Here is a 72089-nt window from a genome sequence, read left to right on the forward strand (position 1 = left end):
GTCATAAACTGTGAAAGTTTTGACCCGTGGCTGGAGCATGTTTAGTATCCTGTATAGCCATGGCCAGTGGGTGTGTTTAATAGAGGATTCAAACACCTTGGTTTCAGTGGGACAAGAGGATGTCAAAATGAGAGCAGCAATGGGGTATTTTCCCCATTTGGAAGAATTATTCTTTGCTTCGCTGTACTTTGGGTGTGGAGCCAAATATTGTAGGTCTGAAAATGGTCCACCTTTCTGGCCCAAGGACCTACCCTGGGGCACTACCCTGGGAGTCTACAAAGCTTCCTCCCCTTGGATGTGAACCTCTGAAAAAAGTCTAGAAAATTAAAATAAAATTCCATTTCAACTTTGTAACCTCTCTGTGTCCTTTAAAGTGTTTTTTGGAGCTGAAAACCCCCTGGAACTTCAAGCAAGAAACAGGCTTATTGTTATTTGACTCATGGTGAGTGCAGGGCATAGAACAGAAGAGAAAGGACAGTTATGTTATTTTCAGAGTTCTGCATGACAAGCTACAACCCAGGTCTGAGACCTCCACCCTGGAGAGCAGCTCTTTTCAATGCAGGTCCCAGACAAACCCAGGAGACAGGGGCTGAGATGGGCATACCCACAGAACGTCCCAGGCTGAGCTGGGACACATTCCCTGCGTCCTTGGCAAGAGATGGGAAGTGGGGGTCCCAAGGGAGGGAGACCACCACCCCCAGAACCCTGACAGAAGTAGACTTGCACTACTCTTATTTTCAATTTAAGAGACTAGTTATTGTCCACTTTGGGGGCAAGAGTATTGAGCCAGATGGACCTTCCCTCTGAGAGAGTGCTGGCTCTTGTAGTTTAGTATGTTTTTCCATGGGAAACATTTCACACATTTCTAAAAATGAGTATGAGAAGAGAAAAAAATCCATGGGTAATGAACAGATATTGCTCACCTCCAAAAAATATTTAAACATTTAGTTCAGGATCATGTCCTGCTTGAGGTGTGGGGGTTTTCCATCCTGAGGAAACCTAGAGAAACTGGATGAGCACAGAAGACTTTCAAAAACTGCACTCCACACCTGGTGTTTGCAAATTTGCACAGATGGTCAAATGACCTCAAGATGACCCACAGCTCTCACCCCCATTAAAAGATGCATCCATCCTTTATCACATGAGGTCACAGAGCCAATGCCTAGGCTGGGGCATGGTTATGGTTACTCAATCCCTTCTGGTAGTGCAGGGCTAGGAGGAAATGTCATCAGAGATTACCGCATCATATACTGGTAGGGAAATGAGAGAGGGGAAGAAGAAAAGAGGGGATAGTGCAGGAAGGAATAGTTTGCCTGGAAAAGGGCCTACAAAAAGAATCTAGTCTTACTGCCTGACCAAATATAAAGGGTGTTGTCCAAATGCCTCTTAAACACTGACAAGCAAAGGGCATTGACCACTTGTGAACTTTCTGCAGAGCCTGACCTCACTTACAAAGATCATACAATTCATATTCGCTCCTGACTTCCAAGAGGACATTTCTGTTCAGCTAAGCTGGTCTTCTGACACACTTTCTTGACTTGGGACACAACAGGACTATCTGACGCTTTGCTGTTAAAAGGTAGTTCTTCAAAACTGCCCACCACATATGGACACCTTAGCCTTCAAAAGCAGATTCCCAGGGGACAGTGCTAACTGTCTCTCTGATCAACTTTGAGTTTTCTCTCTTGAAATCCAAGACAGCAATTCTACTGACCTTTTTGCTATCACATCAAAATCTGTAAATGCAACCATCTCGGGATGATTGTGGCTAAGACAGTTACCTCCGATTACATCCCCCATGAGTCCTTCTCTACTCATAAAAGAATGAGTCTAAGAGGACATCTTTTCTTGCTTTCTCACTGAGTATTTGGAACAAGAAACTACCTTCCACAAACTTGAGGAATTATAGATCATTTATTCATTGCAGTAGGTTTACTTTTATCTTCCATTCTGTGTTTAAATTATTTATAATGGCATACATTATTAACTCCAAAACTTATCAGGTGACACCTTATGAGGTGGATCATCTACTCTCCTGAATTGTTTTTTCAATCTACATAAATAAAATAGTCCTCCCTGAATATACCCTATCTGCAGGTTCAGCAGAAAATACTTAATGTAGATTTGAATGCAACTACTTCTTTCTGTTGATCTGCTTTCCACTGAAATTTGCATTCCTCAGCTCTTTGCATAGCTCCTTTCAATGGGAATGAGGAAGAATTACATAGAAAGCATTTGAACTTTCAAACACCTCATTCTTCTTCAGTGACCAAAATATAGTTGTCTCTTCAGCATCCTTGATATACTTCGGTGCTTATTCAAAATTCCCACGCTGGGATCACGTGGTAGAGAGTGGGTATGTAGAAATACTCATTTAAAGTTTCCCTCTAAAAAATTACTTTTACTGTCATTATCTTCTCAGCCTTACAGCCCTGTCCAGCTGAGCAGCAAATCCTGTATAGTGAATTTAAGTATACCAGCAATAGGTTTGTTTTCAGATTTATCCTCCTAGGGGGTCTCACCAGTAAACTACAGGAGTATAGTGTTCCTCAAGTGAAATACTGAAAGCAAATGAAATGCTGAGGCCCTAAAGCCTCAGTATCTTGGGGTCTAAGATTGAGTTCTATTTTAGAGCAGGATTTTGTATTTCTTGCTTCCAAGCAGATTCCTCATGAACAGCTAGCTTCATGTTCTATATAAATGAATATTTATCAGTTTCCTGCAGAATGGAAGAGCAGAAATGGGAGAGAAAATAATACTTACATATACAGTATAGTCCATGAGAAGACTAAAGTATTATTCTGGAAGATGAAAGACTTACATTAAAATTCTCTTTCTGAATCAGTGAGAGAGTGAACATGAACTTGGGAAAGAGTTTGGGTTCAGCTATTAAACTTCAAAATAAATTATTGACATGGCTTCGGTTCTAATCTTGAATACATTCCCTAGTTAAAAATAGTTACCTTCTGTCTGGCCTTCAAGTAATGTCTGTGGCAAAATATGTTTCCCTTTCAATAATCAGTCTCATGCTGCTCTTATGCAGTTCTCTGGTCCTTTTGTGAGTGGAAGAGCTGCTCCAAAACAAGGTAAATGCCCTAAATCCAGGCAGAACCACAGTGGGACATGGAATAGAAGGAGAAATTCCATAAGTGAAGATCTAAACTATCAGTCTATGGGGGCAGTTTACCATTCTTACTGTGCCTGAAAAGAAAGTTACAAAGTGGGGATTATCTAAAAGATATCTGATTAGAGCTGAACAAAGCACACAGTTCCTTACCAGCATGCATCTCTTGGAGGAGAAAGCTTCACAGAAGGGCCAAATCAACTCAGCAGCAGCTAGTTTCAATCTGATTCTGTATTAGCCAGCTGTCTCTGCAGCATGGCCATGGCTAAAGCAAGCAAGCAAGAAAATCATCTGAGCAAGCAATTATCGCCTAGAAGCTAAACCTCCATAATGAGGCCAAGCTCACTGACTCGTTATCTCAGGGAGACGAAGAATGGCTGCCAGTATAATCCATTTGTTATTGCTTTGACAGACCTGTTGGGATTGACCTGCATGTGTATGAGCAGCCCAAAGACACCTGCTACTGTCAAGTTTAGAGAGGACAGATAATGCCAACTACTCAGTGATAGGCAGAGGATTTGGAGGTCAGAGTAAAATGCTAGTACTTTGTCCAGTTCTGAGACATCAGCTTTGTTACTTTGAATCTGTCCAGCTTGCCTTACAATAGGCATTGTGCTAGTAGATATCTGTGAAATGAGTTCTGCATTCCTTTGTAGCCAGGTATACCAACACTGGCAGGTCTGTTCTGTGTTGCCATGGCTAGTTCATTTGAACCATGTCAGTTTCCTGCCACAAGGTACTATATAGATTACCCTTATATAAGTCTTTAAAGGAAGAGATTCATGATTGCCTAAATGTGTATGTTCCAGGAAAAAATATTATTTATATATATATATATATTTAAATTATTTTCAGTAACCATATCATATATAATAAAAATAAGAAATAATACATATTTATATGTTTTATATATTAAATAATCTATATACTTCTGTGATTAGATCACCTACCTAGTGAATGAAGATAAGACAGGGTATGCAGTTTTTCTAGATTTTCATACTGTCCCTCCTAGCATCCTCTGGACAAGTTGTCCAAGTGTGACATGAACAAGTAGATGGTGCACTGGGTGAAGAACTGGCTGAAGGGCAGGGCTCAGTGAGTTGCAAAGAATGAGGCTACATCTGGCTGGTGACCAGTGGTGCTCCCTAGGGCTCAACGTGGTTCTTGTCCTCACCATTTAAAAAGGATTTTAAGGTACATGACCCTATCCCGAGGAGGGCACCAAAGCTGGAGAAGGAACCAGATGACATGTCCTCTGAGGAATGGCTGAAGACTCTGGACTTGTCTGGTTTGGAGAGGGGGGAGACTGAGAAAATGGAGAGGGAGGCACTGAGCTCTTCTTTCTGGTATCAAGGGCCAGGACATGTGGGAATGGGTCAAAGCTGCATCTGTCAGATGAAGTTTGAATTTGATGTGAGGAGATATTTCTTTACTTGGAGGGTGGGGAAACCTTGCAAGATCTTCTGTAGAGGTGGGCAATGCTTCATGCCTGTTAGTGTTTAAGACACATTTGGAGATTGTCCTTAATGTCATGCTGTAACTTTTGGTCAACTTTGAAGTCAGGCAGTTGAATCAGATGACTGTTTTAGATCCCTCCCAATTCTCCTCTCCTCTCCTCTCCTCTCCTCTCCTCTCCTCTCCTCTCCTCTCCTCTCCTCTCCTCTCCTCTCCTCTCCTCTCCTCTCCTCTCCTCTCCTCTCCTCTCCTCTCCTCTCCTCTCCTCTCCTCTCCTCTCCTCTCCTCTCCTCTCCTCTCCTCTCCTCTCCTCTCCTCTCCTCTCCTCTCCTCTCCTCTCCTCTCCTCTCCTCTCCTCTCCTCTCCTCTCCTCTCCTCTCCTCTCCTCTCCTCTCCTCTCCTCTCCTCTCCTCTCCTCTCCTCTCCTCTCCTCTCCTCTCCTCTCCTCTCCTCTCCTCTCCTCTCCTCTCCTCTCCTCTCCTCTCCTCTCCTCTCCTCTCCTCTCCTCTCCTCTCCTCTCCTCTCCTCTCCTCTCCTCATTTTAGCTTTTTCCAAACATCTAATGGCAGAATAGAATTTAGACATACTGAAATGTCTCAACATAGACATACTGAAATGATTTCAACTAGTTGAAATCTCCTTTGAATGTTGGGCTCAAGTGTGTGGGACGCTTGTCCCCCTTCCAAGGATCACCACTGATCATAGGTTTATATTGAATTCAGCTGCCACTGGTCTAGTCAGGCATCTGGGTGCAGTTGGAACTTAGGTAAAAATCAGATGTTTGTGAATAACTCATCTCTCAGATTGAAATCTGTTGTCATACAACTGAATCATCACCATCTTCCATAAATTTGCGTAAAATTTTGTGAATCTGTAACTCTATGCATTCAGTCAAGTTTGTTTGAGAGAAGTTGAGACTTCAAAGAGAGAGGCTGGATGGTGGATAGTGAGCATCACTGCAAAAATATTTCTTCAGAAGGAACTGAAATGAAAAAAAGGGGTTTTTTTGTTTGTTTGTTTTTTGTTGTTTTTTTTTTTTTTTCAATTTGAGTAAGAGGCCACTTATTAATGTGTAGTTATCTTGGATATTAGTCTGACAGATTCCTCTTTCATTTTTACTCCAGTTTCTGGCCTCCTTTGTTACTAAACTCTACCCTCACTCATAATAAATGTTGTCACTTAGACAATAGGAAAGCTATCTATTACTTTTCATCCATAATGCCTTGGAGGTTTAAGATCCCACATGAAGAATTCATTTCAGTGTAATCACTGGGAATGATTGCTTGTTTCCAACTGCTAGACCAGTAAGAACCCAGGCCAGTCAGTCCCACCTACAGAGGGGGATGGAGGGATGTGACTGTAGAAAGGAAGGAAAAATTACCATTCCCTATCATTCAGGAAGTATAATGATAATACTCCAGGCATGGCTTCATGGCAATCATAATACTGCTGACATCATACAGCACTGGGCATGGCACTCCTGAACAATGTGTTATGGTTTCATCTAAACTGGACACGTGGAGAAACCGGATACAGAATTTGCAAAGTGCACTCCTTGCTGTTAAAGTTAGTGTAAAAAGTAAGACAAGTTGTTTTGCACTGCCCTCATAATAGTTTCATTTTTACTATAAAAATAAAAGGGGAAGTGGGTTTCTTTACTATTTCTGTCACTTTAATGTCCCTACCACATAGAGAAATGTTTCGCTCTCCCTGCTCATGCTATGTTGTATATTTATGCATAATGTGTCACAAGGTCTTTATTTGACTTTTTATACCTCCAACCACATAGTTAATTTTAAAAGGAGTTTTTCTTTGGCAGTGCTAGAAAATAGCAAAAAACATACTACTTAGAGATCATAAGTCAAATTATTTTAGAATTAGAGACAAAGAAAAAGCATCAAAGAGAATGGAAGTGATTTTTCAACTAAGCAGAAATAAGGTGTTTGAATACTGTGACCTAAATCCAAGAGTTATTAGTTTAGTTCTATGGCTTTTTTGGTTCATTGGCTTTAATAGAGCTAGATCACTTTACACTATCCAATTGGGCAACATAAATAATATTAATAGTCCTTTTTCATTTTTCTAAAGTTCTTGGGGAGCCATGCCTTGAACCAAGATATTGACAGCCACCATTCAGAATTTTCATCAGAACTTTTTAGGGGAAGAGGGAAGAAAAATATGCAATGCAAAAAAAGGTTATAATTTTTATTTATAGTTGGAAATATATCTCATTGCTGACTATGACATGGTTAACACTGAGCCGTGATATTGTACTTTGCTGGTACACTTTATTGAAACTATCAGTAGTACATAAGACATTGACAGAATTATTCATAGAAGTAAAAAAAAGAAATCACAATTTTTTAGCAATGAAAGAACTACAACAGACATAAGAATTTTTATAATACACACTTCACTGCTTTATACAAGAAGAAACTGCCTTAGGCAGATCCATGTAATTTAACTCAACACATTCATTATCTTTAAAAGAGTTTGATCTCCAGATTGGTGAACGTAAATTGCAACATATACACTAGTCAGAAACTAAAAGAGTAAACCTGTTATTATGCATTTTGCTAACTGCCAGACACTCTTTTGCTCAATAAAAATTATCAAAGTACCCACAAATCAAAACACAAAGAAATTCTAAATAGTTTTAGAATTATTAGGATTTGCCCAAGGATAATTCTAAAACTAGCGCAATGAATTGTCAGATCTTCTAAATTCAGCTTACTTCAGGCAAAAACTATCAAATACTGCTATGTAAAGAAAACACAAACTGCAATGTCTAAAACAAGGGTACCAATAATAGGAAGCAATTTTTAAATGGCAATACTGAACCAAATACACTAGAAATACTCAGCCTATATATATGTATATAAAATTTAATTCTGCAAAAAAAACCATGCAGTTCAATAACTATTTTGAAAGACTCAGTCTTGGCCTTTCAGCATATTTTCAAAATCATCAAAATTTTCAAATATAGATTCCCAAATATAGAGATCGATAGGCATAGGGTCACAGATAGATTATAATTTCAATGATGGAATTAAGATACCATGGGATCATAATTATCTTCATAAGTGTTTTTCCACTGAACAGGAATTCTGTGACAGTTTTACAGCAGCTACTTGAAACAGTATTTGTCCTTTAGTTCAGCTCAGAGACTCTACATAGCTCAAGGACTCTGATTTGCAGAACCTAAATCTAAAGACAATAAAAGTCAAAAGAAACCTTCTCCTTTACTTTAACTGACATGAATTAATGTGTTTTGTTTCTTTCTTTTTATTATTTTATCTACTATAATTTTTGGGGTGTTTATGATAATTACATTATAAATATAAATATTTTCATAAATTAGAATTATCAGTTTTTATTAAATTAAACACCACACTTCTATTACTGTTAATTATGAATGTTCAGCAAGTAGGTGTAGAAGTAGATTATACTGTGTATATGTTTCATCTCTAAGGGTAATAAAATTAAACTTATGCAATTCTCTGTCTGATAAAACTACCAATAGTCAAAAGAACATGAGAAAAGCTGAATTGTCAAAACACATCTATGTGCTCCAATAACCTCTAAACACCAGGGTTGCAGTGGTATAGGGTTCCTTTGCACTTGTCAGATAATCTGCATACATCACCAAAGAGAATTGTGAACTATTGACTCTAACCAGAAGTAATCTGTTACAGATACCAAATATATTCTATTAAAACACTTTGAAAATAGAACAAAAGATGGACTCTTGAAAATTACTTCCAATTTGAGGGGGTAATTGAATTGTAGTGCCAGAGAGAAAGTGATAATTTAGGTTTTGTTGAACTCTGATGTGAAAAGATGGCTGGGGGTAAAATTAGAGGAAACTGAGTAGTAATATTCACATCCTAACAGAAGTTATAATGGTATGGGAATTACAGGGTGAAATGCAGTTGCTACTTCCTGGGTAGAATGTGCTTGGCATGCTCAAAACCTATTCCATGATGATTCCCCACACCCGCAATCTGCAACTTTTAGCACCTGCTGAAGGGGATGGAATGGAGTTTGGAAGAGATTGTTTACATCCTTGCAGAGAGGGGACTTTGCAGCTGATAAACTGCATAGCTGATAAACTGCATAGCACAGTCAAGGGGGATAGGAGAAGATGTCTTGCTGCCAAGCCAGCAAAATCACTCTCCTCAGATGAAATTGGTTCATTATAACCTAATTGCAATATTAATGCACACCTCCATCCCAAAGTTACCTGGCCATGATATAACCACCTCTTACTGAGAATATGCTCTGTATTTTATTGACTAGACCTCTAAGAGCAAAGCAAGAGAATTTTACACCAATCGGTGACAATGATTCTTTATTTTACAGAAATTAATTTCTTTTAATTAAAAAAAAAAAATTACACCATCGTTATGACTAGAGTAACTCAAGCTCCACCTAAACACAAAGAAATAGTATAAAAGTAAGTTGAGAATGGAAGAAAGTCAGGGAAGACTTCGCTGTAGCTACTGGGATCAGCTGACAGCCTGAATCTGTGGTCTCCCCTGTAAGGACCACTACTGAGAACCACATAGAAGGACTACCATATAAAGTAGAATAAAACTATTCAGCATGTACAGAACCATACTCTGTACATGCTGAATAGTTTTACTGGGGATTAGAGCTTGTCTGTGCATTGTTTAAATAAGTTTTTGCAGTGAGATAAGTTTTGCAGTGAGATAAATTTTGCAGTGTATCACTGACAATCCTTGGACCTTAGCCTGTCACAATTTTCTATTAATAAAAAGTTACTCTGTGAAGTGTTAGTGTGAGTCCTTCGTGGGTGCTGGCAGTAGCTGGCAGTGGGGAACATATTAGAATAAAGAGGAAGACCCACTGAGGGGTCTCCTTTATGCTGTTGTTGTCTGTCCCCGCATAAGTCAGTCAAAGTGACCTCCAATCCAGTGGAACTGTTCAGTGAAGGCTCCCACTAATGGAACACTGACAGACTGGTTGGGCACAAGGGTCTTGGCTTTCCTGGAGCGCTGACAGACCACTCAAATGCTAAGAGTCAAGGAAATTTCCCCTTTTCATGGGTGATGGGTGCACCCATTTAGGTGGCTATATTTTGATGGAAGCTCACAGTCCTATACTCATATACTATTAGATTCAATTTCTGCAGGCCCTCCTTCCTTCCAATGCAATAACAAGGCAGGCCTACATATACCCAAAACCCCTACACAGCCTTTCCTTAGATGACTGATTAAATTTTCCAAAATTAGCTTCTACAAAACAATGGTATTGCTCACTCATGAAAGAGTATGTTGTTAGAAGAAAAAGATTAAAACCAACAAAGTTCATGCCCTGGTTCACTTACACATTATCCTTTCCTTGTAAGTTCTAGCAATCTGACTTTATTAATGCTTATGCATGTTCACAGTGGCCAAAATCGCCAACTTTCTTTGTATCTGAAAATTGGTTTCAAGCTGGACAAAATCATCTCATGGTATTTCAAAGCTAAAAACTTCTGCTGAGGTATTTATATAAACTATGTGTAAAAATTCCACTTCCTATGGGAAGCCCAGTTCTGCCCTGAGCTGAGGGCAATGGAATAATATGTGATAACAAAATCTAGACTGGATAGTGTTTTCCTTCCTCTCCTTCCCCTCTTCAAGACTCACAAATTGCATTTCAAGTACTGTGGGTAAGACTGCCAGCAAGCTCACATTTAGAAGAAAAGATGTCTGCTCACAAACAAGTTGTTCTGACACATGTTCACTATAAAAATCAGTTGCAAAAAGGATTCTGCAGATAAGAATTATGGAGAATGGCTCCACAGTGTGATTAAAACTTCTCTTGTGTAATTTTTCTTCAAAAAGATCAGAGAAATCAGTATTTACCATAACAAGAGAAATTTCTTTCCTCCTTTTCATTATTTTGTCTCTGAAATCTGTAATATATTCATAGCCCTGTGGTAATATTGCAGCTTATGGGCCTCATTATTACCTCAGCTGTGTTTTATATGGACTGCAGCCATGGAAAGGAAGGTGAAAAAGCCCTTATCTTATTAGCCTGGACATTAGTACTGGGCATGGACATCTAAGCTGCAATGGATTAAGGCAGGTAAGCTTAGGGGGCTGGACACAGGTACCTATGATAATGCTTGCAATTCTGTACAGATGATAGAGCAAACTTATCAAAGTGCATTGTATTGCTTCTTTCCATCTTCACATTTGTAACCTGGCCTTGAAGCAGAATGTTGCTTTTTTTTCAGAGAGACAGGGTGTACCAAATAACAACTTCTCATAGAAAAAAAGCAGAAAAATAGATACAACCAGGTAAATGATAGATGAATACTCTCAGAGAGAATCGACCAAAACTTTTTTGACAAAATGCATTTCTTGTTAGTGGATGGGGAACTCTCACTTGTCAAAATGAAAAACATTTCACAGAAATACATTTATTTTGAAGAGAATTTTATTAGCCCAGAATGAAATGTCTAGTCCAAATGAGAGAAGGGACTCTTACCAAGAATTCCGTATTTGTGACATTTGTCATGGTACAGTAGATCAGTATTTCTCTTGAAACACTTCATGTGAAAAGGTTATGTAAGGCAATAGTGTTAAGGGAAAGGGGCCCACTAACTGCTATTTTTACGATAAAACGACCGCCTATGGCAAAAGACAATGTTCAAGGTGGTCTGTGCTGAGCAAACACAGAACTGAGACACAACATTTTGCATTTCCTGCACCTACCTCAGAAATTCCCTTCTTATGAATGGAAATGTGCATGCTCTGTAAGGAGGAATAAGTTCTTGGACTGTCAGGGCTGTTAAGCACAGGTTCATGGATTATGAGCCACACTAAAGGTGGTCAGTTAAAAAGTCACTCCTGCTCTTAGCAAGTGCAAAGCACATCTTGCACTGCCAGTGAAAAACATTACACTTGAAACTGCTGGGCTAGGCAAGGGCTGCACACTGCATGGATGAGGAGACAAAACATAAGCTACAAAACTGAGGAAAAGAGCAAAATATTCCTATTATTCTAGTGAAGACAAGCAGCTGCAATACATTCTTCTGACACAATTAAACCAAATGTATTATTGTCTACACATTACCAGCCAGAAATGAAGTAATATCAGGCTTCCTAAGGATATACATAAGTAAAAATTCCCCCCCTTTTTTTTTTATTCCATTAAAGCAGAAATATCACAGCAATGAAAGTATCCATGTAGGGTTATCTTAATTAGTATTTTCAGCTCTCAGAAAAGAGAGAACTACTAACTCAAATAAATATATTTTCAGTTAATTGCTACTGCTGTACAACAAAGAATAAATTTTTGTGCATTTACAAGCTGAGGTGAATTTCTGAGGCTTATCTTTCAAATTAAGTACATTTTTTTAATCAAAAGCATCTCATAACTGCTGTTTGCAGCTTTTATCTCACTGCTGCTGTACATCACTTTATCTCCTGGAAAAGCTCACACATTTTGCACAGCAATATGAGAGAACTGAAATTCGAAATATATAAAAATCTCACAGTGTTATGGTTCAATTAATGTTTTGTATATTAAGTAGCAACAATACCAGTAATGAAACTTCTATGCTACTGTGATGGAAATAGTAGGGAACCTTTTAGTAAGTAAAATCCAAAGAGATTTTACCACAGCTTACATTCCCAGAACACAAAGTTCTGAGGTGAAAAAGTATTTCCAGAGGTAGTACTAATGTTGTCATTAGTGGAAAGCCAACTTATTTCAACATCAAGAAAATACCTTTTATAAAAACAATGTTGTTTTTTTTTTTAATTCCCTTAGAAAACAAAAGAAAACTTTTTGTCCTCGTGATCCATCACCATCAAATGACTGTTGCGTTCCCTTAATCCATTTTGATCAAAAAGATGAAACAAGACTGTCCTTTTAGGGAGGTCATGTATCTTTAACTGCCTCTATCTTAAAATAACACCTGCAGAATGAAGTCGGTGTTTTTTTGAAAGGATTTTTAATCATTCTTATAAAAAAGGTGAGAATTTTAAGACCAATATTTTCTTTTGTTCATTTCTTCTGCTATCGTGTCTCTGCAAGTATATCAATAATTCATTTTATTTTTATAAAATAGTTTATTTTCTATTCCTTAAATCACTTCAAGCTGTGAAGTCTATCCTTGTCTAACATAATTCAGGGAGCAGAGTGCAAAGACTGCTACTAAGAGCACCCTTAACAGGAGAAGCAAGATATAATGTGAGACTCAGATTCTCATTTTGAGGCTTATTTTGAAAAACCATGCATTTCCACAGTGCTCCAGAGAGTAGCCTCCATCCTCATTTACTCAATAATGCTGTCATGGGTTCTTGAGCTTGCAGGGACATACAAGCCTTGGAAGGGAATAGTTCCTATGTTGCTGTCAACAAGGAAAGTCTGCAATTTGTGTTCTTTATGCTATAGTCTTAATTCATATTTTGAGCTACAGTACCTTAACCTTTGTACTGTGGATAATTTCTCTACAAGTGATTTAGCCTACTGACCATTTCATATGACTAGCTATATATCCTTGTTTGGAAAGCACAGTTTTCATTAAATTTAATTACTTTGCCCTACAGCTTGCATGGGAAAGGTTCATGGTAAAGGTGCAGCTATTAAATAAATGCACCTAATAAACAAGGCCAGCTGTTATTAAAATCTACATAGTAAAGGTGAAGCTACTAAATTAAGGTGATTACAGTTTGAAGGTGTTTCTAGATTAAGACATATGGGTAAGCTTTTGCACCTATAATGCATTTTGCCATACACAGTGTTGTAAAACTTGTGTGAGCAGCTCAGCAAGATGTTGCCACATCTTAGCTGTTACAACAATGTCATATTAAACTAATTTCTACAAATATGAAATATATTATTTTAAAATTTTTAATCCATCAGGAATTCATTTGAACACTTGACTCTGCAAGAAATTCTGAAATTCATAATGAATCTCAAAATCACTGCTATACTTCAAAGTAAAAATCCCTTTAAAAATTATTACATATTTTTCTAAACTGTATTGTGAATAGCACTCTTAAGTAGAACACAAGTCCCTAGTGAATTGCTGGTAGCTGGCTCATCTCCAATTTTCACAGGCTGTCACACTTTCTAGCAAACTGGATTAATCTACTTCCCATAGCACTTGGTCTATATTTTCTCAAAACCACACTTTACTTCTTGTAGTCATGAGATAAAAGTCTGTGTTCATGGTTTTTCATTTCATTGTACCAAAATAACTGCTCTTGAATCCCACCAGAGCAGTGTTTGTACAAGACGCCAGAGTTTCTGTGCAAGGCAGGAGGCCTTTGAAGGGAAAAGTCTCCATATACATTGTTTGTAGCAGTTGGGGGAGCCAAACTTGGAATGAACCATACCCCTGATGGATATGTTTGGCAGAGACTCTGAAGCATACTCTCACATCATCTGTGATCAGCTATTCTCTTTGAGGGAAGTAGTTGAGTTGCTTTAGAAGAGAGTTCAGAAATTAGTTAGCATATATGAAAAGTGTGCAAAGGTCTGGATATGGAATAAAGAGCAAGTCAAACTGCCCATGTAAAAACATCCTAAAGCGATGCAATATGACTGTCCTTTGCAGAGTGGAACATTCTAATTAAATTGCTCATAGACAGTAACATTATAAAGAACAGTTTGGGTGTCTATCACTATTCTATTGTTCGCAGCTCCCAGAATTTCCATTATTTTCCTGATAATGTGGTACAGACAGTTAAGTTCCTTTCAGCATTTCCTTCAGACTGTAATGATTTTCTACATCTGGATAATCTAATAGGAGTAATAATGTAATATTAAACCGATCTGAAATTCACTTAATTATTCTTGCTGATTTCAGTGGACTTTTAATGACAAGTCACAATTGACCAAGAGGTCACACCAGAGTTTTGGAGACCAGAGGATTTGTCAGACAACTACCTACATTCTTTTCTGAATCTCACACTTCAAGCCTTAATGCCTGAAGGTTAGTTTTGCTGCACTAAAACAAGATGAGATGCTTTGAAGAGGTACATGGTCTTTGCAACCCATATTATTTCACATATGTTTCATAATACTAAATATATAATTCAAATAATAATGAAGCATATTTATTTTATTAATATTAGTCTTTCTTCCTTGATCATATTCCAAGGGTTTTTCACTTGTAGATCTTTGTGACAAGACCCAGAGTCAGGCAGGGCTTTGAGGAAGTTTATCTAAAATTTTTCTTTATGGTGAATATCCTAAAATATAAAATTCATTTTATCAATCTGGTTTTATTAACCTATAAATAGGAATACTTCACTTTTTAAGTCAAGACAGACATTTAAGACAGATTAGATACAAAAATCTTTGTCTTCTCAGAGTTTCCTTGCTTCAGATTTTCTTACACAGAGTGTAGGAATCTGAATGACTTTTTTGGGTTTTGAGAAACCTGAACCTTACAGTAAGACTCCCAAAGAATTTATCCTGCAAATACCTTAAAAACAGATGATGATACCTTCCCCAAGGACATGTGTATGTCATTGTAAGATAAACTGATTTTTGGAAATCACTTAAAGCTGTTAGTTCCTCTGGACCTTCTGAATTAGTCTGTCAATCTATAAGTATCTAAAGATGGTGTTTTGCTACCTCAAGTCACATTTTTACACTCAGACATTGCCTTAAAAATTGTCACGTGTCTTTAGGTTGTTTAGCAGTTTGAAAAGGAAAGTGGAGAAGGCTGAAGATAGCACTATTGAGCTGACAATTGAAGGCTTTCAGTTTCTCTTAGTCTTCATAAACCTCTGAAGATTTCAGGATCTTTAGAAAGCCTGGCTGATGCTGCTAGGAGCCATGGCACTTCTGACAGATACCAGGAAAAACACGCCCCTAAGAACATAAAGAACCCCTGCTGCTTAAATAGTCTGCAAAAGACTATTTTGGAATAGTTTTATCTGTAGATAAAACTCCTGAAGAAATACAAAGACTTTATTCAACTCCCACATGTAACTTTCTAAACACTTATGCATATTGTTTTCATATTAGATATCGACCAGATTCTCCTAACTTTTGTGTACCATACACATCTTTTAGTCTATTGCCTTTCTACAAGTACTAGGAAGCACAATAACAGTTCCTATATGTATGAATATCCTGAGTCAAATACCTTGCAACTTTCTTAAGTAATTTTTTTATGTAACGAGGTTAGCTCACAATACTCTCTAAAATACTCAAAAAACTATAATATTGTAAAAGTGCTTTATTTCCAATGGTCTTATAAAGCAGTCAGACTATTATGAGTAAGTAAATCAATATCAAATGGGGATTTTAAAATCTTACCTTTTCCAGCCGAGTAACTCATGTTTTAACTGTACTGAATTAGTTTAGCAGCTCAGAAATACATTTAAATAATTTGTTTGAAATGTATGCCTTTTTTAAGACCTTCTACATTCCTTCAGATTTTAATAAAAAAAGAAAACTCAAAGGTACACTACAGGTATGTCCAAGCATTATTTTATTAAAGCAATCCACAAAAACAAAGAAAAAACTCTCCAAAATATTAAAGTTTGACTTTTGACATGTCAAATGTAAGAGATGAGTACATTTAAGAACAAAAGATCCAGGTCCTGTGGAAAGGAATAAACATTATTATAATTGAGTGAACAATATGGTTAGCAAATTAAATTTATGATGGTGCTGATGAGCCTTTGGGATCAAAATTGAGATTGCCCCCTTAGTATAATGGAAGTTAAGATCTGATTTCCACTATATTTATTTCAAATGTTTTTCTTTACTCAGCTGGTTTTTAGAACTTACTAAAACATATTGAGTTGTGCCAACTATGCATGTTTTGTAACAAGATGACCTTCTAGCAACTCATAATGAATTTAAGTGCAGTTGTAATAAGAATATCAAAGGGAGTTTAAAAGTAATGTTTATAATCTTTTGGTAAGGCCATAGACTTCATTATCATAATGTTATAGCACAGACTCAAATCAATTTTAGTTGTACTTCTAATGCAATCTCAGGCTTGCAACCAACTGCTTCAATTATTTTTTCAGTAATGTCTCATCTAAAATTTCTATTTTTATTCCTGATATCCCCTTTCCTTTCTCTCAAAACAGACATATATGCAAGGGGAAAGCAGCCATGAAGTTTCCTGAAGAGCTACCACATTTCTTCTGGAATTACAGCACATCTGCTAGAGTCGGAGCCAGAAATTACATTAAGTTGCTGTACAAGCTCTGTTATTAAGTGTGAAAAGTGCTCTCCTTTTGGTCAGAAAGGATTTTTAATTTTTTTTTAAATGGTTAACTACTAAGCCTGTGGAAAATAACCTACTTCTTTAATATGGATACTTCCCTTAAAATTTACATATTTGTAGCCAAATTATAAATCTGTGGACTAAAAGACATGGACTTTTAGTCTTTTAGTCTCTTTAACATAGACTTAACTTCTGCTACAGAAGAGCTTTGAATTTCAAATATGGCAGAAGGAACAAATTCTTTTTTGGGGTACTTTTCTCTAGCTAAAAAGAGAAAAAGGAAGGAGGGGGAAAAAAAGATTGCTCTTTCATTATGTGGAACTATACTGGCAGTGAAAAGAAGCTAATTTCAAAAGCATTGTGAATGAATTATTCTTTCATAGTTTGATGTTTTCAAAAACACATCTTGTGCTTGTTCTTAACAGGGCTAAGAATTCAAATCATTCCAGGAGGTCCTGAGCAACACTCAGGCTGGAGTCCTGTATGTGAGATAATTCAACACTGAAATTTCATTATTTCTTTCCAAGAAATATGCTTACACAGTAATTTGCTGTCGCTTTTGGAACCTAATGGAAAATGTCAATTTGACAGAAAGAGGCATAAAAGCAGGTGCCCTAGGTAAATGATGCAGCAATACCAAAATGCGCAGAACCAATCAGGGTTGAGATAAGGACCATCACACACACACCTTACAGTAGGGTATTGGGGTAGTGGCACCACATACATGGAGTTTACAGGCAAACAAACACAAACTTCTCCCTTGCCTAGGGCTTTGTTTCAGTTCACTGAACAAAGCACTAAAAAGTAATTACAGTCTTTTTCTTGGAAATTGTTTCAGACCCTCCTTGGAGGTTTCTGCTTCAAAGGCATTCCAAATTATAACAAAAGAAAGTCGGCTATTTGCCCAAAGTTTGAGAAAATTATATTTAATAGCACAAATGTGTTTTTTGTTTTTTTTTTGGGGGGGGGATTGGGTTTTTGTTTTGTTTTGTTTGGTTTGGTTTTTTTTTTGGTTTTTTTTGTTTGTTTTGTTTTCTTTTGTTTTTTTGTTTTTTTTTTTCTCCTCATATCAAGAAATGGAAGCCAGGTTTTTTGAAATGTTATGTTCAGGAATTACCTTCTTCCACCTGATTCTGAGTAAAAGATAGCTGGAATCTGTCTTGAATGAGCCTTACACATTACGATTAAGCCATCTTTATCTCACACTATTCATAATTTCTTAAGCTGAAAAAGTAGCAAAACAGCCCAAAACTTCTCAGGCCACAGACCTATTCTTTCTTCTGCTAACCCACGATGTCGGCCTCTCAGCTACACTGCAAGCAACAGAGCCTAAAACAAAGACAAACCCAGTCCAGCACTATTTTTTTCCCCCACAGAATCTTAGAAGCCCATCAATACTTCTTCCATCAATAGAATTCCTTGTGGAAAGTATTGTCTATGAAGTTCTACTTTAGGAAGGAGGGAGACGTGTCTTTTTCTGATTCACAGAATTAAAAGAAATTCAAACAAAAAAAATCTAGAAAACTAATTAGCTGAAATATTACTGGTATCATATCTATTATTCCTTCTACTCAAGACAATTCAATCAAACTGCTAAAAAATAAAGTGTTGAAAATACTGATGCCATGGGAAAACAGAGTTAAAGCTCTCAACTCAAAAAGAAAATGTAATTTCTAGGTTCCTTAATTCTGTGTCTCATGGTCATTAATGTATGTTTTATGCAAAATTTAATTTTGGATGACAATTAAAATGGCAATAAAAATTAGATGGCAATAAAAATTTTAAAATCATGCTAGTAATGAAAAATAAAAGACTACATGCAACTTCCAGAAAAAGGAAAATAAGCATTATCAGTAAAATAATGACAGAAAAAGGGTCATCAAATTGAGAAGCTACTAGACTGAGTTAATATCTTTTTTATTGTGATTAAGTGCATATGGTCTGTAGGAAAATCTCTAGCACTGTCACAGGTTGTGCTGTCATGATAACAAGAACAAGACTCGCCTGTATAGAAGTTTCTGCCTCTTCTTGACTCCTGTACACATTTCAATTACACTACAAGCATTTACAGAGATGCTATAAGGCTTTTGCAAAAATCTAAGTTACTATTTGGTAGTTTGAATGCTCACACAAACATTCATGACCTGAAAAAATAATGTCTACTGAATGCATTAAGAGACCTAAGAGAGTCTCTGTCTTACATAAATCAGTTCTTGTACAAATAAATTCAAGCCCAGATCTTTTTGAATAGTAGTCAGCCAGCCATCTTGTCTAGTGACAATTTCACTCCTTTTCTCTAAAGCATTTGTGTTCGGTTTAGATTTTGATTGGTTTAGATCTTGTGTCTCTCTACTACATATAATATCTTTCCAAAATAAAGACTTATTTCTTCTTTAAAGGAGGCTGGCTAGCACTGACAATCAGGGTTAAGTTGCATCATGTTGTGTTGAAAATATTTCAACAACATAATTACTCCAAATTGAAGTCACTTCTCCCATTTATCTTAGCTTGAAGTATTTTTGTTCAAAGAATGCCATAAAGTGGTTCTTTTATTCTCTGACTGTGTCATACTGCCATTGTGCTAGGCTAAATTACCATTGATGGATTTCCTTCTGTGTTGCTATGCAGCCTTAGCTGTGATGTTCTGCATAGACAGAGTTCAAAAAGGGTCAAAAATTCTGTCAATGACTGCTCTCTGTACTGCAGAGGAGATGGCATGAACCCATTTTGGGGAAATGAGAGGTGGAGAAGTGGCAGAGGCAGAGCTTCTGGCACAAGTATTTCTAAATGCAAAAGTAGAGACTGCTACTTCTGGTCCCATACTGGCATCTCAGGAAGCAGAACAGGAGCAGTCCACAGTCACAGCAAAAAGTCACAGTCCCACCTAGTGCAAGTGCAAGTTTGGTAAAAATAAAAAATCTGGGCTAATATAAATTGATGAAGGATTAACAAAGGTCATCTTTGAGTTATATTGAGCCTTAATAGGAATGGAAGATAGCTAACAGAGCAAAGAATTGGATTAACATTATTCCACTCCATTTTGCCACTGGATTTAACCAGAGTTGACTCACAACTAATTTTTATAGTTCTGTAACAAACAAAATTGATTAGACATATGCAATTAAGATTTGGTAAGACAAACAGGTTTTTTGTTTTTTCTGAAACCACTTAACAGAGTAAACAATAGGGTCAATATGTTCCCTCTCAGGTTTAAACATAATTTCTATTTGACAATGATAAAAAGCTTTATTCAAATCCATGCATTGAAAGGATTAGATTAGAGATTAAAGAGCACAGCACAGTGATGTAAAGGTTGACTGGGATTCCAAATTGTATTCCACGTTTTATTATATATTTGAAAAACTAATTATAACTAAAGCCTAACTGATGCCAGAGGAGGACTAAGAATGTTTATAAAACACTATAATTGAATTATCACTAAGAAACTAGTGTTGTGAGATGAGAAAAATCATTATGTAATATCAGTGTGCTATCAAATGTGTGAAATCTAAACCTTTTTGGAGTTCAGAGCATTTCATTTCAGCTACCTAATAATTCACCTTTCAACATTAGACACCATTATTGAATGATGAAGACTGTAATAGATGTTGAAATGTACTGCAGTATTCTATCCAGGTTGCTGCACAAAGGCCTCTTCCAGACATTTGGATTATGTATGCTAACACTCTGTCATATCTTCCCAGAGCTTTTTTAATAGTCTGTTGTTTAAACTATCACAGTGATTTATTCCAGTGTTAAAACTTATATTTCTTTGACAAAACACTACTGGTTTTAACACTTTCTTTGACTCCCTCTAACTGAGAATATTAGTGACACAAGTATAATGTCATACCTATCATCTTTTAACAAAAATGCCTCAATTTTTTTTTATTTATCACCATGGAACTTGACATATTTTCCATCAATATCTTCTCTTCCTCAAATTTCTTCAGTAATGACTACCTTCTCTTCTATCTTAAATTTTTTATGTTTCACTGCACTTGCAAATTTCAGTTACCATTCCTTCCTACAGTATATTTTTATTGGCTAGATACATTATTCCTTTACATGATTCCAACTCTTCAAGCCTGGACTGTAGAATTTCCCACTACTCCTTCACTTCATAGAATATTCCAGACTTTCTTCACTTTGCTTACATACTTTTCATACAATTTGCGTTTTTAATTTGGTTTATTTTTTAATTTTCCCAAGTCTCCCCTGTAAGTTCAAAGTGTGCCACATTACTTAGCGATACAAAATTTGGTATAAAATTGAAAAGACTACTATGCATTTTACATTGTAGAGACAATTGTGGAGTGAAGAACAAGATTAACCTTGTTGTTCAAGGTTGGCAAGGACTGGACAATTTTCAGCCTCTTGTCTCATTAGTCTCAATAAAACCAACTGTGGAAGGATGAGTAATCCTGTATTCAAACTGAATAGGATTTCAGTTTGCAATTTTTTAGAAAGATTAATCCTGAAGACAAAATACATTGTATCAGAGAAGAAAGAAACTAGCTCAAGGAAAGTGAAGCTGATTGTTTTACACTTCAGTCTCCCTTGAATCTGGAGACACAATCTCTTAATAAAGTATTCTCATTTTTTAAAAGCATGCACATGGTGAAACAGGAAAATTCTACTTAAATTCCTTTAAAACCTCATCAATTTTCCCCATATTGTTGACAAAGAAACACACCCACACACAGTAAAACTAAAACTGATTGCAAAAGGACAATGTGGCTTTCTGATATTCACCAAAATACATAATTATGGACAATCAATATACTTTGAGAGAGCAACCCAGAAACAAAAATAGCCACTCATTTAAGAACCCAGATAACTCTATAAAAGGAAACCTTGGTGAGCTGATAGCTGTTACAGTCGCCGTCATTGGTCATTGCACAGAGCTCAGAAGCTGAAATCTGGTTTCTCAGACATCTCTATGATGCCTGATGTTTCCTTCTCAGATTTATCAACCCTGGTCTGATCAGGCTTTGCAGAAAGCTGTTTCAGCTCTCAATTCATATTCCTACTTCAGTGTTTGCTATTTTGATAGTGAAAAATCTAATCATCATTTGGGTGTGTTTTCTCAACTTCTACTGAAGAGCCAACATAGAAATAAAACTACTAAAAGCAGTGTTTTCCTAAATAGCAATTTGGACAAAAAAGGGAGTAGATAATGTTTTTAATTTGAAATTTCAACTGAAACTTCACAAGCATTGCTTTGAACTTTGCCTATGTAAATCTCTTGTATGGAAAATGGAACCAATCTTTTTCAATTTGTCCTATTCCATTTGGTCTATTTATTGGCATTTTATGTATTTGTATTTTGTTAATTTTAAAAAAAATATTTAATAGCTTAAGCTATTTCAGTTCTCTTGTATTTGCTATAGATTTTTCTTTTAAATTGTCATTTTTCCTGCAATATGAGGTAACTTAAATTCATTTTAGGATGGTACTGAGATTACTTTTTCCCCATTATTTCATATATTGTCAATAAGAAAAAAATTGCTTTTTTACTGCAGTCAGTGTGTAAAGTCTCTGTTTGCATTCTGAATGTTAGCTCATTGTCAAACACCAGAATAATAATAAGAAAAAATGAGTCTTCTGAGGAAACCAGAGGTACAGTAATATTACACAAACCAAAAAGAGGCATGAATTTTTATCAGTCTTAAAGTGATATTTGGGTCAATTAAAACTTTCACTAAGTTCATCCATTAAATTAGCCATAACTGGATTACAAGATGTAATAACAGGGAACTCTGAAAATGGAGGATACTGTATGAAAACTGCTTGTTAAAACCTCAGCTCATTTTTTTTATTGGTGAAACAATTATGTTTTAAAAAAGGATGACCAAAATTCTGTATTTTCCTCCTGTCTTTATCTTTTATCAGTAGATAGCTATGAGTAAGACTAAAAATATCTGAAGCATCAGTCCCATTCCTTTTCTGTTTTGTTTAGTCAATAAAACAAATATTTCTGCACAGAACTAGGTGGAATATGCTCAACAGAAGGGACTTAACACACTGGTTGAAATTTAAAGTCAGAAAACTTGAACATAAGTATAAGAAAAGTGAATCCACTTCAGAGAAGCAAGAAGCATCCCAAGCAGACTCGGACACTTTCAGCATAGCATGACTCAACCATTCAGAACAATTTTAGAAGAAAAAATAAACTATTAAAGCTTCCTTAAACTGCACACTAGGAGGATGTGCAAGAAAGTACCCAAAGGAGAAATTAATAAAATTGGAAGGGCTTGCACTTGTTTTAGTAAGAGATAAAACACTTTAAGCATTCCTATATCAGTTCTCTTCCATTTTCTGGGTTAACTTGCAGATTTTGTTGGTACTTAGCAAAAGTCTGCTGTGTTCTCTTCATTTTTTAGACAGAAGATCTATGAATAGGGGAAGACACAGCTACAACCACGTTTTCAACATTAATACTCCAGCTGGATTCCCTGTAGATAGGACACTGATGCAGTTTGCCTCATCAGACACTGAATTTTCCCTTCATAGTGGATGGTCACTTAGGAACAGCTATTTTTTATTCCAAACACTTTCCAGCCTTGTCAGCACACTCACTTTTTTTGTACACACACTGTTGGTGTTGTGTTGCTCCTCTTCATCACAAGAGAAACATGACCATTAAGAAATTCCTGGCTTTTGCAAGCAGAGCTCTCCTCCATCCTGCCTTTTTTTACTGCAATATTCAGTTGGGCATCTGCCCCTTGGTGAGCTGCCATGTAGTGGCCCCAGAAAAACAACAGCTCTGGGAGACAGCAGTTAATTCTACTTGATGTTCTCTGATTTTTGACTTTTGTTATCCTGTAAACACAGAGATTCCAGGAAGAGCTCAGTTTTTAATGGTAACAAAGAGGCTGAAGTAGGTTAGATTTTTCACAGATAATTTCCATAAAATCTGAATATAGCTATAGGGGAATAAAATTTACATCTGTCACAAAAAAGCACCAAAAAGCAATCTAACAAGTAGTCCAACAACAGCAGCCACAATGCAGTGGGGGAAGAATGAGTTATATAGCATGGGTTTACATCATGGGCATGCATACATATGCTAGTATCAAAAATGTAATCTTTTTTTTTTTTATTTTAAAGAAAAAAGCATTAAGGTACATTTACATGTATCTATGTGGTGAGCACATGTATGTTGACTACAAATACATACATATTACATGTATAAAGTCATAGAAAAATATAGGTGGAAATGGCCAATCTGAGGTCCTGACCCCTTCAAAAATTGTTCAATCTCAAGTCAGAGATTAACAGTCAGAGCAGGTTGCTCAAAGCCTTGTCGATTAGAGATACATACAATAAAACTAATTTGCAAAGCTCATAGCCAACCACTCACTGAAGTATATTTTCTTTCAGCAGTTGATTTTTTCCTCCCTATTAGAGGGAAATAAAATGTATTTGATTCCATTCAATAGGATGCTGATGACTTGTATAGAGGGTAAATGAGCAGATTCTGCACCAGAAATCTGAAGCAGTAGAGTTTGCCATCTAGATCATTAACATGAGAAACAGAAACGTATATTTATTCTAGTGTGGTTTCTGTTTCTAGTTGCTCTTGGTTCCAGAGGTACTGAATAAACCTCAAAGCTGGATGAGGGACTGCAAAAGTGATGCAAAAGATGTCAATATTCAAGGGTGAAAAAGGTATGAAGAAATAAAACTTTTTTCTTCAGACCTTAAAAAATTTCTTTGAATTTTGACAAATATCTGTCTGCTGAGAAGAGGCATGACTTTGTTTATTTTCATATCAAGTATATTGAAACTCTGTTTTCTCCTAGTCAGAAATCTTGCTAGTTTTAAGGAAAAAAAGAAATAAGCCCTCTGTGACTGAACAGCCTATTTAGTATTTAGCTACAAAAATGTGAGTGCATATGAAGGAGCTTACAGTTCTGAGAGCTCACTCATTTAAAAATCAGCATACCCTTGGAAGTGACATTGAAGGACTTAATATAACAAGCAAAGGGTAGTGTCAATGACCACAAAAAATTATACCAGAAATGCAGATGGAATGAACAGTGCCTGCAATCCTGTTTAGACTGCCCTGAGTGATGATTTTTTTTTCCATTGGGGATTTTTTTTTGTTGGTTATCTGGGTGTTGTGTTTGTTTCATTTGGGAAAAAAAATTAAGAAAAAGAAACTTTGGCTGCAAACAGTCTCACTCCTGCACTGGCTTAGTACAAGCATTTAACTAAAGTCCAAGTTTTTAGGTGGACTATATTACTTCTCAGAAATATTCCTCTTCATTCATAAGTAATTTTTCTCTTGAAAATCATCCCCTTAGAGAAACTAAAACAATTTTACAGTATATAGATTGTTCTGCAGCATTTTTGGAATAAATTATTCCCCTTCCCATGACATTTTCTCCTCTTCACACCCTAGGCATCTATTTGGAAATTTTAGAGGGAATGAATATTTCTTGTCTTCTTCCAACCAGTTTCTGCAGGCTTTGTTCACCCCACTCTAGACAACAGAAAGAGCCATGATAGTATCATCCTACATGAAGATACATCTAGCTGTAGACAAAAACTATAGATTCCAAAGATGCTTTCCCCAGGAATTATACAGCTATTCTTTTTTCCTAAGCATATTCTTAAATCCAGAATATTAAAGCTAAAAACTTCTCGAAGCTTGAGAGCTCCATACTATTAGGATGTCTTAATGACTTTATAGCCTATTCCTAAGCAAAGAATCACTTTTTGTCACTACAGATCTCTCACAATGACTTGATACTTTTGGCATCTGAACTGTACATTCTGCTGCTGACCATCCAGACAGAGCACTTTTGGAAGTTCAAGACCTATCTAGGCATATTGGGACCTATCTGGGTTTATCACTAACAACAAGTTCCTGATTATAGTCAAAAGAAAAAACATTTATACCAACAGTTTTCACTGTGATAGTTGGCCACAGATTTGGAGTCTCAATAAAAGCCAAAACAGCTCCCAAAAATCTTACAGTAAAAAAAAAAAAAAAAGCCAAAACATCAGGCTTTCTGACTTCAGCTCTTCCAAATTTTACACAAACTATTGTGAAAACTTTCTTCAAAGTCAACTTACCCATTTCAAATGCCAAAAGGAGTATAAATTATACAGAGGATATTAATAATATTTACATTCAGCCCTTCTAAAATGAAGCCAAAGAAAGAAAACATATCATTCTAATAACATAGATACAATCATCACCAATCTGTACAAATATTGGAACATCACGCACTAGTACTCTTTGCTGACTGAAAATCAAACAAATAACCAGTTATATTGTCTATTGGACCATATTATTAGATAATAAGGTATGAACTGAAACAAGACAGACTCTATTCTTCATGATAAAGTAGTAGTTTCTTTATTGAATATCACATAGTGGTGAGAAAGAAGCAGTTATATATGTTAAAAAGATGGAGCCAGAAATCTGTCTGAAATGAGACAAAATTGCCTTGCACTGAATGAGATTGTCCATTTTAATTGCATTTTTGGCTGGATTTTTAAATATTATGATATTTCAGAAGTGATTGATGTCAGTTGCAGCACAAGAAAAGGCACTATGTTATTTTAACTTGTGAATCTGATGGTTCAGTGACCATGTGTCCCTTGAATTCTCATAGACTAGAATTCAATTTCCTGCTTGTGACTGGGTAATGTATTTGCTTTCAGAAAAATTCTATTGCAACAGTGAAATGATTGACGTGAATTCATGATGAAGCAATGCACTACATACACTATTCCTATAAACACTATGAAGTCCTATGCTTTCCTTTAAAATGTATTAGCAATAACAAATATTTGTTTTACTGACAAGAAATGAACTTAACACTTTTTCAATTAAAAACTGGATGAGGGTTTGTGGTTTTAAACAAATCATCATCTACTGGGTATCTACTTTTTTAGAAGAAAAACAAAGTATCTAACTTAAAACAAAAAAATTAAAAGTAAATCCTGCAGAAGTACCACAAATTCCATTTTCCATTATTAGAAAAGTATGAAATACCTTGATACATTATTACTGTGTCTAGGTACCCTTCAGAATAAATTATTTTCTGGTGTCCCTTTATACATAAAAGGCTTGACTTTTAGACCTGATGTTTTGTGCCTGGCAAAGGCACTTCCAAAACTTTGACTCTCTAGCAGTTTAATACAAATATTCTAGCTTTAAAATGGCAGTCTATGGAAAGCCTAGCTATTCAAAGAAACACCTTCATGACAGTCTTCACAGTGAAAGAAAAGGCTCAGGTAGGTGTGAACATACCAATGTGATAAAGACCTGGATATATCAGTAGCAGCACAAGCAATGTTTTGGCCTCTGTGATTGAGGAATGAATACTCTGAAATGAGGCAAGAGTGTTTCTGCAAATGGGCTTGCTAACATGGAGAGAAGAACTGTAGCTTAGGTGTACTGGGATAGTGTTGTGATAATCCAAAGGGAAGGCATGGCACAGGAGAGTAAAAAAAGCATCAGGGCCCCAGAGGGAAATGGAACTTGCATCTTTTCATTCTTTCTCTTCTCTACCCATGAGGAAACAAATGGGGATGGAAAAGCCCACTCTTTGGGAAACGCATGGGAGCTGCAGAGGTATGACCTCGTTAGGTTTACAGAGATGTAGTTTGGTAGGTCTCACCAGACTACCCCAATGACCTGAAGCATGTTTTTTCAGAAGAAACAGGCTGGAAAGGTGAAGAGGAAGGGTTTTGCTGTACACAAGGGAATGGCTGGAGTGCACAGAGTTTTCATCACTCAGGAAGCAGTGACAAGTCTGATGAGAATTTATGTTTAAGCTTAGAGAAGAGACTGTCATGGGGCACACAGGCTTGTACTGCAGAAGAAAAAATTAAGAGGTAAATGAAGCCTGTAGACAGCTGAAAGAAGACTTGCAATCAGAAAATCACTTGGCTCTCATAAGGACCTACATCTGAATGTCTGCTGTAAAGGCTGGAGAGCTGGGCACAAACAATCCAGGAGATTTCTACTGTGTGTTTAAGATAATTCATTGTCGCATGTGATTGATCAGCCATTCAGTGAAATACTTTCTTTGAACTATTGTTCACAATCAGTAAATAAATAATAAAAACATGAAATTCAAGAACAGCTTTGGCTGGTAAAATCATAAGACTGTGCAGTTTAAAATCAAGAGAAGTAAGGCAAGCAGCAGAATTCCAAATTTAGACTTGAGGAGGGCATATTTCTACCTATTTAGGGACCTATTTGGTAACATCTCCTGGGATATTGCACTAGAGGGCAAAGGACACCAGAAGAAACAGCTGATCTTCAAGGACAACCTTCTCAGAGCACAAGAATGGCTTGATCTAATGTTCTGTAAATAACAGAAGTGTTGCAGAGAGCCAGCCTGATTCAACAGGGAACACTGAGTTCAAATAAAAAAAAAAAAAAGATGTACACAGAGTAAGACATTGGGACAAATTACCTAGGAGAAACATAGAGTGCTTGCAAAGATTGTGGTGGAAATGTCCAAAGCTCACATGTTACTCAAACTAGCAAAGGATATGAAGAGGTACATTAATGTAGGTACATTAGAAACAGAAGAAAGGCCGAGGAAAATGTGGGTCTGCTGCTCAATGGGCAAGTGATAAAGTAACATGAAAAACTCTGAGGTGCATTATCACAGGATCTGTAAGAATGTCTGAGGAACTGTAAGGACTAAGGGCAGACCATAAAAGAGTAACAAGTGGCTAAAGACCACTTCAACTATGATGCAGTCTAATTTTATCCCTAGATTTTATAATCTTATTTTTTGCACATGTTTTTATATTTAGGATTATTATATTATCCAAGTGTTCCCTGAAACAAAAAATAGCTTGTTTTGACATAGTCATTCTGAGATCCTAGCCAAAGGCTCCAAAGATTCCTGTACTTCCCCTTTCTGAACAGAAATTCTCTTCCAAACTTTATCTGATGTACCTATGTATAGTGTTGAACCTATCTATGTTCGGAAAGCAATTGAGCACTTAATTTTGCAGCAACAATGAATCTAAGACCACCACTGTATTTGGCATTTCTGGGCATTATTTTAAAACTATTAAATAATTATCAGACATAAAGCTTTGTAAATTATAAAACGTTTAGTCTTGAAAATGAATTTAAATTATAATAGCTTAATTTATTGGAGTTTTTTAATGCTTCATATTTCATATATCCTCTGAAGTCATTTAATTTTTAATTGCTACTCATTTTTGTAGCTGAGAAGGTAAGAGGTCAGTATGTTTTTCCTTTGTTGAGAAAGTAGGAAATGTTTTCACATTTGAAGACTGGATTGTGCCTTTCCTTCCTTATCTCCTCCTCTCCGGAAAGTGACTTACTATATCCCCCTCTGTAACTCACATATCACTGTGCAACTATTGATTTCAAGGATTCCATAAAAGCAGTTTCTCCTAATTGAAGCACACCAAGCTGTATCCTCATCAGCTGTATTAAGTTTAAACAGCTTTTATGATCTGTAAGCGGCAAATTTTCATCAAGAACCTTTTGGTACTATACCAAGTTCTTTATTATACTAGGTTTGGCTTGCTGTCTCATCTTGAACATTTAAACTTCCTTGGGGATATATCTACACTCAAAAGTTCTTCTGCTGTACTCTGCCAATCTACATAACACAGTGCAACTTTACAAATTTGGTTGCCACCATGTAGACTTGTAAGTATCTGTAAGGAAGTAACTCAGATAAAAAACAGAAAATAACACACATCAGATTAAGACACCTTTATACTAGTTTGCCTGAACCCACACTAGACTTTCTTTGGGTGCAATTAATATGGTCTCAAAAAACAGAATAGATACTACCTGAAAACAGTAAAGTTATTACCTGGTTCCTGAAGTTTTGTAGGTCCTTGGTGTTTTCATACTTTTCCGTTGCTTCTATATATTTTCCCCACTTTGTGTTGTTTAACCTGAGGGCTGTTAAATCTCACTGGAAATTAATTAATCCTTTATGTCCAACTTGGTCAAACAGTATCATGAGACACAGAGGGAATATGAGGCATACTGCTATGGACAGCTTGAACAATTCCATTTACCATGTACCAGCCTTGTTTTACCACAGATCAGCTTACCCATGGCAGTGGACAATTGCTGAAATTAGCCATTCACCTATGCTTTGAAGCAACAAATTGCAGATTACCTTAAATCATTACAAAGGGAGTGATACACTCAGCTGAAGAGGGTAACAGTTTTAAGCTCTTTGAACTCACCCTGTAAGAGCACATAGGATTATGTCTATAACTGGGTTGTTTTTCATCAGTCTGCTCACCTGCTCAACTCTGTAATGATGAGCTTTCACTTCATTTACTCTTGGACTTTGGCAAATTTCACAGCATGAGTTATTAGACCAATTTACCATTGGTAAATTGCCATTCTCTCTCACTTATATCATAGCCCATATACCTCATGGGTGACGAGTATTTGGATCTTGTATTTGGCTTTAGCTCCAGTGATTATTTAAGGTTATGTGAGCGATTTTGTTGTCTGTGAATGCACTTATTTCTGAACCATAAACACACCATTGCTTATTTAAAAACTGTTACCAGGCATTTCGAATTATTGTTTTGCTGCCCAGACTCAGTTGTGAATCTCCTCGAAATCTATGCAAAAAATACTTTATTTCAGGTCATGTTCTTTTCTTCTTCTAGGCAAATAAAAAAAAACTAAAACCACTTTATTCAGAGTGATTTTATATTGTTGGAGCCCTATGAATACTATAATCAAGAAGACAGGGGTGCTCCTTTTTCAGAAACAGTGTATTACCTCCTAAGGAATATTTTCAAACTTCCAAAGAATTTACTAAATTCATCTGAAAATTTACTTGTCTTGGACTTCCCTTTCTATTCAAATCATTCTCTCAGAGAATTACTACCACCTGGATATTGCTTGCCAGCTTGTTGCTTGCACCTTTCTTTCCTAGGAATGGCTGAAACTGAATATTTTTCTCATTGAAGAAAATGTTCTTGAATAAATAGTTCTCTCCTTCTTTTGTCCATTTTTGCTTTGATGCTTAAATTCTTGTTCTTCTGCTAAAGCCACATTTAAACATTCTAATAAATAACTATGACTTTTTGGAAAATTATAAGAGCAATATTTTCTTTTGTTGTGGCAAATAAATGCTAAAATATGTTTTTTTTTTTTTTAATATAACTCCTGCAGCCATTTAACTGTTTCCTGATACTTCTATTTTTGAAAAGATAGTGCCTCCAAAATCTTTTGATCATTGAACCCTATCAGTAAAGACTTTCTGAGTGCACATCACTTACATATATTAATATAGATTTATTTATAAACCATACACAGGCATTATCGTGCTTATATATTATGTACATTAAAATATTAAAAACATTTTAGAAAGTGATATAAAGACAAAATAAATATCACATAGGTTTTTGGAAACATAATAAGATATGTTTTCAAAATATTTTCCTCCCATTCTCAGTGGATTTTCTAGCTCAATTCCTGAGATGCACACACCCCATTTTGGAAATCACTGCTCTAAATAACAATTTCAGTTTGATTATCAGTACTGAAACAGAGATATGCAGAGCCTTGAAAGTTGACTTTCTTGTTAAATTTATTTTTGTACCTTTTGCACACAATATCCAAAGGGTTCGCTGGACTGCAAAAGGCTACCTGTGGGAAGAAAAAGTCTGTGGAGCAAACACCTGCATATCTAAGTGCAGTTTTTAGATTGGCTATCAGAGCGCATAGAAAGAACCAGTTCTGGTATTATCAAACTTATCGTGTCACAAAGGTGAAGGATGGTTGGTTGTAGCACACTACTGATACACAACCATGTAAGCCAATCTTTGAGAACTATCAGAGAGGGAAGGAGCAGTTATGTCTAAGAGAGAAAAACAGAAGCTTTGAATTTAATGTTTATGCAATTAGTTTCTTTTTTTCTATCTAGACAAGCAAGGTGTCTAAGAAATATTTAAGGCAAGAACATAGGGGTGTGAATCCAGGATGTTTTGGAAGGTAAAAGGGCTGGAGGCTTGTATTTTCCAAACTGTCAAAGGACAAGTTCTGTTCCCAGGAACTGAGGAGGGGATGGGATGGGTACTCTGTCAGCTGTAAAGTATTCCAGGCAGGCCTGTGAGATATACAGAATTCATGTCTTGATGATTACCCATTTAAAATCTAATTCTTGTTAAGACAGACACAGGTGACATTTGCTTAACCTCTACTATGAGAGATTAAAGTGCTCTTTGAGCAACTAGAGATTTAGTCAAGGCCAAGTTCTGAGTTACTACATTGAATACAGTCTGTGCCAGACATAAGGATACAAATTACGTCTGAGATGAGAACAGAGTTGAATCAGCCATTGCCATCATTCCCTTAGATGATGAGTTGCTATCCAATTTAATATTAGAATGCAGCACTCACAAAATTACCTCACTGCGAAGCAGAGGAGAGGAGAGAATGAAGAAGAGAGACCTTTTATAATCTCCAATTCTGCTTTTTCCGGGAGGGCATGTAAATGAAGCTTTTGCTGGGACCCCAGCTGAGACTGAAAACATGGATAAATGCAGAAAATAAGACTACCAATATGCCATACAGTTCATTATACAATAAAAACAGTGTAGTGCAATATAAAATAAAAGCTAAGGGATGGGGAAATAGCTCATTTTCTCTCTTGAAGGATGTATATTTAAATAGTTCTTAATAAAGCAAGATCTAAATATTAAAATAACCAGTTCAAGATGCTTGTTTTGTACAGGCCGTGGAGTTTTTTAATATATTGATTTAATTAGTCACTATTGAACCATATTTAGAAGATAAATGAAAGCCTTTAAAGACTTATTTATTGACACCGTATGGCAGTTCCTAAAAGTGATGTTCAAATTAGGTATTATGAGCCACATAAAAAATAGGATGTGCCATAAAAAGGACTCCCAAACAAAAATGATGCTATTGTTGAAGGATATAAGTTTTAATATGGGATTTTAGAATCCCTTCCAGAGATGAGATGCCCTACAACTGACTGAAAATATTTGCAGGTAGTGTTCATATTACACAATGTAGCTGCAAAAAGCACATTTTTATGATAGATTAGAAAACTGTGGTAGGAATAGGCAGAGAAGATGAGTCAGGAAGACATGAAAACCTGAAGGAGGATGGCAAATCAGAAAGATATGCTGCTCACGTTTTTACTACAGTAAATGCATCTCTCAATTTAAAAGTATCTGCTCAGGTATCAACCTGCAATTTACCTATTTTGATATATGATACTGACTACAATTTTCATAAAATAAACTCTGTGTCTAGTGTATGTCAAGTGATCCTTAAAGCATTGCTGTGGTATTACTGTCATGTGAATTTGGTTTCATTTATGATCATTCTTTCTGATGTGCTTCTTAGAAAATTTTGATAACTCAAAATAGTCGTAGAAGGAATTGAACCGATAGGATGTATTACACAAGAACACAAACACACTCACACACACACAACACACACACACACACAAAAGATTTCAAGACCCAGCACTGAAAAATAGAAAAACTAAAATTATGGCTTCAGCCTGAGGTGCTGATGGTATTACCTGACTGGATGACATTCGGTTCTTCCTGAACCATTTGAGAAGTCCAGGGGAAATATTTTCTCCTCAGTTATTTTTTTACAGAACCTGTACCCCTTTAAGTAGCTCATTCTTCACCTGTCTACCTTTGACACAAGCAATTTCCTCTTTGCTGCCTGGGAACAACCTGGAAAAACACTGACAGTACAGGCTACAGACTCCTTAATCTGTGTGCATAATTTTTATAGATATAGAAGCGCATGTGGCAGAATCATTAAAGAATTCCTGTCCCTTCACTTCTGGCTGGCTGGAGGGAGCATAAAACCTCCTGATTTTTGCTAACAAATATCATGACAGCTATGGCATCAAACTGTGAATAGCATAATTGAACTCATCTCTGTTCAAAACCAGAAGATTAAGCAATGTTATAGATCCTCATCGGCACTAAAGAGGAGCATGAATGAAGAGCAATCCTTCCTGAAGGGACTGCAATGTGTCAAACTGGTATTGCTACATCTGTATCACAAAATTGTGTACTAATTTTTAATGGCAAGTGATTAGGCAATTCCTGACAATAAAGTCACTCTGGGGGCAGTACTGGAGGTGGACAGTCTATGTCAAGCAAGAACTGGGATGGACTGGAGAAGGTGAGCTCAAACAAATTGAGCTTCTACTCTCTTCATTGAGTGTGTAACAACATCTAGGAAAATTTTCATTGAAAAAGCACTCCCACATGCCTGAAGCCAGGGCAATTCTTTCCCATCCCCTGCACCAATCAAATTCAGTGTGTTTGCACTCTCCAACAAAAGGAGCAATACATGTGTTTAACATGCTACCATAGTCCTTCTCCCCTTCCCCAGCCTCACAAACATCTAAAATGATTTGGTTAAAAATATCTAGAAAAAATTTTGGCACATGGACATTTTCAATTTGAATAGTTTAAATGAAGCAGAATTAAAATAAGGTAGATACAGGATTTTAAACAAGAAAATATCAAGCAAGCCAATGTTATTTAGGTCTACAGTTTTTGATGTGGAATACAAAACTCAACCTAAACCAAAATAACAAAAAAAAACCTCAAACCAACCAACCAATCAACCAACCAACCAACCACAACAACAGCAACAAAAATAATCAGCCAGTCTAGTTCTGGATCATAAAGTATCTGGCAAAACTTGCTCAGGTAAAGTCTCTGTATCTGGATCTGCTTAGAGTATAGACCTAGTAAGGTTCACCAAATCAAGTCATGTTAAAAAGATGATACGAAAGGCAGAGCTGCTGATGCCCCAGCTGTCCCATTTGCCTGAAATTTCTCACATTTCTGAAACATTTCTCACATTTCTGAAAACACTTAGAGCTCTTGTCCTAAAAGCAGTGAAAAAAAATTGAAAGAATAAATGTCTTGTACACCAGAGATGCTGTGGAAGTGCCTTTGCTGGTCCTGTGACCATGTCCCCAGATCTGAATAACTTTAGATCTTTGAGGAAATAAACCAGAGTATATTCATGTTAAAAATATATTCTTATTCCATTTTTAGTGGATGAAGTCTAAAATAATTCCATCATTACTGACGATGCTTAGCTGTACGAATGTTCTCAGGCTCGATCAGGATAATATGCAAGAGCCACCGTTACAGAGAAATTACATCTTTTCAACACAGTGCACAAAAAAAAGGCTGGCTGTACCCTGTATCAGGTATTTTATCTAGAGCTGCTTTTGGAAGCAGAGTTGAGTACAAACATTCAGCATTTTGTTCAAATTCAGAGAGTGTAATGGCTGGCTCAGAAGAGGGAAGTAGACTGCCAAAAAGATTACACAGAGACTAAGATTCATGTGGAAGGAAGGCAAAGATCAAAAAGTAGAGATGAGATCCTGGGATTTAGCTGGTAGAAGACAAACTAGAAAAAGTATAACAAGGAGCTGAGGTTAGTAATCAGACCAAAATGGCACAGATTCTGTCACAGGGTTAGTATAAGAGAGGAAGACATAAATACCTTGAAAAGCTATGACAATGTGAAGGGAGTAGACAGAGAAAATTGTGCAGGAAGAGTAATGGAAAGGATAAGGAACGAAGAGCAAATTGGAAACATAAGGATGAAAGAAACAAATTGGATTAGGTGGATGGGATGAGAATTCAGGGACAGAACTTTAACAGGAATGTTACAGTCTAGAGAGTTTATGTGGAGAGAAAACAAAGGGTAGTGAGATGGATAAGGACCTGGCTAAAGAGATAGGAGAAAAGAGACTACGGCATCATATCATAAAAGTCTGTTTCATAAATAATTCGAACAAGGTGGAAAGATACAATACATAGGAAACCTTATTTACCTCTGGCATCTCCTGACTTATAAGTAAACAACTCTTTAGCTTTAAAAGTGATCTTTTAAAATAATTTCCATGTGTACTTGTGAGTATACAAGTATTTAGTAAAAATAACCATGAAGAAAAGATTAACCAGTTGGTGTGTTTCAGACATTTCCACCTAAGTTAACAAAAACATTACAGCTTAAGCTATGTAAGCACATTGCACATTTCTTTTGATCTTATGTCACTGTGTTTTATGTGTCATATTTACTTATAATTGTTTATTCCAACAGACATACTATGAAACTTTTCTGCTGCATTAACTATATATTTATGCAAATAACTGAATGGTTTTCTTTTGCTACAAGCCGAAACTCAAATATGCCTTCACTTGCCATAGTCCATCACAGAATTAAAAAACTCTTAAATGAGAAATGGATTTCATTCATGAACATACATACCATGATGGGTTTCCAATATAAATCTGCCTCTTTATATGTCTAACATATTTGGCACAAATAGCTTTCTTCCGCCGTATTTTTCAATTGTCAGTAGATTTGTAAGATGTCCTACTTTGAATCTTTTGGATTTCCTCCAATGATTTGGGATCCCCTAGGGTATCTGATACAGATTGGTTTATTATAATAAATATTACGCAGTTTATGCCTCTGAATAGCCCTTGCTGTAGCAAATGATTAATAACAAAATGGGTTCACTGTACACTCATTGCCTACATACATGCAGCTATTGGAATGATATAGTATTATGAGTTCTTATGGCTAACCAGGGGCAAAATGCATCCTTTTCTATTTCTATAGCTATCCCAACAGATAATACTGAGAGCTGAAAGGAATCGGAAAAAGTTGTGAAAATGAACCAGAAGGCCAAAAACAAAGCACTAAGCAGACAAATGTTTTCAGTTTCAAATTACTAATAATTTTCACCCACTTTTAACACACTATTTCCCAATCCTCCATTCATTCACCTAAAATGACTTTACTTGAAGTTTTTCAAATGACTCCTCCATTCAATAGATACTTGTTCTAATGTTTTGAAACCAACAGAAACTTTTTCTTACCATAGGTATTTTTATTTATAGGTAATTTCTTTAAAAATATTTTCAAATTCTAACAAAACATCTCTTCCTACTTTACGCAGATAATAGAGATAAATTTATTATCTGTAACACAAAATAGTTATACAAACACATAAGCAATATATCACAATATATTTACATTACTTTTCCAAAAAGTTATGTTTTCATTTTTATTGATTTTGACTGTAATGATTACTTTTTCATTGCAGAAAATATTTCAGAGCAGAGTTTTCTGCATTGAGGTGTAAAGGCACTTCAAATGTACCCCGAGGAACTAGCTCAGCTCTTGCCAAAGCCTGACTACTAGTATTCCAGTTTGTTCTTAGGTCCAACATGCCTGAGGGGAAGGGGAGAAATATTTGTTCTTTTTATCCACAGCTGAGTATCCAGTCTTAAGGACTGAAAATGTGCCCCATGAACAACGTATGTGAAATAACCACAGTCGCTGCCCTGAAAATTTTACTGTCCAAAGACATGAAGAGGACAAGAAAGTGAGCAAAGGTACAAGTTAAGGAAGAAGTGGGCCTAGCATAGCTGCATTTGGTTTTATCACATAGTTTCTCAAAGGACTGCTGACTCTATCCCGCAAGATATGGCTATGCATGTTACAGAAGAGCAAGGTAGCTTACGCAGTTTAGCATTATCCCCTTGCATAATGCAAGTATATCGTCCTGAAAGCATGTCAATCTGCTAGGAGAGGTACTCAAAAAGTAAAGGCCTAGATAAATATCACACACTGATTTTAGATGGAAATATAAGATCTATTTTCCTGCTTAAGCAAATAGGTTCACTGATTTATTTGGAATTACTTGCACAGGATGAAACAGCAACAGGTAGAGCTCTGTCAAATAGAATCTGGAGAACACTGTGGTGATAGGATTTCAATGAGTCATCTGAAAGGCTTAGATTAGTCACTGTCTATACTCTTTAATGAAAATGATACATAATTAGTCTAAAACAGTGGTAAAAGTTTAGAATATGTGCTTTAAGGTAAGACAGAGCTACGTGGCATGGAGAAAGAAGGCGGGGAAAATATTTTATGCTTCTCTTATATACTAGGTCCACTGACAAGATTCACAAAGAAATGAACAGTATCACACTTCCTCCTCCATTCTCCTCCCATTCAATACACATTTTTAAAAAGCTGTGAATTTTAGAAGGTTCAGCTCTTTGAAATGATTGAATACTAAAGTTTGAATCATAAACCTTCCATCACTGCACACATTTGCTAAATCGGTCCACTTCAGTTTTAAACTGGAACTGAAAGAAACCTAATGTTATACTACATATTAAAAATTAGTGCTGGGAATGCTGCCAAAAGCTATACATGTGCTTCACTGGTACTTCTTTGAAGGTACTGTCTTTTTCTTCAGAACTTTTGTGTCATGAATTTTGATTAATTTCTTCTGATAGCAGGGAAAATCTTAAGAATAATATCACCAAAGTTACAAAGAATTTGAAAGAATAGATGAATTATGGGAACTGCTCCAATAACCTGGCTAGATATTAGAACAACGCCTTGAACAGCCTGATCCTAGCAAATCAGAACTGCCAAAATTCAGCCATGATTGGGCTTTAAAGCTGCAGTAAAGTGTTACTAAGTGCAGTGTTCCTGACATAGCCATCATGGCATTTTACACAGCACCTGCATCCATGGTTAGGGGAGGTAGAAGCATTCACTGAGGATGGACCCTGAGAGACAAATTCCTCCTCAGATCATCCTCACTTCAGAGATCTCTTACAGGAGATGGAGTCTGTCTGTCCACCCACCTGCAATGCCCTTCACGGCTTCCTGTCATATAATTACATGTGTTTGACTGTGTGAGAAATCCCTGCAGCCCAGCAAACATACAGCCTAAGTTCAACCATTTCCACAGAACTAATCAAGTCATTTTGCTTTTTACTTATGATTACTTATACGGAGCTTTCTGCTTCTCAAAGTGCTTCTTCACAGTAGTTGCGGTAGGGATAAAATCACAGATAACATAAAATAACATGGCTAATCAAATTCACTATTCTGCACCAAGAGCACAAAATTGTCCACTTGATATTTTTTGCAAAAAGGCATCATAAGTAAATTCAGCAGCTAAATCATAACACACAAAGCATATTCAAATGGGTACAAATTTCCTGACAAGATACTGGTTTCAAAGGAGCCTTAGAGCTCATTTTCTCTCTTCCTGCCATAAAATAACCATAAATTTAGCTTCCTAGAAATATTATGATTCCCAGACAAATTTCCCCAAAGCAAGGACTATATTATGATGTCTCTAATGTATTGCATCAGCAAGTTTTAATCCTTTCTACAAAAAAGGATAAACAAAAGGTATTTATCAAGTCACTACTTACATAGAGTACACAGTAGATAAATTTTCCTTCTGATAATTTTAAAGCAGTGAAAATTAGGTCTCTGACGTCTAAATGAATGGCATTGCAGTGCTGAGGAGAAGACAGTTTAAATAATGACCCAAGTTTGGTATTAAGTAACCTCAGCACTTTTCAGAGCTTTTTTTTTTCTTTGAATTTGAAAATAAATGTGTAAAATATTCCATAAACAGTAGAGGAATAGGGACATGTGCTACTTAATTTCAAGAGAAAAAGAAGAGGATGTAAAAGCAAGCAAAACTTGTCACAGCCTGCACTGTTGTTTTTATCCTTCTGTCAATGTTTAAGTTTTCAAAGTCAAATAAGCAGTTATGTTATTTTCCTTAGTTTTGAGTGCCACTGTGTGTCTAGATGTTACAATCAGCTTTGAAAATCCTCACATACAACAATTTCAATTCTGAAGCAATTTTATTCTTGGTCCATAATATGAAAATGGAATCAGAGTATGATCCTTCCACCAGATTTTTCTTTACACAGTATTACATGCTGACTGAGAATAACCTGATTATTGTGACAGAATTACCTAATATTTTATATACTTATATTTTTCAGAGTTTTCAGGATTTGTAAATTTCCAGCATAAAGCTACAGGCATAACTATAAATTGGGACCAAAAGAAAGATAGATTCATGACTTTCAGTTTCCCAATTGCCTTTTTTTTTCTTTTTTAAGGAAAAAAAAAAAAAAAAACAAACAAACCTGCAAGTCTTTAAGTGCCTATTTGATTTATTTGTTCCTCACAGTTATATGCAATTGCAAAAAATTGTTGACCATTTTATCACTCTTATTATTCCATACAGAATATCTGACCATGCTCCTGTTAGGCCAAAAAGGAGTCTGCCATTCCTTTCAGTCAAATCATGTTGAGGCCTAGACCTAGCAGGAAGTTATTGACGTTTCAGACTCATCATCATTTCATGGTGCTAATAATCCTTACTTGTTTGTCTGAAGGAGCTTGTTAAAGCTGGGTTTTAACAACATCGCTTTTATATTGGGTCTGTCTGAGATGGAGTTAATTTTCTTCACAGCAGCCTGTATGATACTGTGTACTGGTTTTATTATTACATAAATAGAAATTATTATTCTTTCTTATTTAGGATTTAAAAAAAAAAAGTTTAAGTCAGAGAAAATGGAGGCGTGGGGGAGCAAAGTAAAGAAGTGTGTCATGTCCTTCCTGCCTCAAGCATTATCCTAGTAATTCTTGCTTTCCTTACACTTGTGTCTGATCACCAATGGTTTAATGGATTCCTAGCTGCAACAAACCCTACAAAGTCCTCTCTGAGTCTTTAGGAGCAGTAATTTTTTTTTTTTTCAAATTTCATGTGAAATTTGACTCGGCATTCAGTGGGCTTTAATTCTTATGTCTTATAATCTCTGCTCTTACCATGAGCTGTCTGCACGCAGTGTCCTCTCACAGGGTACATCTGAAATGTTGAAAAAGAAACTGAGATTGACTCAATTATTGTCTTCCTGATTAACTATTATTTAGCTGATGTGTTTTCAACCATCCCAACTAGCTCTCTCCAGAACAGGTACTGTCCATGCACAATTTGGGGAATATATATTCCTCAAAATACTACCAAAAAGTAACATGAACAATCATGTACATCAGTTTTAGCAATTAGCTATCCTATTACAATACCTCAAAAGGCCTTACAGACCTCATACAACACATACCTGCAATTTCATGGTAAAAAAATGCCATGAAAAAATAATGTCATGAGCTGCAGCACAATCTTTAAACCATTCAGGACACTTTGAACTGGAAACATCCCTACCTGCCTCGCCCCCTCCACCCACCACTCTCAAAATTCAGACTTGGGGACAGCTGCACAAATGCAGTGTGGTATGAATAAACTAATCTACTCCAGAAGGAGCCTGTTTTGTGTGTACCAGTCAGTCTGAGCATGCAGTCTTGAAGACAGAAAGATCTCTAGGATTCTCTTGTCTTCGCGAGCAAAGAAAAACCCTTTCAGAGTGTGTGTCTAATCCACCTTTGTTTTCAAACATGGAAGTCTTAACTTATTTAGGAAAACACAGTAAAAATTCCACAATCAGCTACAAACTAACAAGTAAAAGAGATTTCATCTGTCAATCCAGATGTACAACAGAAATACATTTCATAACAAAAGAAAACAATAGATTTTAAAAACCATTATCATTTATAGAGAAAGGAAATATCTCTATAAAAACTATTTAAGAGAATAATTAATTTGCACCAAAATACCCCCCAAAAACCTCTTGACTTCTTTTATAGGTTTCATTTATGGGAATATTTCTTATTTGAAAATTATCATAATTGTACAATGTGGTACAAATTTTATTTGAGCAGTCTTAAGTTTTCATATGAAATGGAATCTTAAAAGAAAATATACTAATAACCATACATTAAGTCTTTCTTTACTTTCCCTTCTTTCTCCTTGTTTGATATGGGGTTAGTAAATACACACAATCTAGGAAAAATTACACATTTATTTTCTTAAAACTCTTCCACTGACATTTTGATAACTAGTTCACTGGTTTTGGATCATGCAGTCTAAAGATGACACTGAGCCTTCCAGCCCCACAGAACGTGCAAGCAAGGCACAAATGTATGTTTCAGTCCAGGTACTCGGATAAACCACCACTGTGCTGTGCAAGCTTAAGGTGAGAAGACCAGTATCTTGCATGATTCATCTCACTGTTTGGTCATGTTTGTCATATTGACACAGTGAAATATTATCACTCCGTAGTGACTTCAAGTTTGCTTTTATAGGAGAAAGCAGATTTCATAGGAGAATGTTGGCTTGAAACCCAAATTTATGATTAATAGACATCATATTTTGGGGGAGCTAAACAAATTGAGAGGAGTATAGTCATACCCTGAAAGAGATGCAACTTTATATAAATTGTGTTATAGTCCTGCCCTCTGTGCAGTGTTTATCTTCCATAAAAATCTACTCTTCTGCTATGTAAGATTTATTATTATGTATCACCTATTCAGAACTCGTTGAATCAGGATGCTTTTATTACAGACAAAGGGATGATTTCTTTATTCTGCACATAAACAAACACTGTGATCAGCAAAGCACTGAATTCTGTACCATCTCTTTCTCTAGAAGGATTTCTGCAGAATCTTTATTTTAAAAATGCAACCAAAACTTCTAGAATCAAATAGACAACTCACTAACTAAATGGAGAGCTTTACATGCACAAAAACTGGATTTTAGCACTGCTAAAGAAGCTTGATGGAAAAATATAGAGAGCTGCACAGAGACGTGTAGGTAATGTAGTAAAGCTCACTATTTACCCAGTACTGTAAAGCTTTTCTTCATGGGAAACACAGTATGCAGCAGCCCTTGCAGACTGAGTCTAGAAAAATCACTGACCACCTGGATCCAGAGTCTAATCCACATTATATTGCTGGTGGGGAATCAACAGAGCAGCAGCAGAACTGAGACTCTGAAGTGGAGTTAACAACACTGCAGTGGGTTGATCAGTAGTTTGCCTTTTGGATGGCACACACTTGCCTTGAACTCCTGTGAGAGATTCATAGAAGTAATATGACCTGAAGCACAGGATCATAAAATAGTGTTTGACACCCAGTGTTTAATTTGTCTTTTTTTCTAAGCCTTTTGAAAGAAGAATTACACTAGGAAATTGTAGTCATTAGCAAGGAAGTCATACCTAACAGACATTTGGACTTCTCTGCTCTATAATTGCCATGCTAGACAGTAAAGGTGGTCCATACTTCATCAATTTTGTATTTTTACCAAGAGAAAATCACTTCTAATGAGTAAAAAGACAAAAGAAGATAAAAATGGGAGGAAAATCAAGGGGTTTGTGCCTTAAAAGCTGAAGGAAGAGGAGCTGGGAAGAACACTTCTGTTTGCTACCTTAACTTAATGAGTCTGGCAAGGAGCTGTCATTCCAGGAATAAAGTGTAAATCTCATCCATGTTATAGAAAATCCAATACTGACAGCATTTACCCTAATCTTGGTGTTGACTGATGCAACCAAGAAATTGGCACCTAAAAAATTGGCACCAAGAATACCTTTGAAAGAAGTAAAACTCATTAATGTTCTTCCTTCCCAGTATCTTTGTAACTTACCAAATACTAACTCCATGCTACAAGAACCCATTTGAAATAAAGAAAATATTCCAGATTGTTGTGTTCTTTGAATAAATGTTGTGTGATTTCATTCTTACTGAAAATTGATGCGCGTGTTACTTAGAAATTAATCTAACAGCAATGCTGCCAAAGGCCCTGTCCTCCAGTGGATGATTTCCTGCTGACCAGCATCATTTAACATGAGGCTCAACGAAATACCAGCAGCCCATCCACTCTGGTTCAAGTAAAACTTTCCAATATGTTCCCATTGTTTTCCTTCCCCAGGCAATCATGAGCTCAATGACAAGAATTGTTCCTACTTGTACAGCACTTCAAATACTCATAAGGCCAGGCAGCGGGGGTTGGAATTAGGTAATCTTTAAGGTGCCTAAAAATGTTTTTGTTTTTTTCTGACAAGCAACCATTCAGGTTTTCTGAGAGCAACCATTCAGGTTCCTTTTGAAAATCCTACAGGGAATTAATCTTTCTAGCAACAATCAGTGACAGTAATATTACTGACATAAGAACAATCAGTAATACGTATTGCTGTCACACCAAACTGCTCCTAAAACCTTTTAATTTTGTGTTCAAGGTTTAATCCTTAGAATATTTGTTACTCATGTCATGTTACAGACCAGAAAGGTTTTTGCATACTAAGTCATGTTTTTATATACAGTAAGTCATGTTTTTATGTAAAACCAGGATGTCTAATGCTCACCACCAAGTTTTGTCAAATATTTTAAACAGTGCATCACAAAATAACAGCCTTTACCCAGGGTTATATATTAAGTCTGTAAATTATACCCTCCTGCTGAAAAAAAAAGAAGTCTCCACAGCACAAAGAGAACATTTCCTGAATTCCTTTCTGCAATTTCTAAAATGTATTGGTCCTGACATTCAAAATTATCAAACCTAAATAAACTTCATTATTTTATACTTACAAATTAAGACTGCTGCTCTAGATAGACACATAGCAACATTTTTCCAAAGGGACTAATGCTGAAGTAAAGTAAAGCAATGCCAGAATCCTCTTAATATGTCAAACAAAATAAAACAATAAAATTAGCACCAAGACTCTTTCCTAGAATGCTCCCCCTTGTAGGTAAGATATCTTTATTTCATGTTGATTCACCTTTTTTTTTCAGTCTATGTATAAGGTAGAGCCATTTAGTTATTTCTCCCTGCAGAGAACAGGAAAGATACCGGTAGTGATTACTTTTTCTTTGGTTTTGCCAGAAATTCTCCTGAACATCTTCAAAAATCTTCCTTTAATATTTTCTCACATGCTTTTTCATTAAAAGTAATCTTTTGACATCCTATCAGTCTTTTAAGGCAATATCTGCTACCTAGTATAACATGAAGTTTTGTAATTTCACTTTTTTTATTTATTTAAAGTTCAATATTATTAAGTCTGCCTCAAAATATCAGGCAAAAAGGTTATCTGTAGATATCTACACAAGTCTTTGAAGATTCCACTTTTTGTGTCTGGCTTTGAGTCTTAATACCTCCTTAAACCTTTAATCCCTGGGTGTAAATGCCCCTTTATGACACAGGAATAGTATTAGGTTTTTATCTTCCTCTTTTATAAAACAGGTTGCTGTGAACATAAACTGAGACTGTGAACTGACTACTGCTCAGATAATGGATGTCTGTAAAATGCACGCAGTCAAATAAGATCAGCATGTAAAACAAACACCACACCCTGCCACCTCTAATCACTTGTTAAACAAGGTGTCCCAGTAAGACGAGCATTTATTCTTCAGTTCAGTGTCAAAAAAACCCTCAGATAAAAAACACCCAGAAATTTCTACGCTTTTCAAACTCAAAAATGAATCAAACTCAAAAGTTTAAACTTAAGACTCCAAGCCCAAAAAATTCATTTGTACTTAAAATTGGACACCTAGGATTGCTCCTGCTGAACATATGCCACTGAGACTTTCGCCTCTAGCAGAAATAGTGAAAGGATTGGAGGATAAAAAGAAAATATCTTTACACATAGCAAAGATTTGCAGCAGGGTATTCTATTCAGCAACACATATAGCACATGCATTTTCACTGCTGGGTATGTTTTATTTACAGCTCTGATTTCTTTTGCTGTCTCTTTTCCTTTTGCGTTCAAAGTACTTTCATTTTCTTGTAAGCTCTATTCTTAGCCAAAAAGATTTTTCTAACAGAGCATTAAGGGTAGTGGAAGGGAATCACCCAAAGCTGACAGCACATTCAGGATTGCTTAAGCTTCTGTAACTAAAGTAGGTGTATCTGATGGCCTTCCTATCTTTTTATTCTAGTTAATTAAACCAGCCTGTTGTTCTCCTGAATGTGGGAAACTTCAAGACAAAATGGTGAGGTAATGGTGCGATATTAAAGTTGTGAACTTTCCGTCAGAGTGAGTTTTCTGTAATTATTCAAACATCGGAGGAATTAATTTACCTCATCCTTGAGTCTGTTTGTTTCCTGCTCATTTTCCCTCAAGAAAACCACTTCAGTTCCTCAGTTCCTGCTGTGCTCTGTCACTGTATTTATACAATGTATAAATACAATAAGTATTTTTCTGTTTGGGGGCAGGGGAGAGACCCTCTACAGAAAGAGCAATATGGTAGGTCCTTTATATCCAATCAAGCACAAGTTATAACTAAACCCGTCCAAAATCCTGAGATTTTATTGACCGAGTTGATGCCCCACACACAAACAAAAAAAACCCCTCCAAATCCCTGAAATATTTTCAGACTTATTTAGATTTAGAGAAGTTTAACTCCTCCATATATAGAATAGAGTCAGATTTAATAATGAAAATAGTTACGAAGACAAAAAAATTAATGTGTGATTTGTTTAATGCTTTTTAAAATTAAACTCAATTTGATCTTGATATAGATCAAATTAATATTTTTGGTCACTAAAATTTGCATTTATACTATATGAGCTGCATATGACAAAATTTTTCCTTTCTCCTATAGAGCAACATCAACACTGCTGGGCCATTCTTTCCCTTCTTCAAGGCCTTTTGTTGAAAACTCTTCAAACATATTACACAAATTAGTGTTCTGAATTTGATCAGATACCAGACTCATTACTTACCCTTTTAGAAGTGGTAACTTAAAAAATGTAAGGTTTTCATCACAATCCAGGATAAAATCACATGTAGAAGTGGGAAAAAACAAGGCTGAACAGGTGACTGCATTTGCAGAAGTTTTTTACTTTTGACTATCTACTACTGATGCCCATCTACCGTCATTTGAATTTTAATGAAGCACAACTGTTATACTTTACTTTCATAAAAGGAAAAGGACTATACTAAAAAGTAACAAGGATAAGTGGTGTTTTCTATGATGAAAGGTATTCGGTGTAGTTTGTGTCTCATGAGAAGAAACTAATTTCAATACATAATTTTAAATTTTTTGTTGGACAAACCTGTTTTTACTGTGCAGAACCACATTAAAGCCCATTGAAACTCATGAAAATATATGGAAAAGCCATCTGGCTTTAAACAATTTGGTTAATCTGGAACTTGGATCTCACATAAGGAAAAATAAAGAGGTTGACTGATATGTTAGTCTTCTATTGCATAGTTTTGCTTTGCTTTTTTAAATTAATATGCTGAATGCAGTGTTTCAGAGGGTAGAGCAATCAGGGGACTGGAACTGTAGTGTGAAATACATTACGATTTACACGGCACTGCTAGGGAAGAAAGAATGATTCATGCTTTCAAAGACTGCCTACTGCATCCCCAGAACTACAGCTACAAAGTACTCACTACTGTGAAAAATTCTCCATTCTCTGTTATATCAATGACAATTATTAGCGTTACAGCAGCACCTACAGGACCCAGTCAAAACGGGAGACCCATCGGAGAGAATGCTTTTCAGGTATGTAATACCTAGTGAAAAAGAATAAATAGGCTGGACAGATAGAATGGGAAAAAAAGACAGAAGATTGAGTTCAGTTCGTCAGGGATAAGTCAGTGAAACAGCCAAAGCTAGAACCCATCTGTCCTGACTGCCATCCACTTGTTCATTAGTTCATGGAGCATTAGATCATGTAGCTTCTATTTGACACTTTTTATTATGTTAGGTCACATATTCACATAAATAGCTTAACCCATATTTAAATACCTTTTTTTGGCAGATACATTTGTGCACAGAGAGCTTTAGAACAACACCTAGTTGTTGTGTAGGAATATGACTTCTAACAGATGGATGAAATTGTTTTTCAGATGTATTTTCCAGTTTGAAAAGAATCCTTGCATTTTCCAAAGGGGACCTGAACAATTTATTGAATTTAAACTATCACTGTGGCGTTGTGTTCTTCTTGCCCCGGTCTGGGGCAGTTCAGGAGCCCGGCTAAAGGTGCTGCTTCTTGGCCAGACCAGGGTTGACATGTGCCCAGGCGCTCTCACGCTGAGTGCACCAATGTGGGCTGGCCGCATTCTGTAACTGGCGCTGAGAGGAGATAAAGGGGTGGAGGAATGGCACACCTTGCCTTGCGGTTGGTTGGAGAGCTTTTATTCCCGCGTGTCGCCGCTGTGGTGGAGAGCGGCGTCTGCTCCCAGCGCCCGCGTGGACAAGATGGTGATGAGAGAAAGGACGCATGGGGTTTTATAGGGAGCGGGCCGACAGGGGCAGAAGCCCCCCTCACCCAATAGGGACAGGCAATGGGGGAGTGACGTGGACTACGGCAACCAATGGGGGCACGACAGGTGTGTGTACAGGGTTCTGGGACAAATAGGGATACGGGGATGGGGTAACTGACACAGAACTCTCAGGAATGAACAGGGGGTGGTCACAAGACGGACATGGGAATGCTCCAATGGTAAGTGGCTCGGAGTGAACCATCGCGGGGGGAACATGGGGGTACACAGAACCGGCCAACTAACATTTATCAGAACCCCTAACTAACCCAACCCAGGATGCAACATATCACCAAATTCATTAAAAGCAATTTTAAAATGTAGCAGTTTATTTTATATCACTGGAATGTCTCAGGCACTTGAAATGACATGTAGTTGTCACAGTAAAAAAACTAAAACAATATGAATCCAAATAAAACACAAACTCCCACCTGTTTTTTCTTGAGCTGCTGCTGCCAACCTGTATGCACAGACAAGCTATGTGCAAGTTTGTCAATCTTCAAAGGCATGTCTTTGATTTTATATAAGAAATTATCCCATCTCGCACATTCCTAAATTACATACAATTTTAAAAGCTGCTGGACTATCACACAGAATTTCACTTCTGTTTTTAAGTTTCTCCCTGACCCAATTACTTAGATTGCCCTAGAAGCTAAATCAATTTCTTGCCATTTCTATGATACTGTCCATCAGCATTTGCCCTATGGAAAAGGTCTGTCAAGGAGTTCTGAAATTGACTTTGCAAAAGCACAAAGTTAAATCCCGTGTTTACATGATACACTTCTGTGAAAGGCAATAACACTGTGCATGGCTTTCCTTCCAACAGCCTCTGAGCAAGCTGAGTCAGCATTCAGGCTGCTGCAAACAAAAGCGAAGGTGTGCAAAAGAAATTGTACAAAGATCGCTGTCCTCTGATTATGTGCTAGTTTCAAACAAGCAAAGCCCCACATCAGGATCATCTTTGGAGACAGTAAGCAAACTTCTGTGATTTATGTAGTAGAGTAGTAGAGAGAAGACTGTTGGTCAGGCATAAGGAGTATGACACTGATTATGCAAATGGTTATGGTTATATTTATTGCTAATACAGTATTTAAATATTGCCAATGCAGTATATAACATAAGCAGCTTGTCTTAAACCAGGACACAGGTCTAAAGGGTTATAACAGAGGATTCAGTTAGAACTGTACAAGTTTTTTGCTTTATCAAATGAACAATTTCAAAGCAATGAAGCACCTATGAAGCTGCTTTAGGAGTCTATCTCCATATGTGACTGCTTCTTAGCCATTTTACTCATCTGTCCAAAAGTAAGTGTTGCCAGTCTTCGAGCTGGACTTACCTTGCAGGTGTCCCTGTCAGAGTGGAGGGATCCACCTGAAGGCTACCTGCAATATGGGGAGACCAGTCTTGAGTTAGCCCAGCTGGTCCAGTCTCCGGCAGCATTTTATGCCCTTTTGTAGGCCAATGTGCACCAAAGTCAACTGTAACCATCACAGCTCCCCCATCTCTGGAATGTATCAATTATGCAATCATCCCCGGAGAGCTTCTGCAATTCCCACCTGGTCATCTTATCTTAGGACAGCTCCTGCCTGAAGTACTTCTCTTAGGGCATATCATATTGCCCATCAGAGACACTGCCAAGGAGGAGGGGGTAAGGGAGGAGGCACATGAACGCCTGACTATCTTTCATCACCATCACAACTTAAATGTATTAAAACTTTTTAGGTTTAACATCATGTTATGCACTGTTATCATAAACTTCCACTCCACAGCACAGCCAACTTTGGATGTCAAAGAGAAAAATGTCCTATTTAATGAGGAGCTGTTGCACTCAGTTTATTTGACTGATTATACCTTCTTGCTTATATGCCAAGGCAGCTCTAAAACCAGAGCAACTGCCACATACGACTTTCAAATCAAGGACATTTGCATTTTGGGAACAATCAATTAGTTCATATTCACCTCATAATTTTGTGTCTTCTGTATGAAAATGGACAGCATCACTGACAAAAAGTAATTTAAGAAGGAATATAATAATTAGATATTAAAGAGGGTTTTTTTGGTTTTGCTTTTTAAGACTGACATAGTTTATATCTTATTATAAGTAGGAATTACAAGGGAAAAAGTGCAACATAAAACATCCCATCTTTCGAAATGGAATCTTAACAAATGGTGAAGGCAAATGCTACTTATTTTCCAGGATTACAAGGCAATTTTACACCATAATTTTTCTTTTGCGCTCCTTTTTTTTTTCTTTACTATGGGCTTAAACAAGATTCATCTGATTCTACAATAACTAATTCAGTGTGCTATTTCCAAATACAAATTGTGGTTTTCTATTTTCCTTTTTTTACTGTCACATTCAAATTCTTTTCCTAATTATAGCACCTGTACTAGGATAAAATCAAAACAATACTCTTTCTATTGCAATTATATGGAGAACTTATCAAATCAATCCTAGGTGAAATGGAGAAAAAGATCCAATGAAAAGCTAAACTTCTGGGTAAGAAGGCATTTGTATATACATTATTTAAAGAATCTTATTTTATTCTTTTTCATGGCATTTACAAGCCTATACCTTGACAGTGGCTACCACACAAGTGAAACACTTCGCTTGTGCTCAGATGTATACATTACTTCTTTGGGAGGATCTTTACCGCCACGCGTGCCATCTCAAATAAATCTCTCTTCACACTGAATGTGTTATTCAAACAGATGCTACATGAGCTCAGTAGAACAAGAACACACGGCATAAAGTACTTCTGATTTACTAAGAAATGTTGTCTCAGTACTCACCCACTTGTGCATACACATGTAAGTACAATGTCTTAATAGGTTCCAAGAAATCTGCAATTTTATTGCTCCGTTTAATGACTAAATATATGAAGTTATAAGGGAATATTCCATTAGTAGATGGAATGACGGAGATAGTAGAGATTCAGAAATATTCCTTTCTAAATGCACAGGAGGTATTTGTCCCATGACTGACTCTGCCAACAGAGAGAGATGTTTTGCAATCAAAACAATTGCACTTTAATTCCAGTCTCTAAAATACTGACATTATTCCAGTATTCTTTAAAATATAAGACTAAGACAGAGATCTGTGGGGAGTCTTCTGTTATATATTCAAAGGCACTAAAGCTACTATAGTCTTTTCATATGAGAAGCAATATTTCCAGCTAAAAAATACAAGAATTATAAAAAGTAGAGTGAACTCCATCTATGTGCCAGGCAGGTGTAAGTTTTGGTCTACACTTTAGTCAAGTACAGTTCAGAAACAGGGAGTAAAGAGACAGGTGTTCAATTAATAAGTCTCTCCATCTGTGTTTCTCCATTTTCAAATGTGTATAATATAATTTCTTTTGACCCCATGTCAGACAAATGGGATTCTCCCTTCTGGCAGCTCTCCAGACAGTTGGCATACTGTTTGCAACTGGTGCAACAAACAATGCCCCATGAGATTAAATGCCATGCTGCACCTTTCCACTTGTGACTGATTCCCTCAATTTTTCCTTTTTGACAGTCTTGATTTTTCAGACCTTTCACAAAGTTCCATGTTCATCATTGCTCTCTGAGACGCATCCCAATCTCCAGAGAGCCAAATAAAGCAAAATGATAAAGAAGAAACTCTCATGTCCCGTGGTGAATCTGCAAGCTAAATGCAAGATACCCAACATACAGAAAAAGACATCAGAGCTAAAATGAAGACATCTATCTTGTCTATACTATTAACTGGCAGACAACTACTCCAGTCTATAAATTTTACCACCAGGATGAGCACAATTTAAGCCTTCCCTGAATAACAGACAGATTGCACACCAGGTGACTCTCCCTTACTTGGAACAGATCCTTCCTAAGTGACTGACAGCATGCTGAATTAATAATAATAAAACAATTCAAATCCAGATAGCTACTCAATATTAATTATTACAAACTTTGGATATACAAGTCTATTAGACATAAACCCTTTTCTAATTCTGAGAGTAAGATCAGACCTAGACATACCTAAGCCCAATATGGAATTTAGAAAGGAAGAGAGAGCACTCTGAACCTAAGGACTCAGTGGTAAGGTCTTCATCCTTTTGTATCTGTGGTCATAAAATAAAAGGTACTTTTGTTATGGTTTTCTAAAGACCTGCCTTTATACTCACAAAAGGGAAAACCATAAGAAAAATATTTTCTGGATATCTTTAGGATGCTGCAAATGCCTACATGAAATTAGTTCTGTGTATATATAAACATATTTCCAATTAGAAGAATCATTGATTAGAAAACAGTTTTGAAATCCTAATCAGAGGAAAAAGGATGAAGCAGTGATTTATATTTTGAAAATATATACAATTTTGAAGTGCAATTCTGTTTTTCCTCTTCACCTTGAGCTGATTAAGAACTCCTGAGAATGCAAGTACTGGAAACAGAGACAGATAATGAGTAATGTGTTATAATTTAAGACAGTGCTGAAGGCGTAGATCTACTGTCTGTCAATATCTTTACTCCAGTCAAAATTATTCCTACTTTGTAAAATTGCACTGCTTGAGAAAACAAAGTTTATAGAGAGGTAAAACGAATCCAGAGGTTATTTTGTGGGTGTTCCTACCTCCTCTATTGGGCAGCCTGAGTACAAACTCAAGTTATTAAATCAGTGCCCAAAGTTTATGAAGCCTTTCAAACTGTGCTTAACTGCCTTGCAGCAGGAAGACTTTGTTTCTATTGTCACCCCCAGCAGAAGTACTATATTGCTTTCTGAAAGCCACAAGTTGCACAGAAGGCTGGATATGAAAGAAGTTATCCTTTGCACTTGAGAACAGATCCTCTCCACAGCCAGTGAATCGCTGGAGTTAACTGGCTGTGAAATGGGAAGTTGCAAGAGGGATAAGGACTTGGAATTGTTTAATCAGCATTTTGCTAACTCAGACATGGAGATCCTGTCACTTCTATTTCAACTATATGATATCCATGGATGATAGCACTGTTACCCCTGGGCCTCATATCACAATACAGTCATAGCTGTTAGCATTGTCCTCCAACTTCTAAAATTGGTGTAAGTTTTAAAATAGGACAAGGGCATATTGGTTTAACAAGAAGAGGTAGGGAAATACACATTTTAACTGTATGCACTGTAAGCAGTAGTCCAAGTAAGGACTACTCAGCACTTGACCAGTGAAAATTATATTCTTACTACTTCTATATATCTGCAACAGAGAGACCCCAGTAAATTAAATTTGTGTCTGGCAAGCAAATCCCTTCATGGTGCAAAGACTATGCACCAGACTGTGGTCCCAAGAGACTTCACAAAACTGCAAATCCAAGCCAGGTTGAATGAGATCTCCATAGTAAAGGTTCACCAGATAGTTCGCCAGACCTATCAATCACATCACACTTCACAGGTATGATCAGTTATAAAAAGAAGCACCCACAATCCTGTTTTTTGGGCTCTGAAAAAAGTGAATGTGATTTCAGCTAATGAGACCTGTGTGAGGGCACTATCCAGTCACTACCCCAGCCTAAGTGCTATTGAACAGAAAAGAGCTGTATATTTCAAATATGAAGGTACTTTAAACAATAAAGGTAAATAGATCTATCTATGATCTATTTCTAACTTTATATTCAATTTTCAAAGATTTCAAAGATTAAAAATCAAGATAGCTGCTTACTGTCCTTTTGGGCAAGCAGCCACAGAAGGATTCGCTTATTCAATGAAAGAAGAAGTTGGAGAAGTAGATGGAAAAACCTCCAGTTGCACGGAAGTAGCAATTCAGAAAAGGAGAGAAAGACAATCTGTTCCACTTAAATCTGAGTACAGATTCTTTATTTAAGAGAAATTAATGTGCTTCAAAATGTTCCAGTTAAGCAGTTATATCTCCTAAACTAAATGAATATAAACATTAGCACGTGTTATTTATATCTGCTTGTCTTTCTAACAAATTTGTTCTATAGAAGCATTTCTCCTGACCTTTAGTCTGAACACATCTCATTGGAATTGGCAGATCAATTTTTTGGTTGGTACTGTTTAAGATAGACAAAGCAGTAGCCCAAAGCACTTGCTGACCTTTAACTGCCATATTAATATCTATAATTGGAATTGAAAGACCATTTAAGCTGAATATCACCCCAACCAAGAAACCTGAACAATTTTGATCATCTCTTTAAAGCCATGGACCATATAATCCTCTAGAGAAATGGGGCAAGAGAAAGGGTTCTGAGGATTAGCCTCATTAAGGTGATTTTCCCAACCTTACTTTAGCAGTTCTAACAAAGACAACAATCCCAATTCCCGTTGTTTGAATTAAATGTCTGATTCAAGTAATTTCTAAGTTCATGCTTCAGAATGCCAATAGTCACTGTCTACAACAAATTAAATTATTCAGAATCATGAACTATTGAACCCTATTTTCAAAGCTGTAGCACCAAAGCCTCTGTAGGAATTGTCATGTTGCACTACATTTTGTTTCTAGAAGTTTCATCTGAGCTATGCAGTAAAAACTACCTCCTACTCTCTAAGGACATGGAAGAACCTTTGAAAAATTTTTTCAAAAACTTTTTGAGCTGCCAAAGGTTTGTCCAATTCCTGTCCTCTAATACAGGCCATGAATATATCAACTTTACCTATCACACAGTACCATAGCAACACTGGTGGCATAAGTTTTTCTGCCTCATAACTAGGAGTTTTATCTGTGTCAGGTGAAAGCATCTGATCCCTCAGAAGAGATAAAGATGGTTGCTATTTATCAGTGATTACACTGTAATTGCCCCACTACGTTCCCTACATTTTGCCATTTTCTTTATTTGTGCACATGGATGAGAGAATAATACCTTCTTTTTAACATATAGTTTATTCTGCACCATCCATAGCTTTTAGCTTTTATTTTGGTTCTCTAGGTGCACTGTATTTCAGGCCCATTAGCTAGATTGGATGGACTTTTAACAGAGTCCCATGCTGAAACAACTCCAAGAAACACTCTGAGAAAGGTTAAGGCACCTGAGGTTGAGTTCCGTGCCTTGGCTCTCCGAGTATCCTCATGCTAATTGAGCAAGCGGATATGCGAGCAGAGCTCTTACGGTAACAGATCTGTGCCTCCACCTTTTCCATACGCTGTCGGAATGTGTCCAGTACATAGCATGGTTTGTGACTTGTGAGGTCTTAATAGCATACGCAGCTGCAGGCACTTGCTATTATGAAGATTTAGTACTTCTAAAGAGCTCTTCAATACTGCTGTCTTCAAGCTTACCTGCAGCAGCATGCTTTCCCTTCTTCTGCTCATACATTGACATCAGCCCTGGAGGAGTAGGAGTCCTATTAGGGTAGGGGGGGATTAATTTTTTTGCTTGTGAACTACCATTCACTTCTTCCAGCATGTTGTTGTTCTGCAGATTTGACAGGAATATCAGGAAGATATTAACATGCAGGAACACAGCTGACCCCATTTACAACTACAACTGCCTCAGATCATATCATGTGATGTTCCCTCCAGGACTGCTGACATTTTTTAAGCTCCCCGAGATGTAAGAAGGGTAGGATTGTGTTCAAATAAAGCTGGTCATCAGAGATCACACAGAATCATCTAATATATCCACTACTCCCTGTTCTGGCATCAAACATACATGGTTATGCACTTCTTTTGCCCTTGGTCTTCAGTGTTGGGTCAAGGCAGCTCTGTTGTCTAAAGATTAAAAAGCAAGGGACTCAGAAGGAGTAAGGGCAGGAAGGGCAGGAACCAAAGCAACACAGGACTCAGGACAGGAGTCATAGCAGAAAGGTGGAATGAACATTAATACTGGAGCAGAAGCAGAAACAAAGTCAGTTGTAAGGACTAACATGGGCAGCCAGATCAGGAGCAGGGAAGACTTGCTTACAATAAAAGCTTGAGTGTCAGATATAAATGGGGGAAAAAAAACCCCAACTCAAACTAAAATGAAACCACCATCATTAACCACAAATAAATTTTTAATTGAAGTGTGCTGCAGCTCATTTAATACCCTCAGGAGTCTACACCAATTTGCCTATCAGTATCTGTCCATTGTGACTGCCTCCGTAACCATCCTGTTGAGAGTTCAATTGCAGTTCATAACCCATTGGATTTAACTTCACAAAAATCTATAGTGTCACTGTTGAGTCAGAAATGACACAGATTCTAGGTCAGAAGGCTAAGAGGGCAGAAGCGTGGCATTTATTGGAACCCCTTCTTTTATACCCTGGTCTAATACAAGTGGACCTGATTGGTCATTTAATCAACACATTTCACATGACTGGCTAATTAAGAAGACACCCTTTGGGTTAAACCTCTTATGAGAAAAACAACTTGTTACAAACACCACCTGCAGATTGTTTACAATTCTTTCTCTACAGCTCCCTAAAGCTTTCCAGACCAATTCATGGGGATGCTTATCTAGCTTTCTCTCTCTCTGAAAGTACTCATAGCCACAATCAGTAATGTAAGGGTAAGGTAAGGGCATGTTTTTACAAGCACAACATAATGACTTAAATTGATCTCGAATAGGTTGGAGGAGTTTCTGAGTCTAGCTATCACATGTAGGTCTTTTTTAGTAAATTTACTTCTGTTCTGTTGGTTTCATCATAGATTCTTCTTTAGAAGCACTGTAATTTTCAGGAGCAAAAAAAGGAATTAGGTATATTGTGCAATAACATAATTTCCAACTTTTAATGGCAGAGTGATTAATTCAGCCAGAGGAGGTGCTACAAGATGCCACTCTCATTTCAATGTGTGCATCAACAAGTAACAAGCAAAGTCCAAGGTTACTTCTGGCTTAAGGTTGAATAGACACTGAAGTTCAAACTAATGCTGAAACTGCTGATAGCCTGACAGCCTTATTTTACTAGTGCAGAACCACCTCACTTACATGGGTTTGAACTCCATTCTGAGAGCTGGTTGGAGTGAGAGAGTGGAACATGTGAGACTAAACTAAGAGTAATGAGGTCTTTCCAGAGTATATGGATTGTTTCCATGCCTGAAGTTTGCTGCAGAGTCACACCCACACTAAAATTTTGATCATAGGAAATCCTTTTGCAGTCATCTAGGCTAAACACTTCTCATCAGGTCTGTCTTGTTGTCAATGAAACCAGCAGGATAGAAGAGAGCTCTCACTATTAGCAGTAACTCAAAAGGGAACTTGTACAGTGATCAATAAGGACTGATTCAGCTCCTGAATCTATGTCAAACTTAAGCCAACAGCTAGAAGTTTGCACTAGAATATGTTTCAGCAGTTTTGATGTTTGCATTGGCACAAGTACATGTTTGGATTTTCACTTCTACAAGTGTTTATGAAATGGGAATTTTATTTCTACCACCCCACGAACTAGGAGTTACACTTCTGGTGGATGCATCGCTTAAAAGAAAAAGTATACCCATGCAAAACCAAAGTTTTCATGATAGAAAGACATGTCCCCTGACACAAGTTTGAGACTTTTTCTTGCAGTCCCTATTCTAAAATCCCCTGGATGATCAATATACATAATCACTATAGATTTGGTTTTGATCATAATCAGAACAATTTAAAGCCAATCTAGCATTTTTTTTCCTGGATTTCCAGTTTTATTAATTTGGATTGAGAAATGAATCAACAGTAAGTTGGAGTATGAAAATATGTGCTGATTTTACGATTTGCTTTCCTTTTTTTTTTTTTTTTTTTTTACTGTTTCACTCTCCTTCCTAAACTCAATAGGTTTATATCAGAGATTAATTTGGGCCTCCTCATACTTCAGAAATGACTTTGATAAATGAAGAAGACATTGCATGTGTTTAATTACGTTATTTTTCCAGACACCCTGGTGGGACCTTTTTTCAGGGTGCAAAAATTTATCTCTTTATCCCTAAAGCAAAATATACTTAATGTTAACAGCATTAAACTTGTTTTTTTTTTTTTCCTTTTTCTTATTTACATCTCCTAATGTATAGTAAAAAAAAAATTCCAAACTCAAAACCACACTAAATATTGTTCTTGTGATATGTAATATTGGTGGGGTGGTATCACTTTAAACACTATTAAATAACAGATCAGAGAGAATAAAAACATTTTCCAGCCCCCTCCAGCTTTTAACCTTTAGGGCCTCCTTGAGGGGAAAATTGTTCAAATGCCAAGCTCAGAATTATGCATTCTCTACACACACACACACAAAAAAAAAAAAAAAAAAAAAAAAAAAAAAAAAAAAAAAAAAATAAAAGCCCAGACATTTACACACAGAAACTATGCAATACATTAAACTTACATTAAGGTCCTCAGGTTTTCTGTTCACTAATTTGCCTTCTCATAACTTCTCCAGATACACTCAGAGCCTTTCCCAGGCTCAGAAATCACACTCTTTTCCCCAAAAGTGCATTCATCAGCAGACTAAGCTTTCAAGCCATGTGGCTGCCCTATAATTGCAGCCTGGTAATTAAGGAGAAGACTGATAAGTAATCAACAAGTACAGAATGACAGGGATCAGTGGTCAGCTTTCCAGCCAGGTAGAGGTTAAGAAGTACTCTGCCTTAGGATGGATAGAGGATCTATTTATTCCATTTTTAATGGAGAAGGTGATAGAAAGCTATAGTCAAAATAAAAAATATCAGCTGCATGGGAAGCTTCAAGGAGGAAAGAAGAGGAGCAGGAGTGTCAGCAAAAGAGCCAGTTGGAAAAAAAATTTGCTGTTACTCTATTAAATGCAGAGGAAAGGCTTTCCTTTGAGCCCCCTCTGGAGGGCTGAGGCTCCCTTTGGATTTGGCTGCTACAGTAGGAGATCTTTACACTAACCCACACATCAGCTATATGATCATGTACAGCCTTTAAGATGTGAAAATACACATGGAAAAAGCAAATAGAGTAAAACAATATGGACATAAACAGAATTCTTTCGCATTGCATTAAAAAAACTGCATTGAAACTCTGCACTGTAAATCTTCCATTAGAAGATACAAAAGTAGTTGAGATACAGTTGGGCTCGCTGTTAAGTACCATTTTCAATTAACAGAGTAAATGAAAAATTTTCTCTTGTGCTTCTTATACCAATGAGAACTCTGTCCTTAACTATTAGTTCCCTTTTCTCTACAGCAGTTACTGGTTTGCAATTAATAATCTTCAAGGCAATATGTATCTTTATTACCCTAAGCAACTATCAAGGACTTTATTGTCAGTCACAAAGAATACAAAAACATTCTAACCACCCTACTGGGTTTTCTTGTTTTCAAAAGCAGCAGGTGAAAAATGTCTAACCTGACTCACATTTGTTCATATTTTTCTTCCTTAACTAATTGCCAAGACAAAACCCTCACATTCTCTGATACTAAAAAGTAATCCAATTTTAAAATACTATATACACAATAAAAAAGAATCATATTTTAGGATTATTTTAACAAGAGTGAAACACCTGACATATTAATCCTTACTGCAGAAAAGTCATTCACCCCCACACAAATTAATGTGTTGATTAATTGTAAAACAAGTATAATTTCCCTGCATGAAGGTTACACCATAAAAGAGGTTTCATCTGCATGTGAATTACTAGCGCATCATTAGCACCTCTCTGGTGTCTGGACCATATGGCTTCAATTGACAGCTGATGAAACCAGTAATTGTCCTCTTGTATTAGTCATTGGTTATATTGTTGCTTAGGTTCTTGATGGCAGGACATCCCTATAATGGGATGTCCTCCCTATAATGTTCTTCATAATGCACACAAAAATTGAGCCAAAGCCTCCTCTTAGCTATTATAATAACTGGTCTGGAGGTAGGAAAGCATGCATCAACATGGCTACTAAAAACTGAACTGCAGTCCAAAGTTATTATTCACTTTTTATGAAAAATGGGAACATACTTATTCATGGAAATATCTGGGAAAATCTTATGTCAGATGGACTTACACAAGGAATTGTCACTCTCTTTTAACAGAAGAGATTTTTGCTAATCAATAAGTAGCATATAATGGACACTGAATTATTAACTGTCATAATGAACAACAAATCTCAGACACAGTGAAAACTAGGAAATCATAATATCTGGAATTTAATTGTTTATGGTTTGAGAAATTCCTTCCACCCAACACACATATTTTCAAAGCAGAAAACTGAGGTACCAAGACCCTGATACTATTACCCCAAACAATATAGAATATCAACAAATTAACTCTTCAAAAAGGAAGGCATTAACTATATGAAGTGTAAAACCACAGTCCAGGGCCCTCCTATGAAAATAATCCTTCTTGCCAGCAAAAAATCCATGTATATATTTATGTAATGGGTGTACTATGAAAGTTCCAAAAGAGATAAGTAGAGTCTGTCTAAGAAATTCTAATTCTATTACTACATTTCCCATCCATATCAAAAATGTGATATATATTGTAATCAAGTTCCAGTTTGCTAATCAATTTATTTTAACAAAATCAAAGCACTGAAACATTGTATATTTACAGATTTGTAAATATAAAGTATTTTTAAATAGCTGCTTCTATTTTCTTTGTTAAAACAATTCAAGTCAGTTGAACTCAAAGCTGCTTTTTTAAATGTATGAGCCTTACAGAAGCCTGAATTCACCATTTTTCCCTTAGAGTAAGTTCCTTAGGAGACTAGCTTTGTTATATATGCACCTTCCTTTACAATGAAGAAGGTGTTACATTGCATTATGAGAGAAGCAGCCTCAAAAAGAGGCTAAAAACCAATAAAGCTGAATACATATCATAACATAAAATTCAATTTACTGTTAAACTGCTTTACTAAGGCAGACTGGACACATCAAGCCAACTTCCTCCAACATCTGGAAGTGGAAGGATAAGGAATATGAAATGGAGAGGGGTTAGAGGATTTTTCTACTGAAACTCCCTGCTTATTTCTCTTTTTCAGTAGTTTCCTGCATTGAGTAGTTCCTGGATTTCATCATATGGAGGTTGGAACCTCATCATTACCATTACTGAAAGTCTTATAGATTCTGTCCTAGCTTATATGAGTTTGATTGGTATTGTACCTTTCTTAGTCTATGAAATTTCAGCTTGCATAGTTTCACATCACTGGGAGTTCCTCACTGCACTGAAAAGCTGAATGACCCCTGCTCAAAATACTCTGCTGCCTCCTCTGACAGAAAGAGTGCTAAGTTTTGTAGATTTCTCACAGAAATAAAAAGATAAATTTTCTAAAAAAATAGTGTTGCTCAAAGGTGGTCAGGAAAGCACTCTAGCAAGCAAATAACAACACTGTGCAGACAGATTGTATTGTATTGCCCTGAAGTCCTCTATTGCTTTAAAACAATATACCAACAACTTGTGTCTGTTAGTGAAGAAAAGCTCTTAAGGGATCTGAAGACAGGTATTCACCAAGTGGTCCACTGGTAAATTGCAGGCTTTTTGATGTTGATTACTGCATTAACAAGACCAAACACTCAGGGGGCTAAGAAAATAGCTTAGTCTCCATAGATGTTTCAAATGTGCATCTCTGGCCAAGATTTTTTTTTACTAGCAGTAATCTATTGTAATTGATTTTATGACAGTGACCTCTTCCCTCGGCCGTGGTGTCATAATACCTGCTGTTTTCACATATTTCACAATTCAAAATAGCTGAACACCCTTTGGAAGTCAATTTTAGCAAAAACCACCCTTTCAATAGGACATTTCTTCCCATGCCAGGCGTACTTAAATGTTTGGGAGCAACACACAAAAATACTGAGCAGATCAACTGTCAGAGTAACAAGCCCCTTGTTTTCTGCCAGTCATGTACTGTGGGATATGTTCTCCCTTTTGATAATCAGATTTTAACAAGTTATAGCTGAACCTTTCCACATGCGAGTATAAGCAAAATCTCCTGCACTGTCTTCCTTGCATATTTTGACAAGATCATCATCTTGATTTCTCTTATTCTTCCTCTGCTTCTGCCTTCTTTTCTTTTGCATAGTTTTCTGAATGTCTCGAGTAGGAGAAGCACATCAGGTTCCACAGGCAAGGAACATTTCTCTCTTCTGTCAAATGACATTTTCTAATAGTCTATCACTAGACATATCCCTAGAGGCCTAAAGACCCTGCCACAAGAGAAAACTAACCTGCTCTGCCCATTATAACATGCATAATGCACCAGCCTGCTATGACATGACATCTACTGAGCACTTCAGCTTTTGCTTTTTAAATGGAGCATATTCTTCCTTTCCACCTCAACAGTATTTCTGGAAATTAGTTTGTTTTGAATACTCTTTTAAAACAAGAATATTTTAATTTATTTTCACTAACTTTAAGCTTTGTCATGCATTACAAACTGTGTTCTCTCTTTCAAACACATTGTTTGCTTTTTGAGAAAAATGTAACAGTGTAACATTGATAAATAATACCTAAAACTTAGAGCTATTTCCATATTCCAAATAATCTACTCCTTGGATATTCTCATACCCATAATTATTGCCTGATGTTCTCTTCAGTAACCTCTGATAGCTTTTTACTTCTCTTGACTAACAGACAGGAGTTGGAAGCTTAGATTATTGTCCTCAACACCATCAGCCAGGTTCTTAAATGCATTCTGAGGTATTTATTCTTTGTGCATCTATGATTGGGCATCTGTTGTGTAGATGTGCAAACAAGGACCTTGGATAAAAAATTATCTGAATTTTGGGAGCTTTCAAAGACCTCAAACACTGAATTTAAGGTAAGTGCATTCCTGTGTAATCCAACCATTTGTGACTATTTTCCAATCACTGATCTCTACAGTGATTTTCTGACTAGTCCTGTCTGTGGTGTAGCTCATTCCTAGGCTGCACTGGCATTTCTTGTTATGTTTGTATGCAAGATAACATAAACCTTCAAGCATAAGCATATGTTATAGAAAGATGGAAAATGGCCTCCGCTGCACATTTCGTTCTGAGAAAGAAAAAGCCACAAAACACAAGTGACCAAGTCTGTTGTATGGTCAGTGGTGAGTCTGAGTGGTCAGAGGTAGGAAGGACTATTATTCCTTCATAATATTCCTTCATAATATCCTTCATATTCCATTCCTAATATGTCAGTATTTTCCTCTCCCACTTTTTAACTAAATTATACTAGCTGTGTGTAAACATCTCTATAAACTATTTTTTTTTTTTAATTGGCTTGTCTCTAGGGAACATTTTATAGAAGGAATTCTTCATTTTATAACTGTGGCAAAATTAAGCAACTCCTGAAATGATGAATTAAGGCACATTGAGTCTTTTATCTTTTTCTAGAAATATTTCAAAAATAAGTGAACGGCCAGGAACAATGATTTGTTTTTTTTGGTTTTTTTTTTTTTTTTTTTAATTTAAAAGACCATATAAAAGTTAGGAAAATTTTTCCAATTTTATGTACAGAAAAATAATCCTGATTCTATATCCAGCTTACTATGGAAGCAGAAGGGAAGGAGAAACACTACTCCTACACTAACCGCTATTCCCCTACCACTAACATTTCTGAATGGAAGAGATGAGAAGTAATGATTTGTCCTTTATTGAGAGTGACAGAGGTTTCTGTATTTTTTTCCTAACTTTCATATTTACTATCTCATTAGTGACTGCCACTTTGCAAAGTGGATCAGTGAAGACAAGAACTTAGACTCAATAAACAAAAACTCTCCAAACACCAGTCTTGAAAAATTGCTCATGTGCCAGGACTGGATCTAAACCATCCTTTGACTGAGGAAAGAACCACTAGACTGGAGCCTAGTGGCTGGAGCCAGCCATAGAGGAGGCTGCAAAAACACACTGCTCCTGTCCACACAGCCTATGAAGCCCTGAGTCAGAAGGACAAAACCCTCTTAATACTCCCTCACTCTTTAAAACTTGAAGCCCAATTCAGCCTTACTTTAAAAAGATGCTGAAGCAAAAGGAGAAGCTACAGATCACTTACTTGAGAAGATGACCAGATTACTAAATACCAAAAAAACATGTTTTGCTTCCAGGCTATGAGTTTTTCTGGTATAACAGGAGGATGCACAATCCCTTCTCTTTTCCAGGAAGAATATGTTCAGTGTTGCAATCTTCTCAGATTATTTTTGTGTTTTATATTGACTAGCAAAGGAATAGCTATGGAAGGAAATGAGGATATTCTCTTTCCCAAAAAAGGACCAGTGATTTTGAGTCACCTAGTTTTACAACTGGATAAAACTGGAGAGCCAAGAATTGTTTTTTCCCTCACAGGGAAAGATTAGTTTGCAAAGAGAGAAGAAAAAATTCAAATTTTTTTCTTCAAATTCTACAGCAGCTTAAAGACATGATAAAAAGACACTATCAGTCATCAATGTCCAGAATTCTTCTTATGATATTTTTCATAGTGAAAAAGTTAAAATGCATCTCTTCAAGTGTCTCTTTTTGTTTTAAAACTAATTTAAAGAAATAAAAATTGTTAGGAGGATTAAATAATTGGAAAATTTCAAGTTTAATTTCAGATTTTATAGAAATACTTAATTGAACTGAGTAAATGTATTACTTTCATTGTCAAATAGTGATTTGACTTGACCTTTACTGATTTTTCAAATTTTTTAGTTCAGTGACAAGACATTTAAAAAAATAGAATAAAAAGATAAAAAAAGAAAATCTACACACGTTGTTCTCTTAGCTTTAGTGGAATTTTGATATAGTGTTGTTTACTGAAATGCTGTAGAAAATAAAGCTTATTAGTTCTTAGACTCCAAACTCACAGCTTCAATTTATTTTCATCACTCTGAATGCAATCCTGAAAAGAATTAACCCCTTGGTTATTAATGGAAACAAGGAATTATAAATCTGACAACAATTTTTAAGACTGAGGCCTTTATGTAAATTATTTGTAAGTCTTAAGAGAATATGTGATATTAAAATATATATTTTTCATTTTGTGCCAAAAAGAACTTTTAAAATAGAAGCCATTAGAGTTCCTTGATCCTTTATTCTGTCTATTGACACTCCATTTTCTAAGGAAAAGATCAGCATTAGTGCAGGATTAGAACTCTTCTAAAACCTCTGAGGTTAGTTCTATGTTAACTTCTAGATATTAAATGGATGAGGGTTTTTTTGACAAGTGAGTATAACTAGAATTCAAATATCTGCCTGTGCTTGGTTCCTAATCATAACTAAATTTAAAAACTCATTTTGCCGACTACAAAGTACATGACTGCAGGATTAGTTTCTTTCACATTTTGTATAATTATCTCCTTTTTCCCTTTCTTGTCTTGTTACCCCTGCTCCTTAAAATCACCCATACACTGCTATAGCATACAACATATCCACATGTTCCTCCCATGAAATGAAATTTCAGGGTAATCTCTTCCATCATAAATAATCCTAAATTTCCTAGTAGCAATTTGTCTTCTTTAAAGTTTTACATAGTGGCTATTTATTCCTTTTTTTCACAAACAAGGACATCTTCTTCTGTGCTGAGAAAGTAGATTCTCATCCCATAAAAAAGGTCCACTTTGTTATTTTGTTAGTTTTTCCTTTGGAAGGTGGCAGAGATCCAATGATAATAATGTACTTTTGGTTTTAGTATGCTAAATGCCACAGAGAGCACTGCAAGAAAAGTGATTTCTCAGCAATTCCTTGAGATTTCTCCTTCCTTCTTAGACTATCCTAAGTACCTCCTCTTCGCTTTTCCAGGTTGTCTTTTTGTGATACCAAAATATTTTTAAGGTAACCTAAATACTTCCCCGTGTTCTGGAAAAAAAACACATTTCTGATGCTCCCATTGTATTACTGTTTTATCACCAGAAACTATGCTCATCTAACCCACTTTTGGCATAGCAAATTCAGTGACACCATGCAGACTCTGATAAATCTGATGATCAATTTGGCTTTCTTCTGGAGCTAGCATTCTGTATATCACCACCCTTCATCTATGTACATCTGTGGTGAGTAATGACTCCAACACATGGGAACAGACTGTTACCTTCTGTCATATGGCAGAGGCAAAATAATGATGATACTGCATAAGGTTAATTTCAGCTGTGCTCAATAGAGAATTTCTGCTTTATGTGTCTAGCGTAGCATATTTAGAACCATGTATGTGAACGTGCCAGTGCCATTCACATTCATTTTTCACTAACTGTGAAACTTAACTTGAAAGTGCTATACAGAAATGCTGAGGAAAATGATCGTTTCCATCCATCTGAGAATCAGCCCCAGATTCAACTAAAAAGGTGTGAACTGTGTATCTTGATTTAGGGCTTGCTGCAATACTCACAGGAGAAAAATTTAAGAATTTTCACTGAATATCCCAGGTCCATAGCCTAATACAAACTGATCTGTCACTATAAAGAGCCATCAGGTTCACTATTCAAGATTTCAAGTTCCCCTAATTTCTCCCTTCTTATTGTTGCATGCTGAAATGAATTCAAATGTAAATTAACAAAGTGCATTAGTAACATTTTGAAATTATGCCAAATATGAAGCAGCATAAATTTAACAGTTTTCATTAACACAAGAATATTCACTAAATATTTTTCTATATTAGGAGAAATATTCTGTACTATAAAATTAAATCCATTCTGGCAGTGACCCACAAATAACCTGTTTCTATAGTCCCTTTGCTATTCAGCTAGGCCTCCTGGTGCAGAGCTGTCGTTCATTAATTTTACTGATTGCATAATGAGAAGAAGTCATGCAGCTTTGCATATTAAAAGCTGTAGGTTGATTAATCACCATTTTGAAAATAAAGAGAGATAAAAATATAAGGCAATGTGAAAATCAACAGGAAATTTGTATCTATTATAGGAGAAAGGGAAATTCACCTACTGATTCACAGAGTATCAGGTACTTGGCTCAGTAAGTGGACTGAGAAAGGACAATAGTTTTTATTGGTCTTGAAAGACCATTTACAAACTGAGATATTTATCAATGCTGGAACCAAAGTCTATAGTTAAAATGAAGCACATTTTGAAAGACTGTCTGGTTACAAAAAATGCTTAAATCCTTGGAAGCACTCTCCTAATAGAGTACAATATTCAGACATTCCACTAGTCCTAGCCAATCATGTCACTCATTTGCTAATACTTTTATGTTTTCTGGACCATGTACCAGGGAAAAACACAGTAATGTCCTCATTGTTCCAAAACAGACAGCTGCACATTACGTAGCACAGGTAATACTGTTTATCTAAAACATCCACCACTACTCAACTATTCAAATTTCTCATCACCTTCTCAACATGCTATCAGTAAATACCACTCGAATTATTTTCCTTAGCATCTGAAAACTTCCACCTTTTTTATGACACCTGGAAAATGCATAGATTAGCTGGGTCTTCAAAGTCATTCCACAAGTGTTTCTCCATCCCGCACCTCATCCTCACCCAGGAATATAATGTCCTTGCAGTAGCACAGGCTGAGAATAGCCATGTTAGAGAGGCCCTGGGAGCCCCAGGCAGGCAGCTCACCACTTCTGAGTGTGAGTCAGCAGCATCCCACTGCAGCAAAAATACCCAGCAAGAATGCCCATCAACAGCAGCCCAGCCTGCACTGGCGGAATCCTGATTATTCCCCTGCTCATTAGATAACGCACAAATTAGACCACACACAGGTGGTCAAATGCAGGGATCTCCCAACACAGGAAAGGTGCTGACAAAATGGAGCAAGATCAAAAAACGGATCACAGGGTAATTGAAATTCCAGCATTTGCACTACAGGCTGAGGCCGAGTGATCAGGGCTGGTTCAGCCTAAGGAAGTAGTAGCTCCAGCTACCAGACCAAGTGATCCAGGGCAAGACATGAAAGGTATTAATTTAAAGAAGAGAGTCTCAGAATAGTCAAGAAGAGACTTTCACCATGAGAACAGCCAAGCTTGATAATAGATTCCCAGATGCTTTTTTTGCAGGCTCTGGAGCCACTCTGTCCTTTGAAGTTTTCCAGAACTATGTCCTGAATATACAGGAAGAATCAGCTAATGTGATGTCACAATCACAGACAAGCTCCTTGACTGCAGACAAGCACTTAAATAACCCCTTAGGGAACAGGTAGAGGTGTGCCAGTGACTTTGGCAGGTTAAATACTTCAGTTACTTATAATAAAAATTAGTTTCAAACTCAATATGCACTATTGTCCAGAACTGCAGTTATAGTAATAACCAATTCTCAAACTTGCATACCCTAGCTAGTAAACAACATCTTTATTTCATTTGGTTTTATTTCAGTAAGGGAATTACCATCCTTAAATGCATTTGTCTCCCTCAAATAGCTTTCGCAGAGGTATATTCAAACATAACAAACATAAAAGAAGAACTAAGTAGGTAAATGCATGCTACTTTACAACTCTGCCTTTGTGGTTGTCCACGTTAATAGCTGTTGCCCAAGCACTGCTGTTGCAATCCACCAGGAACTCTGACCTGGCCTTTTCCTAATGTTTTAGAAAAAAGGATGCAAACATTATAAAACACACTTTAATGGTATTTATGTGAGGCATATGCAACCAAAGAAATTCCTTTAGTTCAGAATGTTTACAGCCTTCTTATATCTTACTTGCAAGTGCATTTTAATCTCTGCAACATATGCCTGTGTATATGTTCATGTGACTTGGAATCCATCTTAGTTAAATTGTCTTAAGTTTGAAAACAAGGAAGATACAGGAGATACACAGAGGGAAAACAATAACATATATTTTAATACTTGGAAAAATAGGCAATGAAGAATAATTGATCAGAGTTACAGATATGTTCTTTATAAATAACTTTGAATATTCAAGGCAAAAACCTCAACTGAAATAAAAAATGCTCTTCCAAGGACACCAGGATTATCACAGAAAGGTCCAAAAAATGAATTTGTCTAGAAAAGAAACATATTCATCATCCTAGCTGTAATATATCAACTTATAAAAGTGTGAATAATTCTTCCATTATAATTTAAGTTCTCTTAAAAAGACTATCTTCAAGCACAGTTTGTGCTAGAAAAAGAATTGTAAAAAAATTATCTGCACAACTGTTGATAGAAATATTGTCTCATGAAGAATTTTTTTTTTTTTCAATGCAAAAACCTTCAGCCTGTCAAGTCTTAGATTTCCTATCTTTGACCTTTTTTCCCCTTTCTCTCTGCTGTTTCTTGTTGGGATTATGGTTGACAACATCTCATCCCACTTTCATGCAGTTTTCGTCCACTGTACTCTAACACACAGTGACCCATTTTTAAATAGTTGTAGGGAAATCAAAATCTGCACATTTCATGTCATGTGTTCATGAAAATGTAATGATCTCTATTTGTACAGGTCTCCTAGCTTTAGTCAGCTTCCAAGATTATTTTTTCTGATTTTGGCATATTCATACCTAACAGTATTTGAGTAGGGAAACTCTGTGCATGTCAATGACCTTCCTTGATCTGTCCAGACTATTTTACCCAATATGAATCACGGAAGAAGAGTAGAAGTCTCATAGGGAGTGAGTCCCAAATAAATTCACAGAAATTTTGAGGAGGTTCTGTTCCATTGCTACTAGCAATCAATGCATCAGAAATATTTCTTTGCTGAAACAGTTCAGAAGGGTGCCACAACACCTTTAGAAAGCTCTTTGATTTGTACACCCCTCTGTGTTGTAGGGATGTAAAATCAAATGTCTTCAGTGTAGAGGCAGATAAATAATCAACTTCATCTGCTGCAATTAGAGCTCTTTATTCATGCAGCATAATTATATAGCCAACACCACACTGTGCAGAAGGCAATCACATGCCACTGTAAACAGAAACTATAAAGAATTTTATCTGACATTTTTGTGTTTACTTATTTTGCTTGCTTCTTTCTCCTTCCTTACTCATGGGAAATTTTGTCTAAATTAAATAGGATTTAAATATCATTGGCTGTGAGTTTAAAGCAACATATGTTTATATTTTCATCCAGCTAATTTATTTTTTCTCTGCTTAACAACCCTGCCAAAGTTGCTCTTCTTCAAACAATAAATTAATTCAGACAATGATTGTTTCTAGTGAGATCTTCTGCTAATTTTGAAATATTCAAAAAGGCTACAAATTGAGACTAAAGATATATCAATAAAAAAGCTTCAATTGTTTCTATACTACCTATATATTATCAAAGAGAAACAAGGCTAAAGAAATTAAGTAGTTTAAATATGAAGGGAAAATGCTTTGAGATGTAGAGAAGGTTTCATCAACTTTACTGAGTTTTGTGATCTCACACCCTCAAACAATATAATGGGATGAGGTAATCTCCTGGTCAGCTTTAAGCTTTCTGATTGCTGGGGTAAAGAGTAAAGACAAACACATCAATTTCTTTGTACATATTTAAAATGTAAATTTGGACAGGATGAATGGATATTGTGTTTTTCTGGTTCAATTAAAGATTGGAGTTTCCATAACTAGAAAAGGTGCTTAGGCTTGGTATTTGCAAGAAAATCATACTTGGGCTAAACAAGTTAGCACAGCTAAATTATTAGTTGTATCAATGTAAAGTATCCTAAAGTCACTTTCTTACAATCTGTTTCTTTTGAGCTAGAAGGCCAGAGAGGACCACTATGATGTATCATCAACTCACATTTGTTTGTAAGTTTCTTTTAGGAAAAAAATCCAGGTTTTTCTTCTATCAAGAGACAATTTAAAATACTGACATTGAAGCGCTGCTGCTATTCTACCAGCTAGAAATATCTAGAATGTTGCTAATTGCTAAATCCTAGCAATATATTATTTAGTTAGGTTACTGAAGACTTGCAAAAGCCTTAAATGAATTCATTGTGAGTGCTATTCCATCCAATCCAACTAGTTTTTTATAAATATTCCAGGATGCCAGATAATGAGGAGAGGTTACCATAGCAGTATCTCTTTCTTTTTTTCCACTTCTGCAACCTTCTGTTGATTGATTGAATTATGTAAATGTATAGACACACATCAATTTGATTGTCCAAACAATTTTTTTTAAAGTAATTTGATTTAGTAATAACTACAGTCGTAGTGGAACTAGGAATAACACCTCAAGGGATTAAGTCCTTTTCTCCTCTAATAGAGAGGTTTACATGAAATACCTGAAAATGTACTTCCATTTCTCTGAGACAGCTGTCAATCCTAAAAAGAAGCAAAGGGAACACTGGACCCACTTCAAAGAGGAAAGAAGGTGATTGTATTAAGTTTTAAAGATTTGACCTACCTCTTTGCAGAATATGAGCTTGCATTCAAAATATCAATTGTAATGTTGACAAGCAACACTAATTACTGGGAAAATTTTGATCTCCTTTTTTCCTGATTTTTAAGTATTTAGGGTTTCCTACAGTGTTTCCATCATGTTTAGATTATTCAGACAGATTAACAGTAAAATGCATAAATTCATTTCTCTGTATCAAGTATCTTGTATATATGCTAAGGGTGAAAATTTTCATTTCTAGGAGAAAATCTCTTTTTCTGCTGGTCTTTCTGTGGCTGATAACAATGTCTGTGCATTTCTCCAAACACAACTTTACTGTTTTTACTTCCTTCTACCTAGCAATTTTCCTTTCCATTTGCCCATTAGCCAAAGAACAGTATTCAGGAAACCACCAGATTATTCTAATTAAAACCCTCCAACAACCTGAACTTATTTCTATGTGTTACTCTCATGAAGAGCAAGTGAAAAATGACAAGTAGATCATTATAAGTAGATCAATTAAGCTATTGAGGTTAAGATGACATATAGATCCAGTTCTGCCACAAATCTCCTGAACTTCTGTTAACTAGTCAAGTCACTTGAGTTTTCCATGCTTCAGCTGGCTTCACAATTAGGAATAATATTCTTTTACATCACCATTGGTCTGATCTCCTTGAAGGTTCTCTCCTCTCTCTGTAAGGTGCTCAGCATCATGAAGCTCAGTCTTTTGATATTAACAATAGTCATCAGAATACCGAAAGTCACAGAGAATTCTTAAGAATTTAGATTTAAATTAAAAAAATATTAAAAATTAAGATTAAAAATGTATTATAAATATAATAATTAAATAGGAGTCCCTTGACCATAACATACCAAAGCCCATACCATTCTCTCCAATATGTCAAGAAAAGTTTGTTGCCTGTCTGTCCAGTATTGATCATCAAAGTAAAATAATGTTTCCTTGTCCTATAAAGTGAATTTCCAATTAAAATTCAACAGTGCAATCCCCTTCAAAATAGATCTAATATTATTTGAAGTACATTAATTTGACTTGGTTACCTTTTTTGTTAATTAAACTGATGAGGCAATTTATTTGCTCATTCCAGACCTGACATTAAATGACATTTCATGTGACATCCGCTATTTTTATGTTAATTGAGTAACTTTTGATTTGTATATACCAGGTTGATTTGTGTAGTACATAAGTGTCAGGGAAAAAAAGTAATATCTGCAAATAATAAGTAATCTAAGTGATTTACAAGTA

This window comes from Vidua macroura, chromosome 1, assembly GCF_024509145.1.
Source record: "Vidua macroura isolate BioBank_ID:100142 chromosome 1, ASM2450914v1, whole genome shotgun sequence".
In the NCBI taxonomy this organism is placed as follows: Eukaryota; Metazoa; Chordata; class Aves; order Passeriformes; family Viduidae; genus Vidua; species Vidua macroura.